This window comes from Lolium perenne, chromosome 5 (genome assembly GCF_019359855.2).
Source record: "Lolium perenne isolate Kyuss_39 chromosome 5, Kyuss_2.0, whole genome shotgun sequence".
Classification (NCBI taxonomy): Eukaryota; Viridiplantae; Streptophyta; class Magnoliopsida; order Poales; family Poaceae; genus Lolium; species Lolium perenne.
Window position 1 is genome coordinate 249,627,095 of NC_067248.2, and position 70,733 is coordinate 249,697,827.

At 44.9% G+C, this 70,733-nt stretch overlaps 5 protein-coding genes across 30 annotated transcripts; 2 read left to right on the plus strand and 3 right to left on the minus strand.

Annotated features, from left to right (window-relative positions):
• The first annotated feature begins 1,390 nt into the window (after window positions 1–1,390).
• On the plus strand, window positions 1,391–2,612 carry LOC127304302 (uncharacterized). Its single transcript, XM_051334993.1, has 2 exons — window positions 1,391–1,578; window positions 2,126–2,612. The coding sequence occupies exons 1-2, from the start codon at window positions 1,391–1,393 to the stop codon at window positions 2,610–2,612; spliced, it is 675 nt and encodes a 224-aa protein (XP_051190953.1).
• Window positions 2,613–3,732: 1,120 nt separating this feature from the next.
• Window positions 3,733–12,132, plus strand: LOC127302633 (uncharacterized). Of its 26 annotated transcripts, XM_071820413.1 has the most exons (15): window positions 3,733–3,818; window positions 3,965–4,046; window positions 4,133–4,199; window positions 4,316–4,410; window positions 4,495–4,648; window positions 5,308–5,453; window positions 6,806–7,125; window positions 7,219–7,310; window positions 7,400–7,439; window positions 7,556–7,820; window positions 7,945–8,617; window positions 9,338–9,517; window positions 10,126–10,217; window positions 10,466–10,680; window positions 11,761–12,132. In XM_071820413.1, exons 7-11 carry the CDS (start codon window positions 7,067–7,069, stop codon window positions 8,368–8,370), a joined length of 882 nt encoding a protein of 293 aa, XP_071676514.1. In that variant the 5' UTR covers window positions 3,733–3,818; window positions 3,965–4,046; window positions 4,133–4,199; window positions 4,316–4,410; window positions 4,495–4,648; window positions 5,308–5,453; window positions 6,806–7,066; the 3' UTR covers window positions 8,371–8,617; window positions 9,338–9,517; window positions 10,126–10,217; window positions 10,466–10,680; window positions 11,761–12,132. The 26 variants fall into 26 exon arrangements, 18 of the variants coding, with proteins under 18 accessions (XP_071676514.1, XP_071676510.1, XP_071676509.1 ...); XM_071820409.1 differs by having other exon boundaries at window positions 9,338–10,217; XM_071820408.1 differs by having other exon boundaries at window positions 10,126–10,680.
• A 4,905-nt stretch (window positions 12,133–17,037) lies between these two features.
• Window positions 17,038–20,110, minus strand: LOC127302632 (wall-associated receptor kinase 5). Its single transcript, XM_051333141.1, has 3 exons — window positions 19,158–20,110; window positions 18,751–18,891; window positions 17,038–18,427 (listed from the first exon to the last, which is right to left on the minus strand). The coding sequence occupies exons 1-3, from the start codon at window positions 20,032–20,034 to the stop codon at window positions 17,172–17,174; spliced, it is 2,274 nt and encodes a 757-aa protein (XP_051189101.1). The 5' UTR covers window positions 20,035–20,110; the 3' UTR covers window positions 17,038–17,171.
• Window positions 20,111–28,615: 8,505 nt separating this feature from the next.
• Window positions 28,616–29,233, minus strand: LOC127304304 (triosephosphate isomerase, chloroplastic-like). The gene is made up of 3 exons (XM_051334995.1): window positions 29,096–29,233; window positions 28,812–28,944; window positions 28,616–28,698 (listed from the first exon to the last, which is right to left on the minus strand). Exons 1-3 carry the CDS (start codon window positions 29,231–29,233, stop codon window positions 28,616–28,618), a joined length of 354 nt encoding a protein of 117 aa, XP_051190955.1.
• Window positions 29,234–30,651: 1,418 nt separating this feature from the next.
• On the minus strand, window positions 30,652–31,762 carry LOC127302635 (small ribosomal subunit protein eS28). Its single transcript, XM_051333143.2, has 2 exons — window positions 31,647–31,762; window positions 30,652–31,015 (listed from the first exon to the last, which is right to left on the minus strand). The coding sequence occupies exon 2, from the start codon at window positions 31,010–31,012 to the stop codon at window positions 30,815–30,817; it is 198 nt and encodes a 65-aa protein (XP_051189103.1). The 5' UTR covers window positions 31,013–31,015; window positions 31,647–31,762; the 3' UTR covers window positions 30,652–30,814.
• Between the last annotated feature and the right edge of the window lie 38,971 nt (window positions 31,763–70,733).

Here is a 70,733-nt window from a genome sequence, read left to right on the forward strand (position 1 = left end):
CAGCTACCAGTGAAAGCCAGCCCGGACTTCGGTCATGGCGGATGATGGCGGCGCGTTTCGTCGTTACCTTGTTGAAGGCATTGTCTCTGCAGTCTGCGTTCTCGCCTGGGCGGACGATGGCGACGCGCAACGCCGTTCTCCCTGTTGGTGGCATCTTTTTTTGGAGCAGACAACGGATGGCGGTGGTGCTGAGATGGAGCGGTGTGCTTTTGTTGTGTTGGCGTCGTCGAGTCGCCACGGCATGGTGCAGTGATGTCTCGGAACGGATGCAGTGTGATGGACACGCGCAGGATGGTGGAGTCGTCTGGCGCCGTGGCGGCATCGATGTCAGGCCTGGCATGGTCAATGCGATGATCTCTTTGAAGATGGAGTCGAGGAAGATGGCGGTAGCATCTTCTATGCCGTGTGCCTTGGCGTATGCTGATAGTCTGCTTGACTGGATGTGCTTCTCATCTGCTATTGGACGGTCTGGGAAGGCATTTGATTTTTGGATGATATGAGTTGGTGTGTCACCTCCTTCATCCCTCTGTAGGTTTAGCGAGGTGGGTTCGAGTTTGATCTTTTGTATTGCTCTTGTAAGGTGTGGTGAATAATCTAATAAAAAAAAGGCGTGTACATCCTTTGGATGCAGAAGCTGGAGCGATATTTCCTCAATTTCGCAAAAAAAGTAAATACTGCCTATATACAGACAAGGTAAAGACAAGTTTCAGATGGAGGGAGTACATTCAAACACGGTGAGAGACAGAGCATTCATAAACGATTGCGTTGATGGTACAATGTATTGGCTTTGCAACATGCTCTCCACCCACTTATTGCCGCTTATGAGTACTTGTTCAAATAGAATAATTCTTTGTTCATATGTTTCGTAGTCTCATCCGGTGACAATAGTTGTTATAGTTTTCAGAAAAAGTCGAGCGAGGTGTACACCAAGGCTGTTTGCATGGACAAAGCGTTAGGCTGGTGCCAACGCAGGCGTGAGGATGGGCGGTAGCGGCGGCGTCGGGGCGAGAGGCGGGCGGGAGTGGGGCGAGAGGCCAGCGCGGGGCGGTGGCGCGGGCGCCCGGCGGTAGCGCCCGCTACCGCCCGGCTGCCGCCCGCGTTGGGGGCGATAGGGGGGCGAGAGGCGGGCGGGAGCGGGGCGAGAGCGTTGGCGGGAGCGGGCGAGAGGCGGGGCAAGAGTGATGGGTAACGGCTAGCTGAGGTGGCGCGATCTGATTCGTCCATCTCAGCTAGCCGTTAGGGTTCAAAAAATCCGGAAATAATGCCAAAACCCCCTATAAATACCCCCCATATGGTTTCACTCATTCCACACCTCACTTCATCAGCTGCACTCTCCATTTCCACTCCTCTCAACGCCATGTCTTCGTCTAGCAGCAGTTCGAGCGACGGAATGGAGGGTGATATGATCGAGCAGTTCCAGGCGGAGTATGAGGAGGAGATGCTCAACGAGGAGGCGGTGCCAAGATGGCGACGCCGCCGAGAGTTCATCAGGCGTGATCGTCTGGGTGCCCACGATCGGCTCTTCGAGGACTACTTCGCCGACGACTGCAATTATCCTCCGAGCTACTTTCGGCGAAGGTATCGGATGAGGCGATCCCTTTTTCTGCGCATTGTGGATAGATTAGATGAATACTCTCCATATTTCACCCAAAGAGTTGATGCTCTCAACCGTGCTGGTTTTTCTCCTCTACAAAAGTGTACTGCGGCTTTGCGTCTGTTAGCTTATGGAGCCGCTGCAGATACGATAGATGAGTGGCTTAAGTTAGCTATACAAACTTCATCAGATTGTCTAGATAGATTCTGTGAAGGCATCATTGACTGTTACGGGGAGACGTTTTGCCGTCGCCCAACTGTGGAGGATACTCAGCGTCTGTTAGCGAAAGCCGAGGAGCGTGGCTTTCCGGGCATGTTAGGGAGCATCGATTGCATGCATTGGCAGTGGAGGAACTGCCCAGTGGCTCATGCTGGTCAATTCACAAGGAGAGGCATCAAACACCCTACCATAATCTTAGAAGCCGTTGCGTCGTATGATCGTTGGATCTGGCATGCCTTTTTTTGGAGTGGCCGGGTCCAACAACGACATCAATGTACTCAACCAATCGCCGTTGTTCACTGATGTGCTTAGGGGAGAAGCACCCGTAGTGAACTTCACGGTGAATGGACACGAGTACCACTATGGTTACTACCTTGCCGACGGCATCTACCCCTCCTGGCCGGTGTTCATGAAAGGTGTTACTCTTTCACAAAGTGAAAAACATCGAGTGTTCACTGCTGCTCAATCAGCGCGTCGCAAAGATGTCGAGTGTGCCTTTGGAGTGCTGAAGGCTAGGTTCAACATTCTAGTAGTTCCGGGACGCTCCTACTCGAGGCGTACTCTTGGGTTGATCATGCGTGCATGTGTCATTCTGCACAACATGATCATCGACGATGAGCGTGGTACAAATTTGGACAACATCTATGAGACAGTTGCTTCAAATGTCGGTCCTGCAATACACCACCATGCACCACCAAGCCTAGCAGCCAGGATTCAGATGGACACCGAAATGAGGGAGTTACCGATGTATACACAGCTCCAGCATGATTTGATTGAGCATGTGTGGGCTAATTCCTAGATTATGTATTTTTTTCAAATTTTTATGTAATCTTTTCAAATTTTTATGTAATTTTTTTATGATGTAATCGGTAACAATTTTAGTTCAATAAAATAATTTCCTTGCATTATTTATATTGTTGTAATCTGAAAAAGAAATGTTGATGTCGAGGAGAGAGAAAAGCTAACGTGGAGGAAAGAGAAGTGAGAGCTGGTGCTATAGCCTGTGCATTGGCACCGTAGGGTGAGAGTGGGGTGAGAGTGAGGAAAAAAGGTGACGTGGCAGACTAGAGTGAAGTGGTGCATTGGCACCAGCCTTAGTTCAAGGGTTTCGCGGACAACGCTGAAGGGCGTGTGACAGCGAGATCAACAGCAGGGCCGGCCCTGACATTTCAGGGGCCCGGTGCAAAACCAGAAAAAGGCCGCCTATACTGCTACCGCCGGCTTGCCGTACCACCGCCCTGGCCCCTTGCTACTGACTGCCGCGCGCCGTCGCGCCGGCCGATAGCCCCTCCTTGCTAGCCACCGCTCGCCCCTGAGCTGGCCGCCAAGCCTCTGCTGCATGTAGCTGTAGATTCCCGAGTGTGCATCTAAAGTTGTATATGATGCCCCCCATAGGGGGCTTCACAGCGATTTCAGCTCGTGAGCCGTTGGATCTTACATGTCTGGTAATCTTGTCCGTCCAATTTTTTACTGGTGTAGTCCAGGACGAGGCGGCCCTCGCGCGAACCCGCTTTTTATCCACGGGTCGTGTGAAGCCCTCGCGGCCCAGCCTCTCGCGTCGCTCGTTACCCTCCTCTCCCCTCGCGCCGCGCCGCCGCCTCGCGCTCGCCGTCTCCTCCCCTCCCGTTCCCGTGCGCGTGCGACGGCCGCCGCCGCCATCCCCGCCGCCAGCCCCTCTTCCTCCCCCACGTCCCTCTCTGGAGCCCCCCTTTACCGGAAGAGAGATGGCAAACACTCTCTGTTTCGTTGAGAAGGGGAGCAGAAGGAAGGCATGAGCATGCGGGAGCAGCGCCTCTGTCCGCCGCTGCCGTGGCACGAGGATGCGGCAGCAGCGCCGCCGTCTGCCGCCGCCTCGCTGTGCCACCTATGCTATGCCACCGCCCTCCTGTCGTCCTCAGCAAAGGAGGCTGGGATCCAGACCTCCGGCTCGTGCTGCTCCACATGAGCAGAAGCAGCAGCGCGGGAGAGGATCGGCCAGAGGCACACCCCGGCGGCAGTAGCACATGTAGGCCCCTCCTTCTGCATTCTTCTTCCTTCCTGACACTCTTCCCTCCCTCTGCCCTCTGTGATTTCTCCCTAAGTTGTCCCTCCCCTGCAGCTCCCAAACCCTAGATCAATGGGCCGCCGTCTTCTCATCTCCTCTTTTTGCAGACTGCGGGAGTAGCAGTGAATACGGCAATGGACGAAAAAGAGGGCCGCGTCAGCCGGCGTTGGGATGTAGAGGTCACATCAGGTAATGTCCCCCGTACCTCCCCTGGCTGTGCTCATATTAGTTTCAAAGATCAATTTCAGTTCTGATCCAGAGTAAACTAAGTACAGTACCAATGTCACACGCTGATCAAAGATGTGCTGGAAGCCTCTCCAAATGACATACTAGATATCGCAGGTGATTGTACATTAATCTCCATGGTATTAGGTTAGTCAGGGCCTGCACCGTGTGGTCTTAGGACACAAATATTAACTGTTTTTATTGGATGATGTTAAATTTTGTCCAATTGATAGGTCATTTCATGTTAATGAACTACTGTCTCTTGAGTTAAAGAAAAGTTGACATGATGGGGTTCTAGCAGCCATTTCTTTGGGCTTGCGAGATGAAGGTGATTTTTTCTTGTAATGCTACCATATGAGTCTGATGTGGTGTAGTGAGTATAAACAACAATTCACCTGACTAGCTGATGCAGGGACCAGTCCAAAGGGGCTCCAAGGATGAAGATTTGGCAAGCTTAATTCCATGCACACTCAACTATATGCAAACACATGACCAAGAAAGAAATTTGGCCAAGGAAACATGAGTACTGGCAGTGGGTCGTAGCGTAAGAGGCGGAAAGAAATCAGGTTTTCGCCATATCATTGATCTATTCTGCATGGCATTGTTGCGACAACACACTTATTGTATTTAGTGCAATCTACAATGACTTCTCTAAATTAATATTCTAAAATATTGTTTGATTGCCGGGTTAGATATTTCCATAACAACACCAAATTCCATCTACTAGGGTTTTGTCTAGAACACTGACTAAAAATAATAAAAGTTGGTGAAAAGTTGGCTGTTAGTTATAGCAGATTAAGTCATTTGACGGGTTCAGGTAAAGATTTTCCATATTTTCCTTTTCATGAATTCCCGTAAATATTTTCCCATAGTTTATTTTAGGTCCAAATTCACATGTTTCACCTTATTTGTTGTTTATTATCGACTTTTATAACCTTTAGGAGTTGCTTTTGTTTACCAGCAGCTTCAAGGGTGTCCAGAAATCTCTGGTTCCAGTGCCCTGTTTTGAGAGGCTGGAAATGCTCTTTAATACTTCTTGTTATTAAATTTTGAGTTTGCATTTTGGAAAAAAACAGCTAATGGGTGACTACAGTTCATCTTTACCATTTATTTGTTATTAATCTCGATTGTTTGTCGTGAAATGACACATGTAATAGGCATGCTATTTCACTACCATTCAATTATAGCTTATGTACCCTCTGCATGTCATTGATTTGTCGTTCAGGATATCCGCCTTGGGCTCTACTCCGGGATCGCATCTGTAATGTTGAGCCACGGCCCGAAGGTGCAGTGGTGGGATTCACCATGGTTGGTTTGACCCCTGGCAAGGTGTCAACACTGATGATCTCTCCATCTCTCTACCATCCCGAGGTAAAAAAGTCATCTCTATCTTCAGGCTTACTTAAGATGTACACTTGCAACCTCATATTGAAGCCGTATCACTTACGAGCAGCACAATGGCAGTGTGTAACTAGCTAAAGAAGTGTTCTATTTGCAGTATAACTTTCTTCTCAGCTAATTGACAAACAATAGGCGCACATCAGCGTGTAATGTTTTCAGAAATCAGACATATAAACTTTGCAGTTATTAGCTTTTCCATTGTTCTAGCTTTTCCCATATCTATGGTTCTTCCTTTTAGTTAGTTGGTTCACTCTCTCCCTCTACGCAATTGGCATGTACTGCTATGTATGCTATGCAAGACTGTAAACCTGACATAATTTAGCTTTCTCTTAATGTATCCATTAGATTTACTTCCGTTCTCTATTATATTACCAAGCCTACTTAAGCATGATCCCAGTTACTTATTTTGCGTTCAACTTTCGTTTAGTGTCTCTATTAGATTTAATTCCATGGTATTTCCTTTTCAGAAGCTATTACTTGCCAAAATTTCATAGCTGCCCTATTAAATACTCTGGGTGATATCACTAGACATTTTGTTTGTTTGAAAAAAAGGATATATGTTACCAATATCAATATACTTATGGGGTAAACATTGGATGCCCACTCAAAGTTAATGGTAAGACAATTTTAAATAGTTTGTATGATTCCAAAGTCACATGAAACAAAAATGACTGCCATATCCAGTACAACTATCTATAATAAAATGACTCCAAATTTGGCTTGCTTGATAAGCCTCTGTTGATAATGGTAGATGAATAACTTCAAACAACTCATTTGAATCTCTCAAATCTGCAACGAAAATCTGCACTCATTGGACAACATATTGATGTTGCTATTCCATTCATCTTTGCAGAAAAGAACAGTGTTTTCCTTAGCAACTTCACACTTCGCAATTCTTCTATAGATAGGAGATAAATTCATGATTGCCTACCACCAAAAAGAGCCACATAATTCAGTAGCGTGCGGTACAGACCATTGATAGTAGTAGACCATATCAGTATTACCCATTGCTGATCTGTCCTATTTTAGAATTGGTCTAGGAATTTCAGTAAGAGCTTGATTTTCAGATCGATGACAGAGGGAGAGAGATGAATCTGGATCAGTTCTTCCTTGAGCCGATCTTTCCTTAGCAACTTCACACGGATCAATTCTTCTATAGATAGGAGATAAATTCATGATTGCCTACCACCAAAAAGAGCCACATAATTCAGTAGCGTGCGGTACAGACCATTGATAGTAGTAGACCATATCAGTATTACCCATTGCTGATCTGTCCTATTTTAGAATTGGTCTAGGAATTTCAGTAAGAGCTTGATTTTCAGATCGATGACAGAGGGAGAGAAATGAATCTGGATCAGTTCGACAAAAAAACGAAGCAGATTCTTCCCTGTTTTGATCTCTTGATTGAGCACAGATGAAGAGATTTTTGGGTTCAGTAAAGATCCAGGTATTTGTGCCGACATTTTCTCACAAATTTTACGAATTTTGGCTAAAAACTACTAGGTGCAGTGGAGAGTGTCTTAAAATTTCGGCTTGGACACCGCTTACTACTAATTTTGGTGTTGGATTATGCGAGCGCCGAAATGCTGAACGAGCGGAGTGACTTCCGAGACCTCATAATGGAGATCATCTCTAAACAAAGGTCGGTCAACTATGCTAGGCCTCCATTCTGAGGTAGCTACATTATTTGTGTGCCTTACTTTTCCTATCGATGTTAATCCTCATTCAAATTCAGCGAGGTAAGGGTTGGAAAAAAAGCAAAGTCTAACAGATTCCCTTTTACTCTCATGTTAGTGGTGCCGGACCAGAAAAACTTTGATAATAAAGGTAGTTGTTTGGGGCGTGAATGAATTTGGATTTTCTGAAGAGTTAACTTTTCGCTTATACTAATTATTTTCCCTTTTATCAATTTATAGGTTCTGAAATTAATATCGGTTATGCCTGTGTAACGCACAAGTTAGCTCTCCTATCTTTTGCATCTCCATTACTTATATTTTCCGTATGGGTTCTGCTTCTGTGATGCATCAGTATGGATTAGGCATAAACTGAGGTTACTATATTTTTACATGTAGCTGGCGCTTCTCCTCCAAGTTGTGGTTTTATGTCGGTGCCTCGCCATGTAACAGCCCAGAGATAAGAAGACGCCAGTGCAATTTGGTGACAGTGGAGGGTAGGGAGGAGCGCCAACCGCTGCTCTGTCAGGAGGAGATGATCGGGAGGAGCGTGCCGTTGCCATCACCTCGAGGAGCACCGAGTGCCAGCCGCTGCTCCTACGGGAGGAGCGCCGTCAACAAAGATCGAGGTTCCTCTCTATATATTTGGAGGAGGATTCGAAAGGTGACTTAATAACTTTTAAAATGTATCTGCGTGAACAATAACTGGGCACCAAGAAACATTGACGAATCATCATGCATCTACTGCCCGTTGCCTTGGCTATATTGATCTACCTTTTTTTTTGCAGGAAGCTATATTGATCTACCAACCGGTTCAGATGACAATTGAATGTTGTGGTTCAGGAAAGCATATTACCTTGGTCACACTGGTTAAGATGAAAATGGAATGTGTCCGGCACATGATCAAGAACCATGAAGATGCGGCTGCAATTTACGTTTTGAAGCATGTATTTCAGTTCAGATTCATACTAATGCATCTATCTACCTTGCTATGTTATCTGACAATTGTTCACTGGTCAAGTTATTTTTGCTTTATTTTTCTGGCCATTTTTTTCAACTCCTTACAACAGCATGTTGCCAACATCTGGCCCCTTTACTGTCCTCTACTCTATGAAATATTTGCACATGCTATTATTGTTCAGACACTACATTCCGAGAGCACTTGTGTTTGCCAGTATTGGCTGCTGTTTGTGGCTTTCTTTGCCTTCAATTGATGTACGGACAAAGGAACACGGAGAGGAAACCAGATGAGAGGCTTCTTTAGCAGTTGACCGCTCCATCTCTCTTCCTCTCTCCTCAACTTAGCAGTTGGCATTCATCTCGGTGTGTTATTATTATCTCTTGAGGGTGCAAAGAGCTAAGGTTGGCTAAAATTCATGAAGTGCCATGGTGTTCTGCTGGGTTTGGTTGTCCATGTCAACGTGCAATTTGAAGATCAGATCGCCACTCCCCGTGGAACAAGTTAAGAATAATTATGATGCTTCTGTGCTATGAAATTTCTATGACATCTAGCAGTCCTATGATTATTTGCTTGTTTACTTACTTACTAAGTAAATTCAGTTATGGAAAATATACTAGCTGATAATATGTGTTTCTCAAATTATGACATTAGGCATTTAGCTTTTTCCCTTGTTAATCATAATCATGAAGGCCAGTATATTGAGGAGTCGTGGAGTAAAGTCTAACTAGCACGTGATTCTTTTTGCAAGGAACTTTTACATATTCTCATGGCAATTATGGCTATTGATTTCTGTTATATTATATACATATCTGAATAATGCAGTCTGAAGTGATACGAATGTCTGCTGAAATGGAGTTCTTACTCAACAAACTATGTTGCTAGGCTTGGAAAATAATGCCTTGAGGGAAAGTCTCAACATTGTAGCATAGAAGCGACTAATTAAACGTGGAAAGTAATTGTATTTTCCCTCTTAAATTTTATTTCTTGTTTTGGAGTTCTGTTCTCCATTAAATAATCATTTTGGCAATTTGGTCAAGAGCTCATCATTAATAGACTAAGGGTTTATGCATGGCCTGTATTTTGAATGTAAAATTTTCCTGTGAAATATGATGGCGGATCCAGTCTGACTTTCGTGATTTCATCACAAATTTTGTTTGCTGAAGTAATACAGTTGGTAGATGGAGCTCTGAACGATGCCCTGTTATGATTTATGTCTTTAGTTTTGCAGACATCTATAGGCAGCAAAAAAGATTGTCAGTGTGTTGTACCAGGTCGGCGAGTACGCCGACAAGAACCCCAATTCCGCCGACTGTGTCGAGGGAGCCCTTAGCCTACGTGGCTGGCTATAATCCAAGGGACATCACATACTGTAACGAACGACAAGGAGGGGCTGAGGAGTGGTCAGTACCCAAGATCACACCCAATTCTTCTCATGTTTTTAATTTTCTCTAATCCATTTCCTAACGTTTCTGCAAAGCAATTTATATACTCCTACTGAATTAAGTGTGGTGTTGTACGATTTGTGGACCTGTATAGGATCCTGGCCGTGTAATTATCTCAGTTACTGTGTATTGTCTAATTCTCTGAGTAATATCCATATTTGGGTTAAAAATTTGAATAAAAATATTCTAGCTAAATTAGATTAACGATAGCTTGATGAGGGCATCTGTAATAGAATACATATGTTATTTTGAGAAACTAGCTTAGTGGCCCTCGGCAAATGCGAGGGCATCATCTTTAATATGTCAAAATGACTTTAAATAAATTTATGGATCATGTCATGGGATCTAGAATAATACAAATCCCCGATCATTGTAAATATACACAATAATTTTCACGTTGTAAATCTATGTGATCTAGAATTTGTTGTGGTCTACAACCGAAGTCGATTATGTGCTTTATTATTGCTCATGAATAAAAAAATGGCTCTAGAGAGATTAATTCTTGGAACAAATGATATCAATATATATGTTGCTGGGAGCGAGTGACTAATCGGTGGAATGTCTAGCTCATGGAGCTATCATCCGAGGATGCAGGTGGCCACGGAAAACCATTGTTTCAGATTATCCGTTGTTTCTGTAGTCCATGCCGCCAAATGAGGTCTGTTTTGGAGCATCTCAATTATTTTTTTATCATTTCTCTTTGATTGTTTCGGTGGATTACACTGATGGAATGTTCACTGAGTAACTCCCATGACCAGCTGATCGTTTTACTTGTGGCTGTTGAAGGATTACTTCTCTCTATTTTTGTTGTTATATAACCTTGCTATTTAATCTCATCCACTCTGTTTAGTTGATGCAAACGTCCGTGCTAATAACAAGGGTCTAATCACGTGGGATTTTTTCCAGTACCCGACGCACCTCAGTTGCCTAGAAATGTGGAAGTAGGGACATGTACAATCAAGAGCTCTCTCACTTGTAAAAATTAAATGATGCTAGACAAACCCATGTTCATTTCAGCAGCATTTCATGTGGGTCGCTGCTTATGCTGAAGTACGTTTCCGCTGTCGTTGGGTCACCGCTGCTGCTGGAGTACAGGTTGACGGCCTCCATCTTGGCATAAGGTATGTTATCTTAGCATTCCCTTGTTGTTTCTGGTTCTCGGTAGAATCAAAGCATATGGTCAATAGATGGATTTACTATGGGATAAAAATGGTTAATTAGCTGGGTTTGCTAAGCTATGTTTTGTTTCTTCTCTGTCCCTATATCCAATGAAGAGAAAAATCAGAGTTGGAACTCCCTAAAATAATTCTGCAGGTGTTGTTTGTTTTGTAGTTTCTATATATGAAAAGACATACATGTTGTTCAGTTTACAGTAGCAAATTGGAAAATTAGTACGGGTGCATGCCAACATTGAGAGTTAAGGTTCAGAAGTGTTAGCCAGTGTTAACGTTCAAACATCTTCTATTAAGGTTTTCCTTGGGCTGTCAAGGCACACCCTGAATAAAAATTGTAGACCATGTTCCAGGCTTTTCGTGTAATATTTATTTGTGAAATTTGGTTGGACACATTGAAATAGCGGCCAGTTTATTGATCTGTACAAAATATAGTTCTTTTATAAACAGTAAACTTCTTTACAACTTTGGATGGACACTTGTTACTTAGTCTTGGAAGTAGGGACGTTGCTATTTTCTGAATGTCTATGTTATGAAGTGGTGATTTGATATATGTTTGGATAAGAGGTATGCCTCCATGGACATGGTTTTCAGTTTTCACATGGTGTTTCTATAACCATTCTAACTATTTTTTTACTCACAGTCCGAGATGACACAATTGTTTGTGGAAATTTGAATGTGAGATATCAGACAATGTTTCCCAGAGAAAGATTAACTATGTTTTTTTTTCACTTGCTCGATGATGAAAATTCATGTCTAAGAAGATCAAAAGAATGCACACACCAATGAACTGGTTGAAAACTGCATACCTTTCGAAAATTTGGGTGAAATTTTCCAGAAAATAGAGGTTGACAGAAATATAAAATAATCAATGGCTTGCATGTATATTATTATGTTCCCTTACATATACTTTGTGAGTCTTTCTTTTCCCACCTGACTCTTTCGGAAATTAAAATATGTACCGACTGATGGATCAATCGAAAAAATGATTTGCCTTGGCTAATATGATACCCCGTCCTTTCTTACCAGGTTTAAGACATGGTTGTTGTTGAGATTCCATCCAGGGTCTTTATCATGGCAGCTTCCAGATCCATTGTACAACACTATACCCACGAAGTATGAAGTGACGGCGACCTTCCTCTATTGGTATGTCATATACATCAATTTATTGGAGAAGCCTGGCTATCCATCGAGCAAACATTGTATAGGCTATTGATTATTGTATACAATCAACACCCTGTAGTAAGACATGTTAGACCATTTACATAGTGTTTCACCCATCAGATAGTTTTTTATTTAATGTTTGATTACCGGGTCTGTGAGCCTAATGATGTTTCTCTATTTTCCTGATTGTACATAAGCGTGTGCTACTCTATTTATGATTTATGGGTTTTATCCTAATTTTTCCTACTGTCTCTGTTCTTTAAAATCTACAAATCGTATTATCATCTTATCACCTAACTTTTATCAAACGTTATACAAACTTTACATTGGTGTGAATTTTACGGGATCGTGCCCCAAGACACATGGCCCATGTAGATGCATCACATTGGTGTGAATTTTATGGGATCGTTCCACCAAGACACATGCCCTATGTACGTGTAACATTTTGTTGAAGAAGACTAATTAATTTGGGAGTAAAATTATATTATTCGTATCAAGCTAATTTTTTTTTTGCATAGTTTCTGTTCTCACTCATTTTCAAGCTGCCAAGCAAACTCTTTGATGTTTCCCTATGTTTAACTATCGTTATTTTTATTTCATAACAATGTTTTCATATTTGTGTACAATATTTTTCTACTTTTGACATTTATATGCAGTGCATTTTTCTACTTTACCGTTGTGTTTAATCCACGTGATATGTTATGTTCTTTCGCTTCTCTTCATCTACTGATAAATTTTCCCTCTATCAAGAAGAATTAAACGTACAATTATTCACTTTCATTAATTGCTTAATTTCTATCGATGTTTACAAAATGAAAATTAACACAAACCTTACGGGGTCGTGCGCCAAGGCGCACATTTAAATCTATTATATGGAACATGGGGCATGTGAACCCACTTTTTGAAAAATTCCGTTTGTGATGTCAAAACATGTTTTAAAAATTGAAATACAAAATGATTTCCCAGATGATATTAAATATGTGCCCTGGACATGAGTTTCGTGACGAAAAAACCTTTTATTTTGTCTTGGCAAAAAAGTGAAATTTTGCAGGGCTATATAGCAGTATATATGTGACGTATTTTGTCTTTTTTAGATTCTGAAATAAAAAAGTGGTTTCTCCGCGAAAACTTTGTACGCACACATAAAACATGCGTACGTACCCGGATATTTTTATTTCAAAATTTTTTAACATTTGAAAAATGCATTTCCAACTAGGGTTCACATGCACCCAGGTTCAAACCGGACTTTTCCTAGATTCCCATGCTTCTTTCTTCAAACTTTTGTCTCTCTCAAGCCTATGAAGATTAGGGAATGAGGAAGGAGAAATTGAGAACGAATCGAATCGGATGAATAAATGAAGTATTCTGTATGATCCTCTCCATTATTTTCTTCATCGCTAAAAATATCGACGCCAGAGAGCCGCTCCATCATTGATGCCCCGGTGGTGATTGGAAAACAGGGAGTGAATTACACAAAACTACCACAATTGGGGCACTGGTCACGGGTCAGTACCATTTTTGAATTTTTTTTGCTAAAAACTACAACTTCTGAGGCGACCAACAACAAATCGCGCAAACGAACGTCTGATAGCAGTTTAAGGGATGAGGGCCCACTATCAGTGCTGAGTAGGCCGAACGGCCGTTTTCTCCCGTTAGGAAAAGAAAATAAATGGCTGGACCCAGTGTGGAGGCTGACACCTGGCAACGTGAATTATCTTTTTCCCATATTCCAGCACTATTCTCTTCTTGCCCCGTGAGGAGAGCTAGCAGCGCGCTCCGGCGGAACCGCGACCAGCTCGGGGAGGCAGTCGCCGGTGAGCTGGTGCAGCATCGCGGGTGCGGGGAGGCCGTCGCCGGCGAGCTGCTGCTGCGGCGACTCGGGCGCGGGGAGGCCGTCCCCGGAAAGCTGCTGCGGCGTCGCGAGCGAGGGGCGGCCGTTGCCGGCGAGCTGCGGCGGCGTCGTGAGCGCGGGGCGGCCGTCACCGGCGAGCTTCTGCTGCGGCGACTTGGGCGCGGGGCGGCCGTCGCCGGCGAGCTGCTGCTGCAGCGACTCGGGCGCGGAAAAGCTGTTGCGGCGTCGCAAGCGAGGGGAGGCCGCGGGGCGGCCGTCACCGGCGAGCTTCTGCTGCGGCGACTTGGGCGCGGGGCGGCCGTCGCCGGCGAGCTGCTGCTGCGGCGACTCGGGCGCGGGGAGGCCGTCCCCGGAAAGCTGCTGCGGCGTCGCGAGCGAGGGGCGGCCGTCGCCGGCGAGCTGCGGCGGCGTCGTGAGCGCGGGGCGGCCGTCACCGGCGAGCTTCTGCTGCGGCGACTTGGGCGCGGGGCGGCCGTCGCCGGCGAGCTGCTGCTGCAGCGACTCGGGCGCGGAAAAGCTGTTGCGGCGTCGCAAGCGAGGGGAGGCCGCGGGGCGGCCGTCACCGGCGAGCTTCTGCTGCGGCGACTTGGGCGCGGGGCGGCCGTCGCCGGCGAGCTGCTGGTGCAGCGACTCGGGCGCGGAAAAGCTGCTGCGGCGTCGCAAGCGAGGGGAGGCCGCGGGGCGGCCGTCGCCGGCGAGCTGCTCCTGCAGCGACTCGGGCGCGGAAAAGCTGCTGCGGCGTCGCAAGCGAGGGGAGGCCGTCGCCGGCGAGCTTCTGCTACGACGACTCGGGCGCGGGGCGGCCGTCACCGGCAAGCTGCTGCGGCGGCTCGGGCGCCGGAAAGCTGCTGCGGCGTCGCGAGCTCGGGGAGGCTGTTGCCGGCGAGCTGCTGCTGCGGCGTCGCGAGCGCGGGAAGGTCACCGAGGTCATCGTTTCTCCAGACGGCGGCGACCATGACTGCTGCCCAGTGGATCTCCAAGGAAAAGGCGTGTGATGTACCTTGTTTCCATCGATGCATTATAACGCGGTAACATTTCTCAAAAAAAAAAAACACCCTGACTTAACCAGCTAGTGGCCCTAACGGGAGAAAACGGCCGTTTAGCCTGACAGTGGCCCTCATCCCTTAAACTGCTGTTAGATGATTATTTGCGCAATTTGTTATTGGTTGCTCTAGAAGTTGTAGTTTTTAGCAAAAAATTCCAAGAATGGTACTGACCTGTGACCAGTGCCCTAATTGTGGTAGTTTTGTGTAATTCACTCGAAAACAGGAGAGGAGAACGAGGAGGCAAGGGGAGAGTCAATGCGATGAGAACCTGGACTGTAAATGTGGCTGATGCCTCTTTTTCTTCAGCAATACTACATAGCTCAAGCACGCGTACATGTGCCGGCAATTAAAGCTTCTGCTGATATTGAGTGTGGGCTGATTTTCATTAGGTAAAGAAAATTCAAGCAAATAGCCAACCTGTACCTAATATACCTAGTTGGGGCCCCTAGCGACCGGGGACCCAGTGCGCCCGCACCGGTGGCACTGGCTCAGCGCATTCAGAGGTCAATCAAGCCCAATGTGGAGATGGCACTACATCAGGGTGGGCATAAAAACCGTGAAACCAAAAACCGAACCGAAGTCGAAACCGAACTAACCAAAATCTCGGTTTTTTCCATTAACCGCTATTTTTTCGGTTTCCATTTATACTAACCGAATTAAATTTGGTAGAATTCGATTTTTAGCCCCACCAACCGAACAAGACCGAATTGACCGAATTGAGTAACCTACCTTCAATTTGTGCATAAACCGATCATTCCATAGAAACCCAATTGCGTTTGATGTTCCAAAAATTGTTCATTCAATGTATGACTTTGGTCTTTGATGTACTAGCTTTTTCTGAATATAGCGTGAAGCCTGCATAATAGAACTTGTCGCTCAAAGTCTTAGCTACCCCTTTTAATCGATCACGAGTGATGCACCTGTACCACGAGTGCCGCAGCCTACCAAATAGCATCCCTCCACGATTGGTACTCATTTGTCGATTTCTTGCGCAGTTGATGCTTTTTGTGTTGATATGTCAATCACTATTTGTTTTCTTCGGTGATGCCTACTATTTGTTCAAGTGAGTAGGTTCATTCGGTTTTAACCGAAAACCGAACCGAATTTGTCGGTTAACCGAATCTTCGGTTTCCTAAATTTTCATGCCAATTTCGGTTACCATTTTTGAAAACCGAATTTGTTCAAAAACCGCAAAAACTGAACCGAAATTTCGGTTAAAACCGAATGCCCACCCTGAGCACTACAGGTCTAGGATGGAGCCTTGCACAAGGCCACTACCTTGACGGACGACGACATTTGACCCACCATGTGGCATGTTCGGATGGAATCAGTCCGACATCCGACTATCCATGGATAGCTCATCTCCGGCCCGCTTGGGGACACTGGACTGTCTCGTCGACAACACGGGGTGGAAGTCCTGGATGAATCCGACAGGTACCAGAGCCACAGCGGCTCGTCTACACCAGCTGCACTGTCTGTACATGGCTAACAGCGCCAACAAGCACAACGCGGTTGACTGACACCGTGGATCGTCATCATCCTGACCGGCCATGTCGTCACCGGCGTGATCCCGATGAGCAGCTTCGACGACGCCGGCCCTGACCTGGATCCTGCGTGTCAAGTTCACCATGGGCCTCTTCGAGAGCCCTTACTCAGATGCTAGCATGGCTGATCATCTCGGTAAGAAGGTAATGACTGATGAAACTCTGACGCTGTGCACAGGAAGTGAATGTTGCTTCGCCTACATTCCCTGCGTGCTACCAGGATGCTCTCTGTCCCTTCAACCAGGCACAAAAGAGGAAGACCGAGAGAAGACGATGGCGTCGTCGCCAGTCAAGAGTTTCCAACAGTGATTTGGTTTTCACTTCGGGCAAAGGACCGAAATTTTACTTGAATTTATCCGATTGAAATCAAGCAAAGTATTTTGGAATTTTGCAAAAAAGAAAATTTGTTTGAAATCCACTGTAATATCTGACATGTTTTCACTGAAACAGAGTTATCTGGGGTATTTACCAAAATGACTGAAAATTTGATGAAATTTCATCGAAAGTGCTAACAACAAAGCTGGAGAAGCTGGATAAATAATTGCTTGGTTTTCAGGCTACACCTTGGAGATTGAACACGAAAAGGATTCCGTGAAAGGATGTCATCAAAACAGAAAAGGGATCAAATTAGGCTTGCAGCTTAAAATTAAAGGACGTGCAGCTTATTGGTCCGCCTCTTCCGAAACTGCACACCAGTTCATGAGAGGCAACAGAGTGGATGTCAAATAAGTATACCAATCCAGTTTGTGATACAGAAAAGATGAATGCCTTTTTGCTCATAGAATAAAGGAAAATAGTTGAAAATTGTTACTATGGCAAATTAAAAGAGTCATATTAGCGCGGCAGGTCGGTCCAAGATACAAGCTCTTGCTCCATAGTGTAGCAGCGCGTGACACTGAGACTTGACAAATTAGCAGCTGAGAAGAACTCGCCGTGCCGTGTACCGGAACTAGTGCTGGAATAATATGATGGCAACAATGGCACGGCTTCATTCTCCCCCTCTAACTCGTAGTTTTTTTTCAGTACTATCTTGCCTCTCAGGAGCTGCAGCCTTAGCTCCACTTCTTTCATGGTAGGCCTCTCTTCTCCTCTGAGCCTCAAGCATGCGCTTGCAAGGGAAGCCATCTCAATGATCTGTCTCTCGTTACCTTCCTCCATTATTTGACAATCGATGATCTCTATCGCAGTGTTATTTTGTAGCCTTTGGACGAAGTAATGGCATAAATTTTGCTTTTCACCACGGGAAGTGAGGAATATTGGCTTCTTCCTTGTTAGGAGCTCGACGATTATCACACCAAAACCATAAACATCACTTTTCTCGGTTAGTTGGCCTGTGTGGTAATACTCAGGATCCAAGTATCCAAATGTGCCCTGGACTGTCGTGACCACACGAGTTTCATCGATGGAGATCGATCGAGAAGCGCCGAAGTCTGCAACCTTGGCAGTGAAGTTATCGGTCAAGAGTATATTTGCAGATTTTACATCTCTGTGGAAGATTGGTAGTGAAGCAGCGGAATGTAGGTAAGCAAGAGCACTTGCAGCCTCGCTAGCAATTCTGATACGATCTTCCCATGTTAACATGCTTCTAGCATTCTCGTGGTCACCATGAAGAAGTTCAGATAGTGTGCCATTGGAGATGAACTCATACACGAGCAAAGGGACCTCTGACTCAAGGCAACATCCAAAAAGTTTTACCACATTGCGGTGATTTATCTGAGATAAAATTGCAAGCTCGTTGACGAATTGATCAATCTCTGTTTGATCGACCATTTTGGACTTCTTGACGGCCACCACACGCTGATCTGATAAAATCCCCTTGTAAACAGTACCATGCCCTCCACGACCTAGAATCCGCGTGCAGTCAAAATTGTCCGTTGCCTTTTCTAACTCATCCAAGGAAAATATTTTACTGCTATGTGTGGCACTTTCATCTGATGAGATCAATTGTTCCAAGATGAGGCCTTTGTTTCTCAGGAAGTTTACTTTTCGAACTCTATTTTTAACGCCTCTCTTCCACCTCCGAACCAGCAAAGTCGATATTGCCACAATAAACAGAACTCCAATACCACAACTTAATCCAATAACAACCCCTGAAAAATTATGCATATGTAATAGTTAACACATAATATCTTTTCATTTTTACTCGCAACTACGTTTTTATTTCATTCTTGTGTGTTGCCAAGAAAACTCCATCTTACGTTATAAGAAAAAACCAAAGTTCAGCAGTTACAGTACAGAACAATGACAAGCCTCTTATACCTGACTAGTCATGGAGAGAGCAGCAACTCTGCTGCTCTTTTGACAACACAAAATATCCACGAGATTACATAGCAAATATCTCAGAATAAAAAATGGTTGCAGTTGCGTAATTAATTGCAAGATGAAACCAAGTTGGTAACTTCTGGTGGTTTACCTATAAATTGGTTTGTGCAAGAGTTTGTTTCCTTTGCAAACTTGCTGCCAAAAGGGCATGAACAATGGTACCCTCCTACTGTGTTATGGCAAGTTGCAGACACAGGGCAGGGGCTTGGACTCTGTTGACATTCATCGACATCTGCAGGGAAAATCAAACATAATGCCAGATCTCAAATGAGTCTTTCGAAGGTAATATAATAAACAGATACAAAGACTGGAGAATTTAATATTTGGGCTAAATCTAACACCTGATGTGTGTCTCTATTTGGATTTTGTGCATGCATGAGAGGGAAAACTACTAGTATTATACACATATGTCCATCGCATAAATCCTTCTTTTAAAAGTTTGTTGTACAAAAATTCCTACAGACTAACGAAGTATCTAGAGCAAGGAGAGGAACTTGCCTGTGCATCCACCAGAGACGTAAGGATTCCCTTGGTATCCAGCAGAGCAGTTGCACAGATAACCTGGGCCATTGGATGAATCAACGCAAACGGTGTTTCTGCTCCGGCACGCATAGGAAGACATGTTTCGGTGTGCTGCCTCACAGGTTTCATCTACAATCGCCCAGTCAAGCACCACTGGCTGCTGCCCCTTGTAGGTGTCATTGAACCTCGTCGTGGTTATGTACTCAGAGTTGAAAGCAAACGTCTCTGCCTCCACCACCATAGCATAGCTGCATTTGTTGAAGTGCCAACTGTTGGAACTATTGACATAGTCCACATCATAGAAGTAAACATAGTAGCTCGTTAAGCCCTTGGGGACAGTGTTCTGGCAGCAGCCTACACCAACGCACGAGCCATTTGTCAGGTCTTCCGGGCTCCCACACACCGACGCGCAACCTGTGGCATACCTTGTTGATTCTCCGGTGTTGTAGATGTATCCGATTGTGTTGCAACCAATGCTTATGAACTTATTTTGCGAGTCCGAGAATCGATACGGCCAAGCTAAATTAAAATCCCAAAGGTAGGAATCCATTTCCCCTGTACTAGAATTGTAGCAATATGTTGGGATGTACATTAAAACTCGGGATTGCCCACTGGACGCTGAGATGCTTAGAACCTCCCATTCATTTATGAATGGCCTCTCGGTTCCATCAGCAGTCCTGCTGCAGTTGATCTCAAAGCCTTGTTCGATAGCGCAACCAATACCAATGCCAAATGGGTAGGGGATCTCAACAACACCACAATGTGTTTGGCATCCGTGGTGAGGCTGCGCTGATGACATAGATGCTAGGTTCAGCATGGCTACAATGGCACTGAGCAGTAGCACTGACGCCATATTAATTCACTGAAATTGGTGCCATTAGAGTAAGTGTCTTGTGAGCAAGAGAGTAATTGTCTACAATTCTGTAAATAACAACCAATGAAAAAAATAGCGCGCTAACATAAATAGCGTGGGCTTCAGAAAAACGCTATAGACGCTATAGCGTGCTATTTTTCAAAATAGCGCTTAACAAAAAAAAAATGAAAATTCAGGATTTCAGCATATATATATAATAATAGATATAGCACTCTGCAGCTACAAAATCTCGGATATGATATTTTGCAGCTAAACATCAACCAGAGATAGTTCACATAGTCCATAACTTGATATGACATAGTCTCAAAATCACAAACCATAGTTCATATTCATATTGTCCCGAACTAGAAGGACTGAAGGAGGGGAAAGGAGGCACGGGGTGAAGGCGTGAAGGTGAAGCTAGGCGTGGCCGCTTACCACCGATTGACAGAGGAGAAGGGGGCGGAGCTGCGCCGTCACGTCGTCGCCTGCAGGGCAGAGCAGTTGACAAGGAGTTGGGGAGTGCGCGATCTGAGTTTCTTAGTCTAGGGTTGCATGGATTAGGAATTTAGGATACGCAAGTGGGTCAAAATATGGAATGAGCTACTAAAAAACTACTCTGCAAAATAGCGTGCTATGCGGAATAGCGAATAGCGCCAAATAGCGTGAAATAGCGCGATTTTAGCGCGTGTAGCGTCATAGCGTGCCTAGAATGCATAGCGTAGCGTCCAACTCGCAAATACGCTATAGCGCCGCTATTAGCATGAAATAGCGCGCTATTTTTTTCATTGATAACAACTCGTATGTGTTTTTACTGAAATGCGGTCTAAAATTCTGGTCAGCCTACTGTAGAAAATTATAGAAACTCGTAAGTGAACAGTTTTCAAGGATGAAATGAGGTCTAAAATTCTGATCAGCCTATCTTGTATGCGGAAATCCAATTTGGTTAAAAAATACTTCAAAATGTCTAAAATTCCAAAAAAAAAAAAATCCCCAGGTGTACACACGGACAATCTATGTTGACAAACAAAATTCCACACTTTTTTTGTGATCTGTGTAAGAAAAACAATTTTTGGTGCTCGAAAATAGCATTTTACGAGACATTTTTAATTATTTCCGTAAAAATATGTGTGAGAACATAGTGTCCCGATGTAGGATTTTTTTTTGGAATTTTTTGACATTTTAAAGTTTATTTAAATTGCATTTTTCAGAATAGATGCATCTAGACCTATGAGCCAAAACACTATGTCCGTACTTTTTATATTAGATGCATTTAGACCTATGAGCCAAAAAATATATATGTTATAATACCTGTGTAGATACTAATTATTCAAGAATATTTTCCAAAAAAAAATCAGGTTGATGTTGTAAAACGTGATACTATGATCATGTAGGGAACTACTCGGATGATTCCCGAGTCTCATATCTCATGTATATATAGTAGGTTACAAGGTCAAGCGTATATGTGTTGGATTCTATATCCATACCTAAGCCTATACGTGTTCTACATGTTTATAACTTATTATCTCTAACAGATGTATGCCCCCTTCGTGCAAGAATGAGTTAAGGTGTCACAGTATGCCGCTGGATTTTACTGGATTAGCATACAGGTATGTTGCTCCGAGATTATCACACCATAAGCATGGTCTCTGTGTTAGCCTAACTCTCAACTCAGCAAGAAGTGACTGTATCCAAATCATCTCAGCTATTGCATCTGCTAAGAACTTGTACTCTGCTTCAGTGCTGGACCTGGATACTGTATTCTGCTTCTTAGCATTCCAAGAAATCAAGTTCGGTCCAACAAATACAACAAATCCCCCCATGGACCGACGGTCATCAACACTCCCTGCCCAGTCAGCATCAGAAAAGGCGCTAATCAGGGTAGAAGTGGATTTGGAGAATGTAAGTCCAACAGTGAGAGTATGCTTGACATAGCGTAAAATGCGCTTAGCAGCAGTCCAGTGCACTATAGTGGGTGCATGAAGGTACTGACACACCTTATTAACTGCATAGGATATGTCTGGTCTTGTGAGAGTAAGATACTGTAGTGCTCCAACAATGCTTCTAAACTTGGAACTATCATCTGGACCGAGAGGATCACCTTGATGAGCTGAAATTTTCTCAGAAGATGACAACGGAGTAGGCATACCTTGGCAATTGACCATGCCAACACGAGTAAGGAGATCCTGAGCATACTTAGCCTGATTTAGAACAAGTCCATTGGTAACCGGTGTGACTTCAACACCCAAGAAATAGCGAAGATCTCCAAGATCTTTCAATGCAAACTCCTGATGCAAATCTTTGAGCAAAGCATCTGTAGTTGCCTGTGAAGAGCTAGCAACAATAATATCGTCCACATAGATAAGCATGTAAATGCTGACATTGAACTTGCGATAAATAAACATGGACATATCAAATTTGGAGGCCACAAATCCAAGAGAAATCAACTTGGTACTCAACCGTGAGTACCAGGCATGCGTAGCCTGTTTCAGTCCATATAACGCCTTGTCAAGTTTGCAAATATATCCTGGTTGATGTCGATCTTCATACCCAGGTGGTTTTCGCATATAGACTTCCTCTTCCAGAACGCCATGAAGAAACGCGTTCTTAACATCCAACTGTCGCAAGCTCCACCCACGAGAAACTGCAATAGCCAGAACAAGATGAACTGTGGCAATTTTGACAACTGGACTGAATGTGTCTTCATAATCAATGCCATAGCGTTGTTTAAATCCTTTAGCAACCAAACGTGCCTTATATCTGTCAATCGACCCATCAGCATTGCGCTTGATTTTGTAGATCCATCGACAATCAATTACATCCTTACCATAACCAGGAGGTACCAAGTGCCATGTTTTGTTTTTCATAAGGGCACCAAACTCATCATCCATGGCCCCTTTCCAATTAGGATCAGCAAGGGCAGACTGAAGATTAGCGGGCTCTCCAGAGGTGCATGAGAGTAGCCAGCGGACCGTGTCATCTTTATACTCACGAGGACGAACAATTCCCGAAGAGGCACGTGTAGTGGGACGTGTAGAGGCAGCAGCTGGGGGCACACGGTGGACAGGCACAAGAGATCCAGCCGGAGATGCTGCATCAGAGGCGGGTGCAGGTGAGCTGACCACGGGATCTGCTGTGGCAGAAGCTGCAGCCGAGGTGGTCGCAGTACACGGCATGGCGGGAGAAGCTGCCGCAGAAGATCCGGTCGACGTGGGAGACGAGGCTGCACGGGGGCCGACAGAGCGTGCGCCGGCCGCAGGCGGGGACCCCGTAGAGCCTGGGCGGGCAGGGCTGCCAGCGCGTGATCCGACGCGCCGGGACGATCCCGAGGGGGATTCTGTCAGGGAATCGGCGTCGTGTCCAGCGTTGTTGTCCTCTTCTCCAGAAAACTGAAAATCGCCATATGACCAGCTGGAAGCTCCGTTTGAGTTGAAATTTTCGCCCGATGGATCATTTTGTGGAGCTGCATCCTGCACAAGATGCACAATAGGTCTAGCAATGGGATTAGTAGCATGAGTATTCTCAACATGTGAATCATCAATAGTAGCGTTTTCCGGCTCAAGGTTTCGAAGAGAAGGATCAAGAAGTGAAATTTGTTTGCGAAGAAGAGCACCAGCATTTGGATGGAGATTTTTGAAGGAAAAGACTGTCTCATCAAAGACAACATCCCGGGAGATATAGACTCGTCCACTAGACACCTCAAGACACTTTACCCCTTTGTGACGGGGGCTATAGCCGATAAAAACAGATTGTGTGGATCGAAAAGCAAGCTTGCGTTTATTATAGGGTCTCAGGTTGGGCCAACAGGCACAACCAAAAACACGTAAGGAAGAATAATTAGGACGAGTACCAAGGAGACGATGAACAGGTGTATCATTGTTGATGACTTTGCTAGGAAGCATATTAATAAGATATGGGGCTGTCAGAAAAGCTTCATCCCAAAATTTTAAGGGCATACCAGCATGAGCAAGAAGATCTAGACCAGCTTCAACAATGTGACGATGATTTCGTTCCGCTGCACCATTTTGTTGGTGAGCATGAGGACAAGATACAAGATGTGTAATGCCCTGTGTTTGAAATAAGGAGCTCAATTTTATGTAGTCACCCCCCTAATCAGACTGAACAGTGATAATTTTCCTGTCAAACTTGCGTTCAACAAGGGTTTGAAAGGTGACAAAGGCAGCTAAGGCATCAGACTTGCGTTTAAGAAGATAAATCCAAGTAAATTTGCTATAATCATCAATAAAGCTTATATAATAATCATGACGACCAACAGAAGTAGGTGCAGGACCCCATACATCAGAAAATACTAACTGTAGAGGGGCTGTAGATACACTGGTGGAAATAGGGTATGGAAGCTGATGACTCTTAGCTTGTTGACATGGATCACAAATAGACTCACTACTCAAATCACTAACACACGGAAGCTTATTTTTTGCTAATAATTTGGCTAACAATCACTATAGAAGGATGACCTAAACGACTGTGCCACTGATACTGAGAAGGCATGGCGGCGATAAAGGCAAACTTGGATGGCGTGGAGGAAGCCAAGGATGCAATGAGAGGGTATAAGCCGCCAACACACCTCCCTCTATGGACGATTCTCCTGGTAGCCTGATCCTTGATAAAAAAGAAGAAGGGGTGAAATTCAATAAAGACATGGTTATCATATGTGAATCGATGGACAAATAGTAAGTTTTTGGAGGCATTGGGAACATGAAGAATATTGCGAAGTTGAAAATCTTGAGTAGGATTACGTACTACTGAATGACCAATGTGAGAGATATTCATACCTTGTCCATTGGCAGTATTGACCGTATCATGGCCCTTGTAGGCATCACGGAGTGTGAGGTTGTTTAATTCACCCGTAATGTGATGAGTGGCACCTGAATCCTGGTACCAGTTTGTGTCGATGCCATATGCAGCATGAACCTCTTTCTCGCCATAATCATCATTGTTAGAGTAACGAGACCAACAATCCTTGGCGTAGTGCCCCTCCTTGTTGCAGATCTGGCATGTGACATCAACCCAAGGAGTAGTTCGGCGACGTCCACGACCACGACCGCGCCCCCCTCCTGTGTTTCCACAGCCCCCACCGCGTCCCTGTTGGAAGGAACGGTCATCACGGCGGTCATCACGGTGATCATCACGACGATCACCACGGGGCCGGTAATTGCTGTTGGAGTCCGGGCAAGGACGCCACTGCCGAGCTGCAGCGTTTGCCGAGGACTCGAATTCCGGGGGAGCAGGATCGGCAAGGAGCAGCTGCCTCTGATCATATGCGAGCAGCGTGGAGTAGAGCCGACTAATGGTGATCGGGGTGGTCGCCACGCCAAGGGCTGCGACAAGAGCGTTGTAGTCTTTGCCGAGACCGACCAGGATATAGGAGACAAGCTGTCGATCGGGAAGAGGATGCCCGGCAGCGATTAACTCATCTGCAAAACTTTGCATCTTGGCGAGGTAGTCAGCGGTGGACATCTAAAGTTTCTTCGTCGTGGCGAGAGCAACCAGAAGATTATCAACCTTGGCTTCACTCTGTGCGGAGAACATCTCCTCGACGGCGCGCCAGACACCATAGGAGCTCTCAATACGGTGAACATGGGGCAACACCTCCAGAGACAGAGACTGCAGGAGGTAGGAGAGGACCAGTTGGTCGCGTGCGATCCAATCTGCATAGAGAGGATTCGCCTTCTTTGTCGCCGGGGTGTTTGTTTCTTTGTTAGCCGGAACGTCCACAACTTCTGGTGGCGGGGCTGGATCGGCGCCGGTGATCAAGCCTAGTTGCTGGGCGCCACGGATGGCAGGCAATACCTGAGATTGCCAAATAGGATAGTTGTCCCGCGTGAGCTGCGTACGGGGTGGTTGGCCGAGGGAAATCGGCGGGATCGGAGCGGAAGACGCCATGGCCGGCGAGGGGCGGCAACGTCAGAGCTTGCGATCAACTTCGGTGGTTGGGCTTATCGCCGGAAGAGGCGGCCTGATACCATGTAAAACGTGATACTATGATCAGGCAGGGAACTACTCGGATGATTCCCGAGTCTCATATCTCATGTATATATAGTAGGTTACAAGGTCAAGCGTATATGTGTTGGATTCTATATCCATACCTAAGCCTATACGTGTTCTACATGTTTACAACTTATTATCTCTAACAGATGTATGCCCCCTTCGTGCAAGAATGAGTTAAGGTGTCACAGTATGCCGCTGGATTTTACTTCCTGATTGCAACAAAATTCGTGTGGATTAGTAATAACGTTGGAAGTAAACGAAATTATAGAGTATGTATAGTAGTAGATGATTAATCGTGGTCCACTGCTTGATTTGTATGGGAAGTGAGCGCCCGGAGGGACGGAGTGGGGGCGCTAGGTGAGGGGGCTGGGGCGCGGTGTCGACGAGGCGGCGACGTGCGCGCATGGGTACTGGCCGGGGGAGTCGCGCTGGACGCGGCGCCGCCACCAGCCTTCGTGTACACAACACAGTGCCTTGCACAGTTGCGCCATCGTGAGATTTGGATGGGTGGCGACGCCGCCGAACTCCTGATGGTGCGCGAGCGAGGAGGCTGAGTGACCTCGCCGGAGGTGGACACGAAGGACAGAGAGGTCGAACTATGGAGTAGTGGATGGAGAAGGGAGTCATATGGGCTCATGGCCGCTAAAGAGAGAGAGGGGCAACGCTAAAATTACCCTAACAAAAAGCTGCCGCTCCTAGCTATCAAAAAGCCAGAACGCTTAACCAAAAAATCGGGGAGCTGGGCGTGGGTGTGATATATACTGGATATAAAGAGTAAAATCTTACAGCAAAAATCCGTCGCGTTTCATGAGTGAAGTGAATTTAGAAACTTGCAGCACAGCACGTACCTCGGGTAATGGCCGCCCAGATCGAAAGCATAGAGGTGTGTGTACTTCATCGCCTGGTGTAACAACACTTTTCTGTGTAGCTTTTTAACATGGTAAACCTTTTTGAAATGTTCAACATGGAGACCTGGGCAAAAGTTCAAACCTACTGGCAAATCTTACCATACAAGTTAACAAGGAAAATCTGGTGCCAGTTTCTTTTACGGAAACCTGGAGATCGTTGGACTTTTTTTTTTTGTACATTGCCGGTGAATAGCCATATATTCGCATAAATAAATGTATGTTCAATGCAATTTCTACTCCATCCCAAAATATATTGTAAATAGAGAACCAACCCGAGGCTGGGAGGTTAGGAGGGTGGTTGTACCCCAGTCCACCAGAGTTTAAACCCCAGGTTTGACATCTGTGTGTCTCATAAAGGAGGAATATTCATTCAGTGGGAGGCGACGTCCCGTCGACAGCGAGGCGCCTGGGGCGACTTCATCAATTTAAAGATTCAACCCGCCGGCTTAGTCTTTCGGAGGTGCTCATAGGGGGGGCGTGTGTGCGTTCATAGGGATGAATATATGCGCGTATATGTGAGCGTCTGCGTTTATACTGTGTTTCTAAAAAAAAATTGTAAATACAAATCATACTATCATAGTAAAGTTATAAGTTGTTGATCAGCAAAAGTTAATGGTATATTATAGTTTGGGACGGAGAGAGTAGAGAGAACTATTGTAGTATAATATCTCTTCATTTCATTTTAGACGGCAGTAAAGAAAGTCTAAAGATAGGTCATGCCATGGGTAATCGACAACATGGTAGCATTATCGATCACGGCCGACATTTTCGAGGATCACAAGAGAGAACAATTCCAGACACTAGGAGACATTAATTCAAGCGTGAGTGTAACGGCACACGCATAAGTAAACTCCCGTCCCGTACAAAAGGTCCATGAGAAGGAAAATGGTGCCATGTATTATTCTCTCCTCCGTTCTATGAAAGAGCAAAACCGTGCACGGAGCATCTATCTCAGGCTTTCTAGGTGACGCAGTAGCCAGGCTGCCCCTCTCTAATTGCTCCCACTGGGGGTCTCCATCAGGCTGTAACTTTCTTGGAAATCACCGAGTTGCATATAGTGGCAAAAGTCCGGTGTCCCTACAATCCAATATTTTACATTTTAATACGGGAATATGAACATGCATTGTAACATCCAGCGATAAATTAAAGCACATGACACTAGTTTAGAAAGCTAAAATCGGAACCGAGGTATTAGTTACTAATTCCACTGTTTCGTCATGAATAAATTACTTAGGTGTTAAGGCGCCACCAACAAAGAAACCATCGGTATCTTCCTTCTTTGCTTAGCTCTGCAGAATTTTCTGTACCTACGGAGTCTGGAACCAAAGAATAGGAACATGGTCATATCATAGAATCAGAAGTCATGTTAACCATATCGAAAGTGTTGGCTCTAACCCAACGTCCAATTGGGCTTCAAGATATTTCTAACGCACGACAAGAATCGGGATAGCAGGAACGGGTTAGCCTACTAGGATGAAATGAAGATATTTATGTGTTACCATCTCATACTTAATTATGGTTCCTAAGTTCATCTTCCTGTCATCAATTTTAATATGGGCAAAACAGACAACACATTGACCATGATTCAAGAAGACCAAGATAAGAAACGAACCTCCGTAGATAACTCTAACTGCAGGAGCAACATCAGCTGATACACTGTTTTCTTAACCAATCACGCACAGCGGCATGAACTTCCTGAGCTTGCTCAGGAGAAGCAACTTTTCTGGTTCCAATAACCCATACAGGCCTGTATGCAATTAAAACGTTTGTCCAATTTATATATTATCTGAAAGCAGACATATTGCAGATAAATTAATGGTGTTCACTATTCAGGGCTTCATAAAGATGAAGAAATTTCACCTGCAAAAGTGCTCAACTGCTTAAAACAGACGTCAAAAGTTTTCCATGCTTCCGTTTCTTCCAATAGTTCTCCTATGCATGCCATAACCTTAAGATTTTGACCCAAGGCATATGCAGCCTTCTTCCCAACAAGCTGCATTGGATAAACTTTTTAGGTCTGCAGTTCGAAAATCCCAAACTAAAAGTTACTGCATGACAATAGCAACCACGCATATCGAAGGCAACTTCTGATTGTCAATGATGGACAAGCAAGAGAAGTTCAAATTCCGTGGCATAGCAGTTACCTGATCATATTCACCGGTAACATGTCTAAGTTCAGAGTGACCAAGGATAACCCATTGGCAGCCAATCTCTATCAACTGCTCCACGCTGAATGGAAGACCAGAAGGAACAGAATAGGCACTGACATTTGTAACTCTCATTACTTTCAAAATTCCAGTAAAACAAATAAAAAAATGGTCATCAGTGTCACAAAGAATTTGAAACCTCTCGTGTACCAAGAAAAGACAAGGTTGACAAGTTTAGTTCGCAGTATTCAACCTGATCTCTCCGGTGTAAGCAGCTCCTCGGCATGGGGGTGGTACTGAAGATCAAGAACAATCTGAAGGAGTGGAAGACAGCGGGGCTTCCTGGAATAGAGAGAGTAATTCCATAAATTGGATTAGGGTAGGGTAGAGTGGACTAAACCACCGTTGCTCCATCTGTGGAGTCATTGGTGGGACATTGGCCGTTAAGCCGCTTGCGAACTCTTGTACTAATAGTTCTTCTCTCTATCTTCATATATTGACACGCAGTGCTCCTGGCTGTGTCCTTGAAAGAAAAACACCAACAAGAAATATGAGAGCTACTGCCTACTGGTGACACTACTTAACCTGAATTGCAAGTGTATACTTTTCCTACGGCATCTTATGTGTCATGCTGCAGGCGAGCAGACTCAGTGATCCTTATCATGCAGCCAGAGAGGGATTAAAAGTTCAATATGGTGACAGTACTGCTGCATAATACGAATCTAAATGTTCTTGATTGCAATTTGAATGTGTAGTATAAATAGATCGATAGCTGAACATGTTGTTGAGGGAACATGCGGATGAAGATGCCAGCAAGAAACCCCATAGCAAAAAGGAGGAAAATAATATTATGGTACCTAGTCTACAGATTAACCTTTACGTGCATGGACCAATTCCAACAATTGACGTGGCTAGAGGGGGAATGTCTGTGTCCCAGAAATGCCTAAACTTCCACATGAACATGTTTTGTATCAGCCAAGGAACAAGTGGAGATGCCAGAACAACTTGAGGAAGTCAGGTTATACCAGCTAGGGAAGCAATGCCTTTCATAAAGAGTTAAGAAACTCGAGATGAGATAAGCTGTCATAATCCAGGAACCTTGACAGCAGTCTTCTTGCTGAAGCTCACAACCAACACTCGTTCACATATAGGAGGATTGCAGAAACTATAGTGTGGGGTTTTCACAACGAAAAGCAATCCAAGGATTTTGATTTCTAAATTAGATGGTATATTCTCATAGATGCAATTTCCATCTTTTATCAATCTTACAGACTTTTGCAGGAGACTATGGAATTTCAACCCCAGGCACATCATGAATTCACAATAACAGATATGATTAGGAACAGCAACCAAAACATAAGATCCCATATATCAGGCGTCCAATCAATTCACATTACTCAGAGATGACAGCACGATCAGGTCTCAAACCATTGTGCGATTTAATTTAGGCAACATAACAAAACTGCAACCAGTGATGTACTCATTAGACCTCCATAGCCCACACAAAAGATGAAACCAGTGTTCAAGAACTCGATTCAAAATCAGTACAGCAATAAGGCAACAGCATTTTACTTCCAAAGACAGGAAAAAACAACCTCATTACAGCTCCATAGCCTACGCGAAGGTCCAAACCAATGTTCAAGAACTTGATTCAAAAGCAGTACTACAGTAAGAAGGCAACAGCATTTTACTTCCGAAGACAGGAAAAACAACCACTCAGCGGAGCCTCCTTGCCTCCCGCTCAGACTCGAGCAGGGTGAGGATGTCGCCCTCACGGACAGGGCCCTTGACGTTCCTCATGATGAGACGGTTCTGGTCATCCAAGAACTTCACTCTGACCTGGGTCACCTGACCCCTGGAGCCGGTGCGGCCCATCACCTTGACCACGACCGCAAGCTTGACCTGAGTGTCCATGCTCTGCACAAACAAAACGAGATTTGCGTTAGACACAGGCAGAAACAGCTGGTGCACGGTTTGAACTAACTAGAGAGGAAACAATTACTGATATGTTCTACACTAAATAAAAGCTACCTACAACAAACAAAGTAGCTCTAATCTTATAAGAACCAGCAAACCATGGATCTAAACCAGAACCTATTGCAGGAATAGAGGCATAACAGCACCACTTAATGTTCAGAGAAAGGAACCATCTTCACTTGCATTAACAGTGGTGTAGTGGAACTATCTGCATAATCTGGACATGTAAACCAACGATAATTAGGGCATAGAACTATTATGCTGCCAGATCAGGACAAACTCACCAACCTAGTAGATGTATACAAGACTTGTCAACGGACTCGTGGGCTAGCAAAACGGCATCTCGGGTTCAAATCCATCCCCATGAGCACAAATCGGTAGCATAAGTAGAAATCCTTCGACCAGATAATCAACGCATGCTATCCCCGATAATTACGCCATCAAAGAACGGCATCTAGGGTTCAAACACAACGGTTTGCTACGAAGAACGCATATTCTACTGGTAAATGGGAGCAACCTAAGAGAACTGGGAAGGTGAATCGGAGGAGTAGGGATCAGAGCAGGCACGAACCTCTAGCGGCAGCCGATTGGGGGATGGGGAGCGACGGAGGGGGCTGCTTCGTCCCGGAGCGGCGCCTGGTTCTTCAGGGAGAGATGTGGAGGCGGGGGTTGCGAAAGGGCGAGCACGGTGCCCTGGATTCTGTTATATAGGTGAACCCTAGGCGGCTCGGACTGGGTGCGTCCGTGCGGACGGCGGGCTGCGGGTCTTAGCAGGCCGGCCCAGTTGCCAAAACTCGCGGATGTTTCAGCGATTGTGGTATGGGCTATATTTAGGGCCTGGATGAGAAGGGCTAGCCAGCAGAAGTTCCCCTAGGTCTCAAAAAAAAAAAGAGCAGAAGTTCCCCTAAAAAAAACATCTCACAGTTTTTAATCTTTTATTTATAATTCCTCCGTCCCTAAATACTTTGTTGTTGCACGACCTAGATAAACACATGCTCACAATCTCAAATTTTTTTATACTTCCTCTGTTTGGAAATACTTGTTGCAGATTTGTCTAGATTCATATGTACTGGAGGAATAGAAGATCTAAAATCATAATATAGAACATACAAAGATGTACTAATCCAAGTTCTGAAGAGCGAGCATGTGTGATATTAACGAAAAAACGCCTTGTCCTCTCTTGTGTCGCTCTCGTGGGCGACCAAGAATAAACCCTAGGTACTAGCTCCTGGCCCTCTTTCCCTCGCCGCCACCAGATGGCACTGCTAGGTGAAGCCCGCACGGTGTCAACGGCGAAGAAGATGTATGTTCTTCCCCTGGAGCGTGTATGTAGTGGTGAGAGCTGCGCAACAGTGGCGAGCTACACACGAATCGTACAAACGATGATGAGTAGGACGTGGACAAAGCGATGGGCCAAGTAGGTAGTGCAATGCGATGAGGATGAGATACGGACATTGGTCGTGGTCCTCAAGCTAGCTGATGGGCTCCTCCATCGACCGTGGTGGCCATCCTTGCCCCCATCCATGCCACATATCTGGTTGGTAGGAGGTTCTTGACGGTGGGCTTCGGCAGTGTTGGGCATGTTGGAGTGGAGCTTGATGGTACGACCATGGTAACAAGGTGTTGCAGCGATAGCAAGGTGGCGCAGCGGCAATGGCTTCAAGGTGCTAAACCGGGGTCCGATGGATGTGGGAATTGGTGCACGACGCTCCGGACAAAAATCATGCCTGATTTTTTCTCGGTAACAGATGTTCATTTTCTTCCATGGAGGTGTCGTCGAGGAGTGGCATCTCCCTCTCCCTTGAGCCATTGTCTCCAGGTGAAATACGAGATTCGGCGAGCTAGCTAGATCGGTGATGACAACGTCCTCGATGTTGTTTGTTTTTGGAAGCATTGTTAAAGAAAATAAGTCACATGATCGAAGCACGGAGAGCCACATACACAACTCTAATGAAGATCATATTTGTTTGAGCTTTTATATGCTTTTCAAGAAAATAAGCCATGTGATCAAACCAAATAGCTAGGCTTCCTTGCCGGCTTTTCTAAAGCCAAAAACGTAAATGCACTGGGCGGGGCGAAGCACCCTGGAGCTACACAACTTAGGTATTTTTGTTTGCTTTGACCGTGTTGTTGTGCAGGGAAACGTGTTGTTTGGTAACTTGGTTGGCCATGTGATTGGGAACCAAATGGATTAGTTGAAATGCCACAAGAGTTATGAGAACATGTAATTTTGTTAATTTAAGTGTAGAAACCTTATACAACCTTAGAGTGTAACCATAAGTACGAAGAATCCGGAATATACTATACTTGACAACATAAAATATTGTAAATCAATATATCTTTTCCCATCTCAACACAATCGAAATCTCCAAGTCAAGAAATCTCAAATAAGTAATAAAAGGGGAAAATATATTGAAGCATATTTGTGGCACTAGCATAGACAACAATAAAAAATAGCTAGAATATATGATCTTGTTTTTTTTATGATAGTTTAGATTAATTCACTAGTGATGGGATCTCTGCTATCCAACAACATGGCGTATATGGAAATGATTCTATGTCTCGGTGTTCATTAGGTAGTCCGGAATCATAATCCTCATAAACAATTGGGTAGATGCTACCTAATCTTTCAACTATTAAGCTATTCAAATGATAGGCGAACCCCGTCGCATCTGAGTTACATGTCCCCAAACTACACAAGAAGAGAATATCTTTATATGGGTGAAATCCAAATATGTCAATGTCGATATATCCACAAGGGCGCGCTTCAACCACATGTTTGTTGTCATGTTGCGGTCAGAAACCCACCGGCGAGCAGCGACGGGCAACACAGTAGAGCCAGGAGGCTCCCAGGACTGCGGGTGGCCCTGGTCCCTCCGAGCGACGGCCCGCAAAGACTCGGCACGCACGACCGATGCTAGTGCAAGGGCGTGCCACCTGACCTATACCTGGTCAGGAAGGTGATGGATGTGCCTCGCTTAGTTTCCTGCATGGTGATGACCCACAAGTATAGGGGATCGCAACAGTCTTCGAGGGAAGTAAAACCCAATTTATTGATTCGACACAAGGGGAGACAAAGAACACTTGGAAGCCTTAACAGCGGAGTTGTCAATTCAGCTGCACCTGGAAACAGACTTGCTCGCAAGAGTTTATCAAGATAATCAGTTTTATATCGATGCGATAGTGAAATAACAGCAGCAGAGTAGCAAAGACAGCAGTAGTGATTTTAGTAAACAGCAGGATTAAAATACTGTAGGCACTGGGACGGATGACGGGCGTTGCATGGATGAGAGAAACTCATGTAACAATCATAGCAGGGCATTTGCAGATAATAATAAAACGGTGTCCAAGTACAAAGCAATCAATAGGCATGTGTTCCATATATAGTCGTGCGTGCTCGCAATGAGAAACTTGCACAACATCTTTTATCCTACCAGCCGGTGGCAGCCGGGCCTCAAGGGAAACTACTGGATATTAAGGTACTCCTTTTAATAGAGTACCGGAGCAAAGCATTAACACTCCGTGAACACATGTGATCCTCACATCGCTACCATTCCCTCCGGTTGTCCCGATTTCTGTCACTTCGGGGCCATCGGTTCCGGACAGCGACATGTGTATACAACTTATAGGTAAGACCATAAACAATGAATATCTTGATGAAGCAATAACATGTTCAGATCTGAGATCATGGCACTCGGACCCTAGTGACAAGCATTAAGCATAACAAGTTGCAACAATATCATCAAAGTACCAATTACGGACACTAGGCACTATGCCCTAACAATCTTATGCTATTACATGACCAATCTCATCCAATCCCTACCATCCCCTTCGGCCTACAGCGGGGGAATTACTCACACATGGATGGGGGAAACATGGCTGGTTGATGTAGAGGCGTTGGCGGTGATGATGGCGATGATCTCCTCCAATTCCCCGTCCCGGCGGAGTGCCAGAACGGAGACTTCTGGCTCCCGCGACGGAGTTTCGCGATGTGGCGGCGTTCTAGAGGGTTTCTGGCGACTTCGACTTCTCTCTGTGCGTTTTTAGGTCGAGGCGAATAAGTAGTCCGAAGGAGGGCGTCGGAGGCCGGCCGAGGGGGCCACACCACAGGGCCGCGCGGGCCCCCCCTGGGCCGCGCCGCCCTATGGTGTGGGGCCCTCGGGCCTCCACCTTACTTGACCTTCTGGCTCCGTCATTATTCTGGGAAAATAGGGCCTTCTGCATAAATTCCGAGGATTTTCCCGAAAGTTGGAATACGGCACAAAAACGAGACACCCGAGCAGTTCTGCTGAAAACAGCGATAGTCCGTGTTAGTTGCATCCAAAATACACAAATTAGAGGCAAAACAATAGCAAAAGTGTTCGGGAAAGTAGATACGTTTTGGACGTATCAACTCCCCCCAAGCTTAGCTTATTGCTTGTCCTCAAGCAATTCAGTTAACAACTGAGCGATAAAAGAACTTTAACGAACACATTTGCTCATATGATGTATATATTCTCATGCTATGGCTAATACTTAAGCAATTCATAATGGGATACATGCAAACAAGATCATCTAACAGCTATGTCAATCATGAAGAGGTACCAACAATTAATAATAAGCATCATGAATCATGTATATAAGCAGGATTGCAATGTTCATAAGAGAGTATGATAAAGTGGTATCTCGCTTGCCTGTATTTGATTGGCAAAACATAAATGCCCGGGCACCTCTGGAGTTCATAGAAAGACTAGAAGTAGTGATTGTCAAAAGATAAATGCATCAAAGTTATACCACAATCAATCATATTTTGAGACAAGCATATTATACTAAGAATGACAGTTGTGCTCTCAAGATAGTGCTCAAAGAAATAATGGAGACACAACATAAAAGTAAAAGATTGACCCTTCGCAGAGGGAAGCAGGGATTAACATGCGCTAGAGCTTTTCATTTGTAAAGCAGGAGTAAAATTATTTTGAGAGGTGTTTGTTGTTGTCAACGAATGGTAATGGGTTCACCAACTACCTCGCCAACCGGACTTTCAAGAGCGGCTCCCATGAATTATTGTATATTTATGTGGCACTCCTTCCAACCTTTCTTTCACAAACCATGGCTAACCGAATCCTCGGGTGCCTGCCAACAATCTCATACCATGAAGGAGTGCCCCCTTTTTTTTAAATTTTAGTTTTATTATGATGATGACACTCCCCCCAACCTTTGCTTACACAAGCCATGGCTAACCGAATCCTTCGGGTGCCGTCCAACAATCACAAACCATGGAGGAGTGTCTATTTAAGTTAATTAATTCGGGACTGGGAATCCCATTGCCAGCTCTTTTTGCAAAATTATTGGATAAGCGGATGTGCCACTAGTCCATATGAGAGTCCGTCAAAAGTAAATGACAAGGTTGAAAGCTAAACACCACATACTTCCTCATGAGCTATGAAACATAAACACAAATTGAGAAGCATTTTGAAGGTTTTAAAGGTAGCGCATGAGAATTTACTTGGAATGGTTTGAAATGCCATGCATAGGTATTTATAATGGACACTTTTGGAACAACTTGGTTTTCAGGTGTTTGGAAGCACGAGCAGCCCTTAATTGACTTTTCGTTCAGTCATATGCATGCGTGAGCATGTGCCAAGTCGATATGAATGAATTATTCAGAGGAGGATACCACAATGCCATACTTACTTATGAATAAAACAATGCAAGCAAACATCCATGACATGCTACTCATATTAATAAATTGGTGCTAAACATGAGAGATCATAAACTACTAGACTTTCTCAAATAACATATACCTCACATTAACCAACTAAGCATGCTCACATGGATGAGTATATGTACAAAAATGAAAACAAATAGAGTTCATACCAGCCTCTCACCACAATCAGATTGTCGTAGATCGTCATTATTGCCCTTTCACTTGTGTAGCTTGGATAATATGAAATGAAAACCACGCTCCAGCCACCGAAGACCATTGAACTCATAAAGAACTTTACAAACCAAAGAAGAACAGCAAATATTTTTGGTGTTTTCAAATTAGAAACAAGAACAAGAGGAAACAAGCAAACAAAGCAAAATCTTTTTGGGTTTTCTTATGGCAAACTAGCAATAGCAAATAAAGTGAAATAAATGCAAGAAACCAAAGTAAACAAATGGTGAAGAGAAACAACAGAAATATTTTTGGTCTTTTTGTGTTTTGGGAAGGAAACAAAGCAAGAACAAGAAATAGCAAACTAAAAGAAACACATAACAGCAGGATGACAGAAATCTGCCAAAACCTGACAGCAGTACAGAAATCGATTTTTACAAAAATCTTACGTTGCTCAGATCGAAAAGTGTTCAACTAATGAAAGTTAGATAACAACCTGGGGAACCTGCACAAAAATTGGCAGCTCAAAATGACGCTCTGGCTATTTTTAAGAATTTTTACGGTAACGTTCCAGAATCTGTTTTCAGGCAGCACTTCCCCAAATATCATCTTCCTCTCATTAGAAAACCACCCAAACGAACAAAACAAGTATGTGCAAGTATCCAGCAACCATAATATGCAAAGAATGAGTGATGCCGGTATACCTCCCCCCAAGCTTAGGCTTTTGGCCTAAGTGGAGCTCAATCCCATCGATCCCATGAGGTAATGTCCCCGTAGTATGACGAAGATGGATCGTATTCCGGGTATGTGCTAGAAGAAGCACCCGGATACGTGACGGTGTGGTCGTAGGAGGCCCCGGCGTCCTCGGAGTCATGTTGCTGGTGGAAGTCTTTTATCTTCAAATGCTCATCCACTTCCTCCTTAGTGCACGACCATGATTGCCTGTCAATACTTAACAAACCTGATTGGGGAAGAGGAATTTCTTTCTCATCCCCGTCAGAAAACAACATTCTATACACCATATTATCTAAAGTAGAGTCAGTGGTAACAAAATGATGACTCTTCATAGCAGTAATGTCGAGTCTCCTAGGGGCCAATGGCACATCATTAGGATCAATAGGAAGATTAAGATATGTTAAAACACGCCGGGCCATCGTTCCTCCAAAAATAGGCCCCCTGGTAGTCAGGCGGCGAGCAATAAGAGCACCAAGGTGATAGGATGTCTGACCAGTAAGTGCAATATTCAAGAAAGCAAGATGGTAACTAGAAATGTTGCTAGTGTTCTCCCTACCAAGAATGCTAGTAGCAATGTAGTATGCAAAATACTTAATAGCGGGGAGTTGAATGTTCCTTATCTTGCCCCGCTGAATGGTGCGACAATCATCATCGGTGATCCCTCGGTAGAGCTCCAACAAGTCCCGGGGGTTGTCATCAATCCTACTTGTTGTACCTACAGGGGCAATATCCAATGCACGACAAAAATCCTTCAATTGCATAGTAACAGTATTACCATAGATCCTGAATGCAATCGTCGGCTCATATTGTTTGTTGTTGAACTGGAAACTCTCGACGAAGATCTTGGTGAGCATATAGTATTGCTCCCTTTCATCTTCCATATAGGTGGTTAACCCTGCCCTGTTGACGAGGGTTAAGAAATCCTCCAATATCCCTGCATTCCTTAGAAAATCATAGCATGGAAAAGTAGAAGCATTAGGAGGCCCGTTGTCCTCTTCAGGCGCGAAGCTAGGCGCGAGGATGTCTTCATTGTATGATCGCCTAATCCGGGTGGCGGCTCTAGAAGGCCTCCCGGTGCTGGTTGTCCCTTTCTTGAACAACTCTCCAAAGTTGAACTTCTTCATAGCTTCTCTGAAATTTTCAACAAGTGATATAAAATTTGGTTTGGTGACATATAATTGAGGGAAACTACCATAGGAACTTGCTAGAGTACTAATCATGCATCAAAACAAGTTTATATATCTTAGAACAAGCATGCAAGCTCACTAAACATGTTACCTACAGCAGCAAAATATTCAAGATATACTCTACCAAACAAAATTCTACTTGGATGGGTGGAGGAGTCACATACCGAAGAGCAAATGTGCCAAATTTCAGACAGAAATCTGAGCTGAGCAAAGAGATCGAGAAATCTGGAGTTCTTGAGCAAAAACGCGAGTGAGAGGAACCTGGTACGAGTTTTTTCGGGAGAGAGAAGGTGCTGGGAGAAAGAGATGACAAAGTGGGGCAAAGGGGGGCCCACACCACATGGTGGCGCGCCCACCTCCTTGGCCGCGCCGGCCTGTGGTGTGGCACCCTCTGGTGCCCCACAGGTCATCCTCTGGTGCTCCCAGGTGCCTCGTCGAAAAATAGGACCAACGGTATAATTTTTGTGAATTTTTGAAAACTTTGAAAAATGCACATTTCTGGGTATTTAGTTTATTATTACTGGCCAGGAAAAATTTTGAAATCTTCAATTAACTAAGGAACTTTGCAAATTAAAAATGCTACAGCAACTAGAGCAAGTGGAGGAAGAAAGATATGTTGTTTACCTCCTCTATGCATATAAAAAGTATCCGTTAACAAGGTTGATCAAGTCTTGTCACCAAATAACTTTTTCATAGCATAAGAAGAAATAAACCTCAGATCAATCATGTTACCTTGAATTGTATTGATATGGATCCAATCACGAGAGTTTGATATTCTTCTTTAGGCTCATATATAGGACAATCAATAGTTCCCACTTTGATAGTTCTCACATTAGAAATAGTATTAACTCCACATGCTTTCTCAATCCTCTTGGGAAAATAAACGGTATGCTCCCTATCATCAACATTGAAAGTAACCTTTCCTTTATTGCAATCAATAACAGCCCCTGCGGTGTTAAGAAAAGGTCTCCCAAGAATAATAGACATATTATCATCTTCAGGCATTTCCAACACAACAAAATCAGTTAATATCAAGCAGTTAGTAGTAACTTGAACAGGAACATTCTCACATATACCAACAGGAATAGCAGTAGATTTATCAGCCATTTGCAAAGATATATCAGTAGGTATCAACTTATCTAAGTAAAGTCTCTTATAAAGAGAAAAAGGCATAACACTAACACCGGCTCCCAAGTCACATAGAGCAGTTTTAACATAATTATTCTTAATAGAACAAGGAATAGTAGGTATACCTGGGTCGCCCAACTTCTTTGGAATTTTGCCATTGAAAGAGTAATTAGCAAGCATAGTGGAAATTTCCTCATTGGGGATTTTCCTTTTGTTAGTAACAATATCTTTCATATACTTTGAATAAGGAGGCAATTTAATAGCATCAGTCAAAGGGATTTGTAAGAATAAAGGTTTCATCCAATCACAAAATTTATTATAGTGTTCTTCTTCCTTTGATTTTAGTTTTTTAGCAGGAAAAGGCATTTGCTTTTGAACCCAAGGTTCTCTTTCATTACCATGTTTCTCAGCAATAAAATCTTCTTTAGTATACTTTTTATTTTTAGCATGCTTTTCAGGTTCTTCTTCTACCTCTTCTTTATCAGGAGTATCATTCTTATCATTATCTTTATCATGTTCATTACCACTTTCAGTTTCAGCATCAGAAATAGAAATACTATTAGGATCATTAGCAGGTTCAGAGGATTCTACAACATTTTTATGTTTCTTCTTCTTTTTCTTCCTAGAATGAGCACTAGGTTCAATGTGTTGAGAATCTTGTTCAATTCTTTTGGGATGCCCTTCAGGATATAGAGGATCCTGGGTAGAGACACCACCTCTAGTTGTTACTTCATAAGCATGTTTTTCTTTAGAATTACTCCCTAACAAGTCATTTTGCACTTTAGTGAGTTGATCAATTTGCGTTTGAATCATATGAAAATGTTTAACAAGCATCTTAACATCATTGGAGGTTCTCTCTACAATATCATGCAATTCACTAATAGCTCGAGAATTTTCCATTAAATGATTCTCTACTCTCATATTAAAATTTTCTTGTTTAACAATATAATTATCAAACTCATCTAAGCATTGTGCAGGAGGTTTTGAATACGGAATATCTTCCCTAGTAAAGCGTTGAAGGGAGTTTACCTCAATCATGGATGAAGGGGGAATTATCTCACATATATCTTCTATAGGAGGTAGATTCTTCACATCTTCAGATTTAATACCTTTCTCCTTGAGAGACTTCTTGGCTTCCCTCATATCTTCATCATTCAATTTAATTAAACCCCTCTTCTTCAATATTGGCGTTGGAGTTGGTTCAGGCGTAGTCCAATCATCATGATTCCGGCTTATTTTAGCCAATAATTCTTCAAATCGTCTGGAGTTCTTTTCCCTGAAAACACAACCAGCACAACTATCCAGGTATGCCCTAGACTCAATGGTTAGTCCACTATAAAATATATCAAGTAAATCATGCTTTTCCAGATCATGCTCAAAGCCGAGCTCTAATAAGAGAGCAAAATCTCGACCAAGCCTCAGGCAATTTCTCTTCATCTCCCTGGTCAAAATTATAGATTCTCTGCAAAGCAATATGTTGAGCACTAGCAGGAAAGTATTTGCGGAAGAAAACATCAAGCAGTTCTTTTGGACTTTTAATACAATTAGGTGGCAAATTATTATACCAAGTTTTAGCGTCATCCTTTAATGAGAATGGAAATATTTTAGCAACAAAGTAAGTACGCATCTTGACATCATCAGAAAACAAGCTACTAAGAGTAGATAACTCAGTCATGTGTTCAACAGCACTCTCTTTTTCAGTACCACAAAAAGGTGTTTTCTCAACAATAGCTATATGAGATAGATCAAGAGAAAAATCATAATCTTTATCCCTAATGTTTATGGGAGATGTGGCAAACTTAGGATCAGGAGATAGTTTATATCTAACAGCATGTTCTGCAAGCAACTTTTTAATTTTTCTTGCATCAGTAGTAGCATTGCATTTTTCAATGAAATCATCATTAAGCTCCACATAATCTTCATCAGGATCATCACTAAAATAATCAAGTTCAGGTGAATTAACAGGTGTAGTAGCATTAGGAGTTTCAGTATTTTCAATTTGTCTAGACCTAGCAATTGTAGCATCTAGAAAGGATCCCAATGAACCACTATCATCAAGCACAGTAAACATTATCAATATTATGAGAGTTTTCAGATTCAGAAGTACCCGCATGTGAAGCATGCGGCGGTGAAACAAGTTTATCAATCACAGATGGTGAATCAAGAGCAAGAGGTATTGAATTGTACCTTTTCTTGTAGTGGATGGTAATATGGCGATCTTAGTATCGCGAGGTTTACCCATGATGGAGAATTTGCAGCGAACAATATTAATCCAAGTGAACTTCCAAATAAAGCTATGCTCCCCGCAACGGCGCCGAAAATAGTCTTGATGACCCACAAGTATAGGGGATCGCAACAGTCTTCGAGGGAAGTAAAACCCAATTTATTGATTCGAAACAAGGGGAGAAAAAGAAAACTTGTAAGCATTAACAAATTAGTTGTCAATTCAGCCGCACTGGAAACAGACTTGCTCGCAAGAGTTTATCGATAGTAACAGCTTTATAGCAAGAGCGATAGTGAAATAACAGCAGCAGAGTAGCAAAGACAGCAGTAGTGATTTTAGTAAACAGCAGGATTAAAATACTGTAGGCACGGGGACGGATGACGGGCGTTGCATGGATGAGAGAAACTCATGTAACAATCATAGCAGGGCATTTGCAGATAATAATAAAACGGTGTCCAAGTACAAAGCAATCAATAGGCATGTGTTCCATATATAGTCGTGCGTGCTCGCAATGAGAAACTTGCACAACATCTTTTGTCCTACCAGCCGGTGGCAGCCGGGCCTCAAGGGAAACTACTGGATATTAAGGTACTCCTTTTAATAGAGTACCGGAGCAAAGCATTAACACTCCGTGAACACATGTGATCCTCACATCGCTACCATTCCCTCCGGTTGTCCCGATTTCTGTCACTTCGGGGCCATCGGTTCCGGACAGCGACATGTGTATACAACTTATAGGTAAGACCATAAACAATGAATATCTTGATGAAGCAATAACATGTTCAGATCTGAGATCATGGCACTCGGGCCCTAGTGACAAGCATTAAGCATAACAAGTTGCAACAATATCATCAAAGTACCAATTACGGACACTAGGCACTATGCCCTAACAATCTTATGCTATTACATGACCAATCTCATCCAATCCCTACCATCCCCTTCGGCCTACAGCGGGGGAATCACTCACACATGGATGGGGGAAACATGGCTGGTTGATGTAGAGGCGTTGGCGGTGATGATGGCGATGATCTCCTCCAATTCCCCGTCCCGGTGGAGTGCCAGAACGGAGACTTCTGGCTCCCGCGACGGAGTTTCGCGATGTGGCGGCGTTCTGGAGGGTTTCTGGCGACTTCGACTTCTCTCTGTGCGTTTTTAGGTCGAGGCGAATAAGTAGTCCGAAGGAGGGCGTCGGAGGCCGGCCGAGGGGGCCACACCACAGGGCCGTGCGGGCCCCCCCTGGGCCGCGCCGCCCTATGGTGTGGGGCCCTCGGGCCTCCACCTTACTTGACCTTCTGGCTCCGTCATTATTCTGGGAAAATAGGGCCTTCTGCATAAATTCTGAGGATTTTCCCGAAAGTTGGATTTCTGCACAAAAACGAGACACCAGAGCAGTTCTGCTGAAAACAGCGTTAGTCCGTGTTAGTTGCATCCAAAATACACAAATTAGAGGCAAAACAATAGCAAAAGTGTTCGGGAAAGTAGATACGTTTTGGACGTATCACATGGCATACACGTAAACATTAAATACGAGCCTCGATCGGCTTTCAGGTTGTCCTGTGAATCGGCTCAAAGAGCCGATCCACCCATGATCCGTACGAGGTGTACGAATATATGGTGGTCCTTCTTGATCAAAACAAAGCTAAAACGACCTACTGTAACACCCCGACTACCCCTGGTCGGGCCTGTTACCCCTAGCAGCTCACTAGGATCTATAGACTAGCCCCACAGACCAACACATGTCTTTCCTGCGCACTTTGTCCTCACTCGTGCGCATTCGGGAACTGCTTCCCGATCGGTCACCCATCCTCAAATTACTCCAGGCCAAGCACGCTTAACCTCGGAGTTCTTTTCTGATGAGCTTCCGGAAAAGAAGTTGCAACTTGTTGGTATGAGTATCCTATCAATCCTATTAAGCCCTGGGCCAGGATATCGCACTCATCCCCCCTTAGAAGATCAACGCCCTCGTCGATCAGCCCCAAGCCAGGAACGTGCCCTCTTGGCACACGTCTGTGCGTCCAGTGCCAGCACATGTGCCATGCCGTGTGCCACGACGGGCCACACCAGCCATGCGCCACATGCCCGAACCCCTGACCCGCACACGCCCGTGTAACCGCGAAAGGTCGGCTCTGATACCAAATGTAACACCCCGACTACCCCTGGTCGGGCCTGTTACCCCTGGCAGCTCACTAGGATCTCTAGACTAGCCCCACAGACCAACACATGTCTTTCCTGCGCACTTTGTCCTCACTCGTGCGCATTCGGGAACTGCTTCCCGGTCGGTCACCCATCCTCAAATTACTCCAGGCCAAGCACGCTTAACCTCGGAGTTCTTTTCTGATGAGCTTCCGGAAAAAAAGTTGCAACTTGTTGGTATGAGTATCCTATCAATCCTATTAAGCCCTGGGCCAGGATATCGGCATACAAGGATGATGATATGACATGTTAAAGTTATTTAAACTAAACCTAATACATTATTGTCAAATTAAATGGAATTCGAATGCATAAAACATTGCATTTCGATGACTTCCATAAAGTGGTATTTCGTTATTCTAACAAAAGAGTTCCATTTGTTTTTCTCGGGAATCATCGCAAGTCGGTCAGGCATGTGCGAAGTATTCTTGAGATGGAAGGTTGTTACCTCCATTCCTTGAAACGTTTCTCTATGCACACTAAGCCACTGACTGATTTGTTCAAGAAAGAGAAGAAGCTTAAGAACTTCAATATCTTCTACGATGTCCCCACCATGACTCACTTGTGTTACATTGCAAGTTCATATGGACGCAATTGCCATCGCAGTTGTAACCACATGTATTACGCAATCTAGCTCAATCCTTTGGAGCTTGACATTATGGTCCATGTCTTGAGAATCTAGCGACTTTACCTTGGTGGTAACTGTTGCAAACCTTACATTCAAACAATCAGAGTCCGAAAGTATCTTTACACCTAACCTAAGCTGAATCTCAAGCGGCAATGATGGTTAGTGTTTCTCAAGGATTTTTGGGATAGGTCTCTTTGTAAATCCGGCAAGATTGATGTCGTGGTTAACACAATTAGTTGGAGTACCTAATGCCAAGATTCTTGAAGTAACAAGAATAACCACTCTCCATAAGGATCTTATGTGACTCATTCTAGGAGTTGCCCTTATGATGCTTTCCAAATCCTGAAGTCTTGACCATCTCTTGATGACCTATTGAAGGCTAGTCAATAGCCTAATGTTGGTGTCTAGAACATCAAGGAGAACATTATAAGCAGACTTGCTAAATGTCTCTCGGTCAATCCGTTGAAATCATTTCTCCGGTGACAACAACTTCGTTCGGAGAAATTTCACTCCCCATTGATCATTGGCACTTCCCTTGCCAGTACCCTTCCCTTTCTGTTGGTCAGTACGTGGAATTCTAATCAATTCACACGTTGTGTGAATTTGTCAGCCATCTATGGTCCGCAGCCTTTTGAATACACTTCAATCGTTTCATGTACCCATACCAAAAGAGTGACTATGATTCTTAAATCCAAAGTAGCTCTGGTTGGTAATCATCCGTGCTTCTACGAGTCACCCTCTCTAAGAGTGCCTCATTATGGTATCAAAGGCAGTTTAACTCCTCGCTACCTTGTCCGTCGTGCTCTTATCAAGCGTGGAGCAATTGTCTACCAAAAAGTTGAATCTTCTTTCATCTCCTCCTTTACCTTGATGTGTTTCATGTCTGTTAGCTCAAGAGTTGTTTCCGAACACTCCTTTCATGAGTTAACCATGAGATACTCGATATTTGTAAAGATCCACCGTCCAGTGTTATTCCCTCTTTCCTTTAGGTGCAGTTGAGCAACAACTTCAAAGGAAGGAAATGAAACGCTTCATTCATGGTGTTGTGGATCAACTTATTCATGGTGTCATGGATCAACTTCCTCAAAAAAAAAAGATCATCGTGGTATCGACAAGCTCGTTGAAGACTGGTGTAGTTTTTGTTATCTTCTCTTTTCCTACCTTAGGAATCTCGGGGACGAGATTCTTGTAAGGGGGGTAGAGTTGTAATTTCCCTGTTTTGCTAAACTCTAATTAGGAGTTGTTTGTGCATCATGAGCATCATATAAAATGCATTAGGAAAAATTTGCAAATAAATTAAAATGGAAACCCTAGGTTTATGCAAGTCTTTCTCTATTTGAAGTGTGTTCAAATGTTTGAAAAACTCAAAAGAAAATGGTGTGCACCTGCAAATACTATTAGAAAGGCCACTAAATATTTTTCCTAAAATATTCGAGTTATTTTGGATCTCTACAAAGTTGCAAAATGCCAAAATAGAATAGAATTTGTGCAGTTCTAGCTTTTCCAGGAAAATACTCAAAGGCCAAGGGCTATTTTGCAAATTTTCTTGTCTTCCTCGTGGACAGGCAGGCTGCTGCGTGTCCAGCTCGCGAGCCTCGCCGTGGCCACCTCCTGCTGCCGCCGACTGAGGACGAGGAGGCGTCCTGGAGACTCCCTCACGCCCTCATCTCCCTACCCTCTCTCTCCCTCGCGCGCCCTCTCTCCTCTATCTGCTCGCGCGCCGCCTGAAACCCTAGCCCGACGGCCGCCTTCAATCGCCGCAGTTCCCGGCTGACCCGAGTACCTCCAAGGCTCTCTGCAGGTCCGCCTTGGAGCTCGGAGTCTCCACTCTGACGCATGCGTGCCAGGGCGCCAAGAATCGTCGGCGTCGCCACCGTCTTCCGCGCAGCCGGCCGAGCTCCGCCACTCCGTGGCGTTCACGGTGAGCAGGAAGGTCTCCCGAGCCTCTCTCTTATCTCTCTCGTTGAGGTATAGCTGGGTAGTCACCACGATATGCTTAAAACCATTCTTTCCTGAAAGTTTTTGGTTGCTCATCTACGGCTGTACCATTTCACTTTTGGTTCAGAAACAAATAGGTTCACTTCTTAGTATTGTTTGTACGCCTAGAAGCACTCACACACGTACTGAGTTTGTATTTGCACATCCTCCAGTTATAGTTTTGGTCAGAGATGAGAATAGGTTCTGTTTTACATGCTCTTTTTCTTGCAAACACGATCAGGTTCAGTGTTTTGTCATTGCAGCTAGTACAGATTCTGTAGAATCTCATACTGTGCCACACACACTTTTCCTGTAAGCACTTGTTCCTATAATTACCATATTACCATCTGCTAGTACTAAATATTTTAGTGAGGTTTAAATAAGTTTGGATCTGAATACGAAATCTCTAAAAATGCAGTATTTTATACTTTGAATTGTACTGCTGTAGCCTTTCTCTGTACATGGTCAGTTTAGTTTCAGTCGCACGTCCTGGTGGTGTGTGTTATAGCTAATATCAGTACCTGCTTAGATAAGAGTACAACGATAAGAGTACAGCCTGAACCAGGTCACTCACAAAAGTCAAGCTGAGAAAAGTATCTAGTTGCTCCCTTCTTTATAAATCGTTTCCATGTTTCCAGATTTCAGGAAATGTGCAACCTTACAAAATCCATAACTAATTCATCCTTTATCCGACAATTACAAACCAGATATCAAAATGTTCAGAAAAACAAGATCTATTTTATCATATCATTTGCATGCATGATTAAGAAACTTGAACCCTGGTTTTAATAGAAGAACAAATGAACCCTTTTCTAATTTATTTATGAGGTTTATGGAGTTGCTATCTTCTATGCATTCCAATCCCATTTAAATTGATGATCTATTTATAGGAATGCTTTCAATACCATTAAACATGTCATATCATCATCCTTGTATGCGCATTGCATCGATGCCATGTGTTGATTGTTCTTTACCTTTCCGGTATTTGTTTCTTCGCGACCGATAGAGCACGAGTCTGAGACGATGAAGATCAACCACCCTGAAGATCAATACTCGTCCACCGACGAACAAGTCAAGTATGCAACGAAGATCCACTTCGGTTTGTCAGGGACAAAGGCAAGCCCTAGCCTGGTTCATATATGTTTTCGAAATGCTTTCACTCTGGTTCCTTCATATTGCATGCGATTTAACTGTCTTTTATCGATAGGTAGAGTTATCCTATCTATTGCATGTTCCACCGTTGTAGCCTCAAAATCCCTGATCCACTGCTCCTAGCATAACTAGGTTTGGCATGTGTGCATCGCTAGAGCCTTTATATCTTTATGATTAGCCATGCTTAGTTTGTTACGCTATTTACTCCGGTCTTCGGACTGGAGCCATACAATGAAATGAATCTAGCATGACAGGTTGACGTGGTAAGTGTAGAGATGTTGTTAAACATGATTAAAGGCTCAGACAGAGGCCACATTGGGATGTGGTGGGTTGTTTCGTTTCTGCCGACCCTAGGAACCGAGTTCTCGCCTCTTGAACCAAGACTGAGCGTACAACCACACGAGGCCCTATTATGGTACCCTCTCGACTCACTAACTTGCCTAGTAGATTCCATGAGTCACATAGTTTGCGCGTTACCTGGTCATATGCATTGCATTTTGCTTGGGGGTAAAGGTACATAACAGGCAGGTAAGCGTGGTCGTGGTGGCTGGGGGTTGCGGCCTCTGGGGAAACCCACCTCGGTACACATCGTTAAGGACCGACTTCGGGACTTGACCCGTTACGGCGGAACAATCATTAGCGCGTGACTCATGGTCTCGGCGACAGCAAGGTAAAGGTCGTGGTCAGCCACCCTCTGCCGGCTTTCCAAGGAAGAGAGCTTATGATCTGGCATTAAGAGTCGGCTGGTACGTGTGGGTAAAGTTGTGCACCCCTGTAGGGTTAAATCTTTTCGAAAAGCCGTGTCCACGGTTACGAACGACTTGGGAATGGATTCTGTGATCATAGACAACTTGAACCTGATCGTAAAACTTGGCAATCAATGTGTGTTTACGGATACCTTCTCCGGGTGTTGAGGGGGTAATCCGAGGATAGTGGTTCGAGATGATGAAGTTTGGTGGATACAATATGATGATCAATAGAGATAGAGATATCGCTCTCTTATCCCCTTTTAAAGGTTCTGAGTAGTCGAGCTTCTCCTCTCTCTTATCTTACAAAGGAAAATTGGCTTTACGCAAAAGAAGCTCCACAGAAAGCCCGCATACCCGCTTTGCTAAAAGGTTGTACTAAGTCTTGCGGAGTCCCTGTACTCAGCTTTGCATGCTTTTGTTTCAGAAGAAGTCGCTCCAACAGATGGTGGTTTCTAAGTCGACATCGACGAGTAGCTTGGGGTTCCCAGGTGGCAGCCTGGAATCTATGGGCTGGGACGTCGCCGTTATGCTCCTGGCCTCTTAGGCCTTTCGCTATCTTGCTATGTCTAATAGCATAACTTCGCTTCCGTTGACTGATGTATGTCAGGTCAGTGACCTCTGCTTGTGATGCTTTGGTTCTTCGCTCAGTTATGAGCTTGTATTACTTCTTGGAGTCGTAGAGTCACTGTTGTGTTACCGATTCTCTCACTGTAGTCTCTCGAGCTCTAGGTTAGGCTTATGTCAGACGAAGATCTGATATTTGTCTAACCCTGATCCCGGGGTGCCACAGGTTTTGGTATCGGAGCAGGACTGCCTGTAGGAAACCCTTGTTCACTGGTCGATGTTGAGTCTAGTTGTTGCGAAAACTATTTGAAAGCTAAAGTTTATTTGCAAAACTCTGAATAGGAATCTTTTTACTCCTTACCTGGTGTCACTCTAATGCTGAGTCATCTTACCTGGTTTTGATTGGAAAAAGGTTTCACTTCTTTCCTATCAATTCAAATCTAGGATACACGGGTTTGGGTTATTTTTCTCCAGTACTCCGTATCTGGTTGCTTGTCTCAGAGTTTCCAGAGTGCCTCAGTTCATCTGAAGCATTGTTCCTTTATTCTTGCTCTGGGTGCTTAGCATCCAATTGTTTGCCTTTAATCGACATGGTGGTGGTATGTCATCTTGCATTCCATCTTCATGGTTTGTGAGTCGGTTAGTAGTGTGTACATTTAGTATGCTTGTTTAACTACTATGATCGATACGATGATATATCTTCATATCACATGTCTTGTTCTCTAGCATGCTCATTGCATTCGGTACATGCTATTCTTCTGTTGAATCCTTCCGGTGAATCTGTGTCTCATGGTTTTTGTTTTCTCCTCAGGATGTCAGGCGGTACTAGAAGTGGTGCTGGCCGTGGTCATGGCCGTGGCAATAACCGTGGAAATGTTCCCGAGGAGAATGTTGAACTTCCTCCTCCTCCTTCTATGGTCCAACTTATGGCCATGTATGAAGCCAATCGTGCTGACAACATAAGGCTCCTTGAAAGGATTGAGCGGAATACAGCTCAGCGTCATGAGGAACAAGTGGGGATCCGAAGCTTCATCCGCCTCACCCCACCAGTGTTCAGTTATTCAACCGAGCCACTTGATGCTGACTACTGGCTCCGTACCATCGAGCGCAAGCTTGAGGTTGCCCATGCTGCTCAAGCAGATTGGGTGAACTTTGCCACCTACCATCTTGAAGGAGCTGCTGGTTCATGGTGGGAAAACTTCCTGTTGATGCAGCCTGCCGGACATGTCGTAACTTGGCCAGAGTTCAAAGCTGCTTTCCGTGCATATCATATCCCAGAGGGTCTGATGGATGAGAAAAGAGAAGAGTTTCTGAAGCTAACGCAGGGCAGTGGTTCTATCTGTGACTACCAAGGTAATTTCTATCGTCTTGCCTGCTATGCTCCTGAAGAGACATCCACTGATGCCAAGAAGCAAGCCTTGTTCCGCAAGGGACTGGATCCTGAACTTCGTCGAGATCTTCATCTCCTGGACTTCCCAACCTGCCAAGATCTTGTCAACAAGGCTATGAAGGCAGAAAGAGGAAAGGTGGAGTATGAGGAAACTCGCAAGCGTCCTCGAGATACTTCTCAGTCTTCTGGATCAGGCAATCAGCGCCGCCGTGTTTTCATTCCATATAGCGTTGTGCCTCGTGCTCCTAATGCACCAAAGTCTTCTGGTTATGCTCCTCGCCCACAAGCTCCAAACAATGCTGGTGGAACAAACTATCGTCCAGCTATGGGTACTCCAGGCAATGGTGCGTGCTTCACTTGTGGTCAACCTGGTCACTATATGAAAGAGTGCCCCCACAATACTTCTGTTCGTGGTGCTCCACCACTAAAGAAGTTTACCAAGCCTCAAGTTGCTGGTCAGGGTCGTCTGACCCATGTCACTGCTGAAGAAGCTGAAGCAGATCCAAGCGTCATAATGGGTACGCTTCGAATCAACTCCATTATAGCTACAGTTCTGTTTGATTCTGGAGCATCACATTCATTCATATCCCAAGGGTTTGCTCAGTTGCATGGGATTCCTTTTGAAGTTATGTCTACCCCTCTTATGGTTCATTCCCCTGGTTCTAGTTGGTATACCGCTATGGTCAGTCGTGGGAATAAGATCGAGATTGGATATCTTCTTTTTCCAATTCCCCTCATTGTCCTCAAGTCAACCGACATTGATATCATTTTGGGCATGGATTGGCTAGCTAAATATCAGGCTGTCATTGATTGTGCAGCCAGGTCTCTTACTATAACCGATCTTTCCGGAAGCTCCATTCTATATTGGTCTTCGTCCGCAACATCTCCATCAGCAGTACACATTCCTGATGCTGAGTTGTATGCCCTTGACATCTTACCTCCGCTTGAAATTTCTGATGTTCCGGTGGTTTGTGACTTCCCTGATGTTTTTTCGGAAGAATTGCCTGGCATGCCACCTGATCGAAGTGTGGAGTTTGTCATCGAGCTGGTTCCTGGAACTGCTCCTGTTTCTCGACGTCCTTATCGTATGCCTCGAGAAGAGTTGGTTGAACTGAAGAAGCAGTTGGAAGAGTTAGAAGGGAAAAGATACATTCAACCCAGTACTTCTTCCTGGGGATGTCCTGCACTCTTTGTCAAGAAGAGGGATACCAACGTTCCGCGTCTGGTTGTTGATTACCGGCCGCTCAACGCAGTAACCATTAAGAACAAGTATCCTCTACCTCGAATCAATGATCTTTTCGATCAACTAAGTGGTGCCACAGTCTTTTCCAAGATGGATTTGAGATCAGGCTACCATCAAATCAAAATCCGAACGGAGGACATTCCAAAAACGGCGTTCATGACTCGTTATGGTCTTTACGAGTACACCGTCATGTCCTTTGGCCTCACAAATGCTCCAGCCACTTTTATGTGGCTCATGAACTCAGTGTTTATGGAGTATCTTGACAAATTCGTCATTATCTACATTGATGATATTCTGGTCTACTCCAAAACCGAAGAAGAACACACCGAACACCTACGTTTGGTGCTGACTAAGCTTCGTGAACATCGCCTCTATGCCAAGTTCTCTAAATGTGAGTTCTGGTTACAAGAGCTCATCTTCCTAGGCCATGTTGTCTCTGCAAAAGGTGCTGCAGTTATTCCAGATAAAGTTCAATCCGTTCTTGACTGGAAGACTCCTAAGTCAGCCAAAGAGGTTCGGAGTTTTCTTGGATTGGCGGGTTATTACCGTCGATACATCGAGAATTTCTCCAAGATCGCCAAACCAATGACGGATCTTCTGAAGAAAGATAAGAAGTTTGAGTGGTCAGAAAAGGCTGAAGAAAGTTTTCAGACACTGAAAATAAAGCTGACTACCGCCCCGGTACTTGTCCTTCCAGACACAAGCAAAGACTTTGTCATCTTCTGTGATGCATCTCTTCAAGGGCTCGGATGTGTGTTGATGCAAGATGGCCATGTAGTGGCTTATGCCTCTCGACAGTTGAAGCCACATGAGCTCAATTATCCAACTCATGATCTAGAGCTTGCAGCTGTTGTCCATGCTCTGAAGCAATGGCGACCTTACCTTTATGGTAATCGTTGTGAGTTATACTCGGATCATCAAAGCCTGAAGTATCTGTTTACCCAACTGGATCTGAATCTCAGGCAGACAAGATGGTTGGAACTGATCAAGGACTATGATTTGGGTCTTAACTATCAGCCCGGCAAGGCCAACGTCGTTGCTGACGCGCTAAGCCGGAAGTCATATTGCAACAACCTCATGCTCAAGCAATATCAACCTGCCCTCCATGAGGAATTTGCACGACTCAATCTTGAAGTTGTTCCTCAGGGATTCCTTGCTAACTTAGAGGTGAAACCCTCTCTTGAAGAGCAGATCAAAGCCGCTCAGAAGCGTGATTTGGGTATCACTAAGATCAAAGAGAACATTGCTAGCGGAGATGCTAAATGTTTCTCCGTCAACGATCAAGGTGTTGTCTACTTTGGTAACCGCTTGGTGGTGCCGAAGAAAAAGAACCTGAGAGAGCTTATCCTCCGAGAAGCTCATGAGTCTCCTCTATCTATTCATCCTGGAAGTACAAAGATGTATCAGGATCTTCGCCAAAGGTTCTGGTGGACCCGGATGAAAAGAGAAATTGCTCACTTCGTAGCTGAATGCGACGTTTGCCGTCGTGTAAAAGCTGAACATCAAAGACCAGCTGGTACTCTTCAACCTCTATCTACTCCTGAATGGAAATGGGATGAAATTGGCATGGATTTCATTACCGGACTTCCCAAAACTCAGAAAGGAAGCAATGCTATATGGGTAATTGTTGATCGTCTATCCAAAGTTGCTCACTTCCTTCCTATCCGAGAAGACATTACTGCTAGCAAGTTGGCAGATCTGTATGTTTCCCGGATAGTCTCTCTCCATGGTGTTCCAAAGAGGATTATCTCTGATCGAGGAAGCCTGTTTACTTCCAAGTTCTGGGCCAGTTTCCAACAAGCTATGGGAACTCGTCTTTCCTTCATCACGGCCTATCATCCTCAAACCGGTGGTCAAACCGAGAGGGTGAATCAAATCCTTGAAGACATGCTCAGAGCCTGTGTTATATCCTTCGGCAAGAACTGGGAAAACTTCCTTCCATTTGCTGAATTCTCCTATAACAACAGTTTCCAATCTAGCCTGGGCATGGCTCCTTTTGAAGCTCTTTATGGACGGAAATGTCGAACCCCTCTGAATTGGTCAGAAACCGGTGAAAGACAGTTCTTTGGACCGGACATGATCAAGGAAGCAGAAGATCAAGTTGGCATTATCCGAGAACGTTTGAAAGCTGCTCAGTCTAGACAAAAGAGCAATTATGATCGTCATCATCAAGAAGTTCGCTATGAAGTTGGCGAGCAAGCTTATCTTCGAGTCACTCCTTTGAGAGGTGTTCATCGTTTCGGTATAAAAGGCAAGCTAGCTCCTCGCTATGTTGGTCCTTTCCGCATCCTTGCAAAACGAGGTACACTTGCATATAAGTTGGAACTCCCTCCAACTTTTCCTGAAGTTCATGACGTCTTCCATGTCTCCCAACTTAAACGTTGCTTCAAAGATCCCATCCGTGGTGTTGATCACGAAACACTTGATCTCCAAGAGGATCTGACCTATCGAGAGTATCCTATCCGCATCCTTGATGAAGCTGAGCGTAAAACTCGGCGTCAAACCATCAAATTCCTGAAAGTTCAGTGGTCTCATCACTCTGAGTCAGAAGCAACCTGGGAACGAGAGGATCGTCTCCGATCTAAGTACCCTGCCTTCTTTTCTAAAACTTAGGAATCTCGGGGACGAGATTCTTGTAAGGGGGGTAGAGTTGTAACAGAACCACTTTCCTAATAAAGTAATTGTTGCTAGTTGTGCATAAGCATGCATGCATATGCATTTAATTTGATAAAACTTTGCACTAAAATAGTTTGAAACAATGTTGCAAATTGTTGTAGTTTTGCTTTAACAAAATTTTGTGCAAAAGTCCCCTAGAAAATTTGGGTCAAAATACCCCTAAAATCATCAAATTCTACCCTGTTCTTAATTCTCCAAAGAAAACCCCAAAACCTAGGGGGTTATGTGCAAAAAGCCTGTCTTCTTCGACAGGCAGAGGCACAGCTGCCTGGCGCCCGCTCCGCCGTCGATGGAGCCGGCCGCCGGGATGCTCCCCGCCGCCCCCTGGCCCCTATAAAGCCCACTGCCGCCGCCGAGAAGCCCTAGCACGCCTCCTCCTTTCTCCTCCCCTCCTCTCTACGCGCTCGCCGGCAAACCCTAGCCCGGCCAGAGCTCGCCGTCGCCGCCGCTCCGCTCCTTCCCGCGCTCCGCCGACGAGCCAGGGAGCTCCGCCACGACGCCCTCGACCTCCTCCAGCAAACGGCTGTCGCCGGGGAGCCCCCTACAGCGCCAATCGGGCGACCTCTGCCGCGCCGGCCACCGCCTCCCACCGGCGACTCCGGCCTCCCCTCGCCTCGCCGATGCCACCACGAGCTCCACGGTGAGCTCCTGGTCCTCCTGGTGCCCGCCGTTCGCCCTAGGTCGCCGCCTATCGCGCCGGCGACGTGCGCCTGCAAGTTACGCCGCCGGCCACCGCCGCCGTGGCCGCTCCGGCGACCATTGGAGGGCAGCGCCGCCCTCATTTGGTTCGCCGCGAGCCCGTGCATCCAACGCGCGTGGCCGCGCACGCCCTGGCGCCCCGCATCGTCGAGGCCGTGCCCAACCTGGCCGGCCATGGCCATGGCTGACGCCATGCTGGCGTCATTATGACATCAGCAGGTCTTTTCTTTTTCTATTTTCTGTTATTTTATATTTTAATTAATTATATGACATGTGGGGTCTGCCTGTCAGGGATTTAATCATTTCTAAAATGTTAAAATGCTGACAGTGGGTCCAACTTGTCATGTTTTTATTATTCTCCAGAAATTTCAGAAAATGGTTAAATCTTGTTTAATTCATAACTAATTCATATTAATTCAGAAAAAGACGTATAATATACCGAAATGTTCAGAAAAATATTCTCTACAAGTTTAGGAGTAATTCATACATCATAACAACCTTTGAACTTGCAAATGTAGTGAAACCCTAAAAGAACCCCTCTCATATGGCGGTGTCCGATGTCGGAACCCCTTTAATTTGACGATGCACCTAGGGTTTCTCAATTCCGTTAGTATGACATGTCATTCATATTGTATGCGCATTGCATTATGCCATGTCGTGAATGTTTGTTTCCCTTTCCGGTATTTGGTTCTTCGCGCTAGGATCTGAGCCGGAGTCCGACGTCAACGCCACCGACGAACAGTACTTATCCGCTGAGGGACAAGGCAAGCCCTAACCTGGTTCATCTATGATTTCAAAATGCTTTTATCTGTGGTTCCTACATATTGCATACGATTCAACTGTCTTTTATCGATAGATAGAGTTACCCTATCTGTTGCATGTCCGCCCTTTGTAGCCTCGATACCCTGATCCACGGCTCCTAGCATAACTAGGTTTGGCATGTGTGCGTCGCGAGAGCCTTTATCTCTTTATGCTTAGCCATGCTTAGTTTGTTACGCTACTCCGGTCTTCGGACTGGAGCCTTACAATGAAATGAATCTAGCATGACAGGTTGACGTGGTAAGTATAGAGATGATGATAAATATGATTAAAGGCTCAGACGAGATGCCACATTGGGATGTGGTGGGTTGTTTCGTTTCTGCCGACCCTAGGAACCGAGTTCTCGCCTCTTGAACCAAGACCGAGCGTACAACCACACGAGGCCTTATTATGGCACCCTCTCGACTCACTAACTTGCCTAGTAGATTCCATGAGTCACATAGTTTGCGCGTTACCTGGTCATATGCATTGCATTTTGATTGGGGGTTAAAGGTACATAACAGGCAGGTAAGCGTGGTCGTGGTGGCTGGGGGTTGCGGCCTCTGGGGAAACCCACCTCGGTACACATCGTTATGGACCGACTTCGGGACTTGACCCGTTACGGCGGAATAATCCTTAGCGCGTGACGAGGGATCACCTCGGCAATGCCTACGTATTGTAGACTAGGGTTTTGGGAGAGCGACGATGGAGATTCCGGGGACGAGATTAGGCACACGACGTACCCAGCTTCGGGTCCCCTCGGTGGAGGATCCCTACGTGCTGCTAGCAATCCAGTATATGATCATAGATGTGTTTACAGGGTGCCACCGTAGCGGAGCTATGTTGTCTATATTCTGTCTATCTGTTGTCTCTCTTATTTCGGGTGCCCTGGCTAGCTTTATATATGCAACCAGCCTAGGGTTTTACAAGAGTCCTAGTCGACTACTTCTTCAGGTTGCCTTGTTGGGCCTTCTCCATATTTGGTCTTCTCCATATTGGGCCGAGCCAGGTATACTAATAATGGGTACCCAAAGGGTATGCCCATGTCAGTAGCCCCCGAGTTTATAGGGAAGTCGAAGACTTGCGTAGAAACTCCAAGCATAACCATCTCCGAAGTCGAAGAAATACAAGGCGAGGTCCATGTCGTAGATCATGTGTAGCGTAGATGATGTCGACGATCTTCGAAGTTATTTTTCTATCGGGTGCGCGACCAGCGCTCCCGATGGGAGTAGCCCCCGAGTCTATGGGCAAGTGCATGCACTTGGGCATAGACTCAAGTTGTACTACTCGATGAAGAACTTTAACTATATTTCTGGAGGACTTGATGAAATCCATGTGCTCCCGATGGGAGTAGGCTCCACTCGAGTCGTAGAATCGAGTTGAGTCTACAAACCATGATTGTCGTAGATACTGTCGAAGTTATTTTCTATCGGGTGCGCGACCAGCGCTCCCGATGGGAGTAGCCCCCGAGGCTACAACCAAGTGTTTGCACTTGGGTGTAGGCTCAACTTGCTTGTAATCGACACCACAATTTTTCCTCTTTCTTTTATCTTATCGGGAGGGTGAACAATACTCTCGATAAGAGTAGCCCCCGAGCCTATGAGCAAGTGCTTGCACCTGGCATAGGCTCAAGTTGTACTACTCGATAAACAACTTGGCGCAGCCCCTCTTTTTATCGACTCCAGGCCGTTGCTATTTTTATTTGACATCCATATCTATATTGTACAGGGATAATGGTAGTTGGGGCTAGTTCATCTGACGGATCAGGTACTAGTTAACTGCTCTAGTGGCAATCCGCAAAAACCTACTTCAAAATCACGTCCCCGGACATGATCTCGGGATACTGGTGTAAACTCGACAGGTGCCGCTTAAGGTCTTACCATTCTGTCGAGTCCCAGTCATGTTTTATCGTGTCCACAGCGCGTCCGCTGGGATATTTCTTCACATCTGTTGATGTGGAAAAAAGTAGCAGAGCGCAGTCTTTGGCGATGCCACGCCACACAGGACGGACCCGGGGTCTTACCTTCGCAGAGTTTTGCGGCATTCAGAGATTGTTCACGACTTTGGCGCTCTGAGAATATATTGTCGAGTGCCTTGTTCGGCTGATGCAATGACCCATTTTGCGGGTTCTTCTATATTTTTCTCGGGCGTGATGAGACAGCCGAATATATTGGATTCTTCTATATTGTCGGGTTCATCACCGATGCTCTTGCTCGGAACAAATGACGAGTCAATGGACCCGAAGATTTGTTCATCCTCTTTTTTTTTTTTTTGATCCTCCTTGATGATAATTTCGTCGAGTTCCTCCTTCAGGAAAATTTCTTCGGGTCCTCCCTAATTCTTCGGGTCCTCCCTAATTCTTCGGGACCTCTTTGAGGACAATTCTTTGGGACCTCTTTGAGGACAATTCTTCGGGACCTCCTAGGAGATAATTTTTCGGGACCTCCTTGCGGATAATTTATCGGGACCTCCTTGCAGATAATTTGTCGGGACCTCCTTGAACATAATTCTTCGGGTTCTCCTTGAATAAAATTTCGTCGTGTTCTCTCAAGATTTCATCGGGTTCATCCTTGAAGAAGAATTCGTCGGGTACTCTTTTGATTTCGTCGGGTTCCTCCCTGAAGAAGATTTCGTCGGGTACTCTTTTGATTTCGTCGGGTCCTGTCTTTTCTTGAAGACAATTTCGTCGAGTTCTCCCTGTAGACAATTTCGTCGGGTTCTCTTTTATATACTTTGAAATTTGCTTTCTCCTGCACAAATGAACAAACTTTTTCTATCTTTTCTTTGACTCTCTTTTTTGCATGCGGTGTCAGATGCTCGGATTCGATGATATGTAAAGTGAATATATGTCGCGCAGCCCCCGAGCGTCGGGTGCGGCAAAAGTAAATGATAATCAACTTTGTGCAAAATAAAAGAACACTTAGCTTTTTGGACACGACGAAGTTGATGCATGATGAAATCTTCGAGTGTAGATAAGAAATCTAGCCAAAGTAGAAACCACCAAATAGCAAAAAGTAAATGCCGCCATATTATTGATGAAGAAAATCCAAGCCCCCGAGCGCAGCTGGGGTGATGTCATGACGCCGTGTCACAGTTGTTACCCGAGGCGGAGTAATGGTGCAGCCCCCGAGTGTTTAGCGATGATGTCGAAAGAAGTTGATAAAGTCGCGGCGTCATATAAGGTGAAGCCATTTAGGATGAAGCCATAGACAATAATATATGAAGATGAATCCCAGATGAAGTATTTGAGATGAATCCATATTGAAGATTACGCCATTAAATATAGAGCATATATTGAAGATAAATCCGTCGATATCATAGAGGATGAATCCATTGGCCCGAAGAATCCAGTAATAACCGTAGAAGATGAATCCGCTGATATCATAGAAGATGAATCCATTGACTCGAAGAAAATAGTTCTAGTAATAACCATAGAAGATGAGTCCATTGACCCGGAAACACATCGGGTAATATTGTATAAGTGAACCAACTATTAACCAAAGAAAACCAATCCAGTAATCCGAAGAAATTAAATCCACTGAGCCGAAGAAGATAAAGCCACTAAGTCGAAGAAAATAATTCCACTGAGCCGAAGAAAATAATTCCACTGAGCCGGAGAAGATATATCCAGAGCCGAAGAAAAGAAATTCACCAAGTAACCGTGTATATTTGTGGTGACGAAGTAATGGCGCAGCCCCCAGTGTTTGGGTGAATTTGCTGTAATAATGTAATGGCGCAACTCCCGGGCTGGTGTGGCGAAAGTAATTAATAATTAACTCTCGAAAGAAGAACACTTAGCTTTTCTATCGGGTGCGGCGGAGTTGTCGTTGAGACAGGTCATGCAACGGACACAGTCGATGTAGGTGCGCGACGTCTGGCTGAGAGTAGTCGATATAGTTGCGCAGCGCCTGGCCAACATGGTTGATGTAGTCGCGCGGCGCCAGAAGTAGTCGATAAAGAGCGCGCATTCGATGTGCCAGATACAATGAATGACGCAGTCAAAATTCGCGGTGAGCGAGCTCCCGAGAAAGGCGAGTGTGCGCTATCGATTTTCAGCGAACGAGCCCCCGAGCATGTGACTGCATGCGGAGAAGTAATCGGAGCTTGTTCCGATCTGAAGTTGTATTGGAACGTAGAAATCTGCGGGCAAATAACAACACAAGCCGAAAAAATATTTGGCAAAATAAAATTATGCGAATAGTAATTAGTTGAAAATATAGCACCTGATGATCCTTGTGTCTGAAAATATCGAGTTCGTGACGGATGAAACCCCGAGGTTAAGCCTCCACGGTCCATTGTTTTACTTACTCGAGTACGTGGTACACAATGACTCAAAAAGTAATGTCAACGATCATCTGTGCTGCTTGGGAGATAGACTATACATGTTCCGTCAGTCTAGTTGCATCAAATCGAGACGTCTACTCTAATGTCATCCAGGTTAGACAATCACACAAAATATCAGACAAACATATATCCGCATGGAAGATTAAATTAAAACGGTGGGAAAAACAATAGTTTCGCACGGATGGTTAGGTGCAAAGGAAACAAACACCCAGATGAGTAATACGGATAGAGAGAAGATTGAGAAAGAAAAGCTCATCTGTAATATACCATACGTGTACGCATGTTTGTTTGCCCAAGCAAAGTATACGTCCACAATCCTCTTGCTCTGGCCGTCGGCCGCCATGGGTACGTTGTCCGCACGTGATGCTTAATCCTTAGATCAATCTCTGATCGGCTGCTCGTGTTGAAATTGAATATAGAAAATTTGTTGTTGACTAAGGCCATGCTGGTATGATATCCATGGATCCAGCTGACGGAAATTTGGCTGGCAGTCGAAGTAAAAATTTCCGATTTCCGATCTTGTTGATGATGCTGCTTACGAAGAATCCCGCCCGGATAACGAAATCCAGTCGCCGCGATTCCCACAGACGGCGCCAATTGACGAGGGATCACCTCGGCAATGCCTACGTATTGTAGACTAGGGTTTCGGGAGAGCGACGATGGAGATTCCGGGGACGAGATTAGGCACACGACGTACCCAGCTTCGGGTCCCCTCGGTGGAGGATCCCTACGTGCTGCTAGCAATCTAGTATATGATCATAGATGTGTTTACAGGGTGCCGCCGTAGCGGAGCTATGTTGTCTATATTCTGTCTATCTGTTGTCTCTCTTATTTCGGGTGCCCTAGCTAGCTTTATATATGCAACCAGCCTAGGGTTTTACAAGAGTCCTAGTCGACTACTTCTTCAGGTTGCCTTGTTGGGCCTTCTCCATATTTGGTCTTCTCCATATTGGGCCGAGCCAGGTATACTAATAATGGGTACCATAAGGGTATGCCCATGTCAGCGCGTGACTCATGGTCTCGGCGACAACAAGGTAAAGGTCGTGGTCGACCACCCTCTGCCGGCTTTCCAAGGAACCTGGACCTCGGGTTCTGTAAGAATCATCATTGTCCGGTAAGGACAATGTTATAAAATCCAAATAATGCAATCATGGATGTATTATTTTATGTTAGATCCCTTTACCCCGCTGAGTTATATCAATTTAGGGTTGTGTTTAAGATTTATGTCTTTGACAGTAATTTACAATTGATTTAAAAGTATTAATCATTGTAATTCACACAAAGTACAACAATTCAAAGTAAAACTATTTTACTTGATGATTCCCTTAATCATTCCAAAAATAATTTGCAATTATAGAGTTACCCCTATAGTTTTTGGAATAAAAAGGAATATAGTATTTTTTTCTTGGAAAAATACCCTTTTTAATAGAAATGACTTGGAATATTAGAATTTCATTTTGAAATGTTTGAAAATAAGTATTTGAACTTATTTGAGATTTTTCCTTGAATTTTTAATTACAAGGAAATAATAGTTTAAAATTCCAAGTTATTATTTGAATTCTTAAAATTCATAATTTTGAATTTGTTCCATAAATTCCATTTCATATTTTATTCTTGTTAAGATTTATTTTTCATTCATTAATCCAATTTTTAATGGATTTTTAGAGTTGTATTTGAATTATTAAAATTTGGTAAAGTTCTGGCCTTTTATTAAATGGTAAAAGACCAAAATACCCCCTTGGACCCTATTGGGCTCAGCCCAATAACCTAAGCCCATGGGACAGCCCACTAAGGCTTGCCCCATAGCTGCTCGGTGGCGCCGAACGGCCCACCACTCTCACTCACTCGGCCCTTTCTTACTTTTCGTCTCTAACCCTAGCCTCTCTGCGACGCCGTGGCGATGGCGTCGCCGCCATGGCCGCCGCCTCGCTCCGGCCAGCTCCGTGCTCCCCCGCCGTAGCCACCTACCGAACCTGAACCGCCGCGTGCAGATCTATCGATCTGTCCGCGTGGTTTTCCTCTTCTCTTCCTCTCCTGGCGAATCGCCTCCGTTCTGGATCTCGTGGAGAATCGCCTCGATGAACTCCGGCGAGCTCTCGTCCTCGCCGACGATGGGTGCGCTCCTGAGGTTGACCTGGCACGGGTGCTGCTCGCAGTACTCGTGCCGTCGCCTCAGGTGCATCTGCTACGGTGGTGCTGGGTTCGTGTTTGGGTTCGCCGGCGTAACGTCGGCGCCTACCCTGGAATTGCAGCTGTTAGGGCCGCGCGAGCACTGCCTCGCCATGCCCTAGCTTCTGCTTCCAGGCGCAAGTAAGTTGCTGCACTTCCTCTTCCTTTTCTCCATATCTGTGCGCCTCCCCTTGTTACTGTTCTTCTTCCTCCTCATGCTCTGCTGCTCTCTGGTGATCCTGTGATCACCCAGAGCCATGCTATTGCTGTGCAATCTTCTGATAACCACATTTCTGCAAGCTCATGGCCCAATTACCATTTACTGGTACTGGCACATGCTGCTTTGCTTGCTATTCATGCTGTGCTTGCTTCTCTGCTGCTCCTAGCATGCTCTGTACTTTGCCATGCTCTACTGTGCTTGTTCAAAAGCCTGCTATGCCATGCTATACTTGATTATGGCTTGATTATGCTTACTGGAATGCCATGCTTGCTTGTCTAGGTGTACTTGTGATGCATCAGTGACACTTGTGTGTGTGCCAGTGGTGCCTGTGATATGCTTCAGTGCTTCCTAAGCAAGCTAATGATCCATTGGATCATTCCTTGCTTGTTGACTAACTTCCCTGTGTAGCTTGGCTTACTATAATTGATCCATTTTATCAATTAATTGTCAGTGATAGCTTACTGGTTAACATTGTGGCTAAGTGATTCAATTTCCCTTGTGATGCTGATGCTCAAGCATCACTGTGATGTTGCTTACTTGTGCTGTTGCTCATCTTAGCTACCTAGACTTGCTCTAGTGGCTATGGTGCAGTGATTAAATTGTGTTGCTTAATAGTGTGCTACTGTCAGTGCTAAGCATGGATCTGTGATAAATTCATGCTTGTATTAATTAAATTATGATGAACTGCTTATGCAGTAAGGATTTAAATGATTTGCTTGCAAATGATTTGGCTGTTCATGATTATCTGGCAAGCAATTGAATCTGAATCCATTCCTGGATAATGATGTGATATATCTGGCTTCCTTTTTAATTGATGCTAAGTGTGATGTGACCTCAGTAGCCTTGCTACTGATTGGTTGCTCACCTATTTAGTTGGATCTTGTGGCTACTCAACCTTTGCTTGCATTTTTGGGAATCATCCTTGAGATGAATGCCAATATGCTTGCCTGATGAAGATCTAGGGTTTACTGATGGTTCATAGCTTAGGATTTACTGTGTAGTCTTAGCTGCTAATCCTTGCAATCCATCTACTGGTGCTATCTATGCATGTGATCTGGCTATGGTGTGCATCTGTGCATATGTGCTAGTTTCTGTGTACAAGATCTGTACCTAGATGCTTTCTTTTATAGTAGCTTTTGACTGGCAGTAATCCTTGGTGAAAACCAAGTGATGATCTACCCATATGAGCATCTGCTCATTCCCATGCTTATTTCATGCATATGTGATGGATCAGATCCATTGGATCTGTCCAGGAACTTGGTATACCTTGTTCCAGCTCCTAGTGTGAAATATTTGGTTGATGCAGACTTGGGGTTTCTGTGCATAGCCCTTCACCTCCAGTTTCTGGTTGATCTTCTCAGGTCACCATGATTCCTGGTGGCTAAGTTGGTTGTATTGGTTTCTATTCTTGGTTATGAACTGGATGAACTGGTGCTTGTTCTTGCTTCACCCTTACCCGGTGATTTGCAATTGTGGTCGACTGTCATGGTTCTAGGGTTTGTGTGCTATTTATATGGCCTCTACTTCTTCCCTGGCCATGACACACAAGCTCATTTACTTTATGACTCACCCCTTGCATTGCCTTGCTGTTGCTTGCCTAGCAACAGCCTTCATATGGTGAAACTTGAGCCCCTGTTGACATAGGCATCCCAAATGGGCCTGCCGAAGATAGTACCCGGGGTTTACTGAAGGCCCACTACTCGAAGAATAAGAAGATTCGGGAGCCCAAGATATATTAAGGAAAGCTAGAGTTGTAATAGGAAGTGTTATTTGTAATCTGGCGGGATGAGTTAGAAATCGTCCCGGACTCTGTAACTTGTACGACACGAATCCCTCGGCTCCACCTCCTATATAAAGGGGGAGTCGAGGGACGAAGAGATCATCAAATCATTATTACAAACCCTAGTTTTCACAATCGTCGAGTACTTTTCGGCTGAAACCTTCGAGATCTACTTACCCTCTACTTCTAACTAAACCCTAGCCTATAATCCATAGGCATTGACAAGTTGATACCTTGTCAATTGGCGCCGTCTGTGGGAATTAGAGGCGTAAGGATCTGATCTCGATGGCACGTTCAAGATCTTCGACATCATCAACCGCAAGCAACACAATGGATCGAGGTAAACAGATCGCTGCTGGTCTTGTCGATTTTGTTCCTCACCCACCCTCCCGTTTGGATGCATATGCGTATCTGGCGGAGCCCATGGAGATGACGTTCGGAAGGTTTCACTTTCGCGTCGAGAAGGAAGGATCGTACCGTGTCGAAATTCCGATTTCGTCGGGATCGTCGGCGGTCGATTCCGATTTTTCAAGCTATACATCGTCAACCGAGTCAGGAGAAGAAGAAACTTCGTCGACACGTTACGCCAGCACCAGAACAAGAGAGAAACTCGCCAAGATCTTCAACGACATGTCATTTGAGTCATCTGCGGACTCATATATAAGCGATGGCTCAAGCGATGTCGACAGTTACGACTTCATCGACAAATCCATCATAGTGGGCAAGGTCTTCATCAATCTCAATGACGATGTCACCAAACCCAACATAGATCTGAATACAAAATATCATCAGATTTATGCCATTGAGGATCAAGAGGAAACATCTGAGGCTTTCGACGATCTGGGAAATCCATATGTCGATCCCTCTAATCTGCGACAAGGCCTGGGCAACAAATACGTCGGACCAGAGCTGCGAGACAGAGTTCAACTTTCACAAACAGCATGGGACAGAGCCGCGAGAGCTATGAATGGTACAGAACCAATGGCTACCACGGCCACACCAGAGGAATTACAAGCATATCAATATAGGCTAGCACGAGCTGCCAGAGAATTGGAAAAACAGACAGCCGAGTTAAACAGGAGAAAGGAGGCAGCTTCTGCATCCAGCAGGAGAAGGGCAGATCTAAGTCGACAATCTAGAACTTCGGGTGATAGCCATAGGGAGGCTCGGAACAGAGGAAGATCAAGGTTACAACACATACCCGAAGCTGAAAGAGAGCACTTGGTTCAAAACCTCGATATGTCCTTTATGTCAATAGATACAAGAGGGAACATTATCCCTAAGACACCAGAAGCTGGGTATATGGCGACACAAGCTTTTATCCTCGCATCTAAACCACCTCCAGGTGACCCAAGGGAAACACTATACAATATGGCGATAGCAGGAGTTGGAGCTATGGGGACAAATAAGCCAGATCAACGCCTCCCGAGGGAGCGGCAAGGCAAAATAGTCCACGACCTGCAACAAGAACGGCGGCAAAGACTCGAAGGACCAAGCGGAGCAAGAGACACGGCAGCACAAGCAAGGGTCGATAGAGCGCGGCAAAGCAGAAGGGATCATCGGCAATCTCCGGAGCTTAACGACGAAGATATGTGCGGCTTTCCATGCTTCACGAGGAGAGTCCGAAAAACTCGAGTCCCCTCAGGATTCAAGTTACCCGATAACTTCAAAAAGTTCGACGGCCTTCAAGATCCAGAGGATTGGCTAGTTGATTATCTCGAGACAGTGAAGCTCACAGGAGGAACCAGGGCAACAGCCATGCAAAGCATCCAAGTGCATTTGAGTGGAGCCGCACGATCTTGGATAAAGAAACTCACTCCAGGATCTATCGACAGCTGGGAAAGTTTCGAGGACGTGTTCGTCAAGAACTTCAGATCCACGTGCAAAAAACCTGCGTTGTTAGAGGAATTGAGAGCATGTCGACAAAAGCCAGATGAGCCAATGAGAAAGTACATCCAAAGGTGGAATATCATTAAAAACTCGGCAGAAAATATATCTGACGAAAGAGCAATAGATGCGTTTGTCGCAGGAGTCAGGCGAGGAGATTTTGTCGAGGACTTGGGAAGGAGCAATCCAAAGACAGTATCCGCGTTAATGGAGATAGCAAACAAATGGGCAGATGGAGAAGACGCTGTCCACAACAAACGGCACAGGTCCCCAGAGGAGGACCGTAGTCGAAACTATCAATCGAGGCGACGATTTCCTCGGCAGTACCTGAATTATGACGCTCCAGGGCAAATTTCGGCAGGTTTTCGGACAAACACAGGAGGAAACAACAGAGATGATTATCAGAGAAGCAGTGAACAGCGAGGTGATAACAGAGATGATTCTCGCAACAGCAGGCAAAACAGCGGGCCTAGGTTCCCAAGGCCTTTCATGTCCCCTGAAGACATGATGAATGGGCCGTGCGGATGCACTTTTTCATCGACGACAACGGTAAAAGACGGTCGGGACACTGCAGAAAGACCGTCGCAATTTCCAGGCAATGTTCGGGTATGCAGAGCACGCTAACGCTCGGGCAGCACAGAGAAATCCTCGAGAACCCAGGAGCGAGATTCACTTACCACCTCCTCCCGCGATTACAGAAGATAATCGACATCAGCTCAGAATAGCGGCAGCACCACCGCCACCACCTTATGTTGATCCAAACTCTCACGGAGCGGTGTCGATGATTCAGAAGGCAAGGCCGTCAAATAGAGCTCAAAAAGTAATTTCACGATAGGTGTTTATGGCAGAAAAAATGCCTCCACCAACTGTAGAGTATCTTAATTGGTCAGGGCAAGATATTGGTTTTACCATAGCAGATCATCCGCAACAAGTTCCTCGACCAGGGCAGTCAGCACTTATTCTGCCAGCAGTTATTGCGGGATTTGATGTCTCTCGAGTGTTCATAGATGGCGGCAGCAGCTTAAACCTCATGTATGCAGACACATTGAGGAAGATGAACATATCCTTAGCGAACTTGAAGCCAACAGACACAAGGTTCCACGGTATCACACCGGAGAAGCCAAATTATCCATTGGGGAAGATCAATCTCGATGTTCAGTTTGGAACTCGAGAGAATTATAGAATCGAGAGGCTGGAATTTGAAGTCGTGGATTTTCCGTCACAGTACCACGCTTTGTTGGGACGACCAGCATACGCTAGATTTATGGCGGTGCCACATTACACATACCTGTTGTGGAGATTGCCTGGACCAAAGGGACCAATCACAGTCAAAGGAAGCTTCGCCCTAGCCGATAAGTGCGACAAGGATTTTCATCGACTGTCAGAAACTTTCGGGATGCAAGCTGAATATTTGGCGTCAAAAAGTATGACTGACTACGACGTGCTGCCAGATGTTGGAAGGCCAAATAAAGAATCAACTTTCAATACCGAGAAAAATTCTAAGGAGGTGCAGATTCACCCGACAGACCCGAAAAAGACGACATCCATTGCAACAAATATGGATATCGCATAGGAAAGCGCGCTCGTCAAGTTCCTCCGTGAGCACTGGAAAATCTTCGCATGGTGTCCAGCTGACATGCCAGGAGTACCCAGGGAACTTGCCAAGCACCACCTCAACTTAGATCCTCTCGCAAGACCAATCAAACAACCTTTGCGGCGTTTTTCAGAACCAAACCGCAAATCTATGTTATCAGAAATAAATCGACTCAAGGATGCTGGTTTTATCAAAGAGATATCCACAGAAGCCACATGGGTAGCTAACCCAGTGATGGTGCCGAAGAAACACACGACAGTCCTTCGCATGTGCGTCGACTTTACGTGTCTCAATAAACATTGTCCAAAGGATCACTTTCCCCTCCCGAGGATCGATCAAATTATCGACTCCACGGCTGGATGCGAACGTCTTTCCTTCCTGGACGCATATTCTGGTTATAACCAGATCAGATTGAACGAAGAAGATGAAGTAAAGACCGCGTTTATTACACCATACGGCGTGTTTTGCTACAGAACAATGCCCTTTGGTCTAAAAAATGCGGGAGCAACATATCAGAGGATGATGCAGAAGTGTTTGGCGACACAGATTGGGAAAAACGTGCAAGTATACATTGATGATGTCGTCATAACGTCAAAAAAGGGGGCGACGCTGATCGAGGATCTCAAGGAAACTTTTGACAACCTCGACAAATTCTGCCTCAAGCTAAACCCGACGAAGTGTTCTTTTGGCGTCCCAGCAGGAGAACTCCTGGGGTTCTTAGTTTCAGCAAGAGGGATTGAAGCAAATCCCGACAAAATACAAGCTATAGTAACAATGAGAAAGCCAACAAAGTTGAAAGAGATACAGCAGCTAACTGGGCGAGTCGCAGCTTTGAGCAGATTCGTCGCCAGGCTGGGAGAAAAAGCGTTACCATTTTACGCTCTGATAAAACAAGGAGATAAATTCCAGTGGAACGAAGAGGCCGACAGAGCTTTCGAGGATTTGAAGCGCACAATTTCGACACCACCAATTTTGGTGGCGCCGAAGGAAAAGGAACCTCTCCTGCTGTATATTGCAGCCACCCCTCAAGTGGTTAGTACGGTGCTAGTCGTTGAAAGAGAAGAAGAAGGAAAAATCCATGGAGTACAGAGGCCAGTATATTTCGTTAGCGAAGTTCTATCACCCTCAAAACAAAGGTACCCTCAGTACCAAAAGCTAGCATATGGAGTGTTCACAACGGCACGAAAATTGCGCCACTATTTTTCGGCACACCCGATCATAGTGGTCAATGAAGCTCCCTTGTCAAATATACTAAACAATCCAGAAGCTACGGGTCGTGTCTCCCTTTGGGGAATCGAACTTTCCCCTCGGGACATCACGTATGAAAAAAGAAAAGCAATCAAGTCGCAAGTTCTACCAGACTTCATCGCAGAGTGGATGGAGCTGCAAAACACAGGACCCCCAGACTTGTCAAGAACCTGGACCATGAACTTTGATGGGTCCAAGAGACTTGAAGGAGCTGGCGCAGGAGTAGTACTTATATCACCTGAAGGCGACAAATTAAAATACGTCCTTCGGATGACTTTCCCTAATGCATCCAATAACGAAGCAGAATACGAAGCTCTCATACATGGGATGAAGATGGCGAAAGCTTGCGGTGCAACTCGACTAAAAATTTTCGGCGACTCACAATTGGTGGCTCAGCAAGTTATGAACCAATGTGACGCAGTCAATGATAGCATGATGGCATACAAGGAGGTGTACAACGAGCTTGAGAAGTTGTTCGATGGATGCAAAGTAAATCATATTAGTAGATTGAGCAACGACGAAGCTGACGTTCTTGCAAACATCGGGTCGCAATGCCTTGCAGTTCCGCCGGGTGTATTTTGGGAAGAGATAACAGAGAGATCTACTAATCGACAAAATCAAAAAAGAAGGAGAAGAAACCCTCGGGGGCTACCAAGGAAGAGCAAGAAGAAGAAGAAGATCAGGACCTGGTCATGATGATACAGATACCATGGATGCAGACGTACATATCATACATCCTTAGGAAAGAAATACCCGACGATCCAGTCGAGGCAAGGCGAGTAATTCGACGCTCCAAAGCTTTCACAGTGGTCAAAGGAGAATTGTACAAACGAAGTATTTCAGGCATCCTGCAAAGGTGTGTCACACCCGAAGAAGGAAGAATAATTCTGAAGGATGTACACGAAGGAATATGTGGCCACCACGCAAGTAGTCGAGTTATTGCAGCCAAGGTTTTTCGGGCAGGATTCTACTGGTTGACAGCAATCGAGGACGCCAAGGAAATAGTAAGAACGTGCGACGCGTGTCAAAGGTTCGCCGCAAAACCTCACTCTCCAGCAGCAGAACTAACACCAATACCATTGTCGTGGCCTTTTGCCCAATGGGGACTTGATATGGTGGGCAAGTTACACAAATCTTGGCCAGGAGGAAAGGAGTACATGCTAGTAGCTGTCGACAAATTTACAAAGTGGATAGAAGCGAAGCCGATAAATTCACCAGA

Excerpts from the sequence above, each read along its gene's own strand:
- LOC127302632 (XM_051333141.1), bottom strand. The coding sequence starts at position 20,034 with ATGGCGTCAGTGCTACTGCTCAGTGCCATTGTAGCCATGCTGAACCTA. Across the intron at positions 18,892-19,157 it reads CGTCTCTGGTGGATGCACAG|ATGTCGATGAATGTCAACAG; the intron begins GCAAGTTCCTCT and ends TTTTCCCTGCAG. Across the intron at positions 18,428-18,750 it reads TTGCACAAACCAATTTATAG|GGGTTGTTATTGGATTAAGT; the intron begins GTAAACCACCAG and ends ATAATTTTTCAG.
- LOC127302635 (XM_051333143.2), bottom strand. The coding sequence starts at position 31,012 with ATGGACACTCAGGTCAAGCTTGCGGTCGTGGTCAAGGTGATGGGCCGC.
- LOC127304304 (XM_051334995.1), bottom strand. The coding sequence starts at position 29,233 with ATGAGAGTTACAAATGTCAGTGCCTATTCTGTTCCTTCTGGTCTTCCA. Across the intron at positions 28,945-29,095 it reads TTACCGGTGAATATGATCAG|CTTGTTGGGAAGAAGGCTGC; the intron begins GTAACTGCTATG and ends TATCCAATGCAG. Across the intron at positions 28,699-28,811 it reads GCAGTTGAGCACTTTTGCAG|GCCTGTATGGGTTATTGGAA; the intron begins GTGAAATTTCTT and ends AATTGCATACAG.
- LOC127302633 (XM_071820403.1), top strand. The coding sequence starts at position 7,067 with ATGCTGAACGAGCGGAGTGACTTCCGAGACCTCATAATGGAGATCATC. Across the intron at positions 7,126-7,218 it reads GAGATCATCTCTAAACAAAG|CGAGGTAAGGGTTGGAAAAA; the intron begins GTCGGTCAACTA and ends ATTCAAATTCAG. Across the intron at positions 7,821-7,944 it reads TTTGGAGGAGGATTCGAAAG|GAAGCTATATTGATCTACCA; the intron begins GTGACTTAATAA and ends TTTTTTTTGCAG.
- LOC127304302 (XM_051334993.1), top strand. The coding sequence starts at position 1,391 with ATGGAGGGTGATATGATCGAGCAGTTCCAGGCGGAGTATGAGGAGGAG. Across the intron at positions 1,579-2,125 it reads CCGAGCTACTTTCGGCGAAG|GGGAGAAGCACCCGTAGTGA; the intron begins GTATCGGATGAG and ends TGATGTGCTTAG.